Below are 61,508 nucleotides of genomic sequence, written 5' to 3'. Positions count from 1 at the left end.
TCTATACATTACGTCATCATTTGATCTCATTACCATAGCGGTATGATTTTGAGTTTCATGTTGTCAAATGGTCAGGTAAATTCGAAATGTTGTCCTTGAGTTTTCATTCAGTAAGATAATCTAGTAAGGTCAAGTTTTAAAAAAGACTGCGTGGAAGTAAGCGGCGTAAGCCACGTATCACAATTCGAATTACAAGAGCCTTCACTTTGATGTAGTATTACTCATATATTATATATATATATATATATATATATATATATATATATAAGAAACTATACCTGAAATTGGTAGAGTTACGTAATATCATTTTACGAATCAATGTCAGTGGATAGGAGAATAGAAATCTAGATACTAGATACAACTCATAATTTTAGATATGCAAATCACTTTTTAAAGATTACTTTGATATCATCAGAGTTATAAGGGAGTATAATTTTACTTAAAAGAAGGTCTTTCTAATATAATATAGTGTATTAAGAGAAGAAATAACAAAATAAGAAAGCACTCAATAAACAGGGCTTCCCAGAATTCAAAATACTTGATTTGCGATATGTCTATGAATTGGGAGAGAGATGTGTGACGTCACGGATACCAACCAATCAGAGTTGCCAGTTTGGCCTTTTTTCCGGCCAAAAAAAAAATCAAATTTGACCTTTTTGTATTTAAATAGGTTGGCCTTTAGTAATATGAAAAAAGCCGAGCCTTAAATACTATATTTTTTACCTTTTCTATTAATGGGTTGGCCTTTTAAAGCCTCTGTTGATTAGAAATTGACATTTTCTCATTTAGAAAACCTGGCAACCCTGCAACCAATCAGCGTCCCACGAAATCTCATGACGCAACACCACAACAAATGGCACGGGTGTTGGCATCTCTGTCCTCTGTGCCTAGCTATAAATATGTATTTTCGACCGAAAACCTTCGAAAATTACAGAGTGAAGAGATGAACAAAGTGGCATTACTGCTAGTGTTTCTCTGTGGTGTAGTTTTTGCCGTCTTAGTGTCAGTTTTACGCAATTCATGGACATCTGGAAAGAGCTCTACTGGAAGCTTAGGGGCTATTCCAGCAGGAGCAGATCTGGATTTGATGGATGATGGATACGTTGCCATGGCCATGTTAGGGGCCCACGATGATCACGCTGTTACTAAGAAACAAACAACCGAATTAGAAGATCGACGTAAGTACCATCTGTATCGTTTGGTAATCGAGTATTATTCTATCCTGGACCATATATTGTCCTGGACTAGCCTAGGGGTATTATTGTACTGTATTACAGGGTTATGTAACCTATGAAAAAAAATCGGAGCCTTTGTACAGTGACGGCCAGATCCCGTAGAAAACGGGAATATTCTGAACTGTGGCCGTCGTTCTAAAAACGATTTTGGCGGGAGAAGCTAACTTAAAAAACCCATCTATGCTAAAAGCCGTATCCTTACCCAGGGGGGCTGCGCCCCCCCGGACCCCCCCCCTTACACAACATATTTAAGATCCGTAGACCATTTCCAAACGTTTTTATTCTATACAAGATAACAGTCAGAGCGATAATAAGCAAATTAGGACGCTTGGCCGTAGCGCTACAAACTACCCAAAAAATTACTTATTTCTTTAGAAAAAGATCTGTTCTCTTCGGAAATGACACTCGTTCCTTTCAAAAATGAATAGTTTCAGAAATCTATATATCTATATCTTTATCCACCGATAATGGGGGACCCCCAGTGGGAACTCGGTGTTTTGGGTGAGGAAAAGATACCAGGTTGGTATGTAAGGGTAAAACAAGCCTTTTCTTCTCTATACATTACCTTCTTGGATGTACCTGTTTGGCTACTTGAAGTTAGTCGAACTGGTTGTTCTGTTTGATTGTGGTTGAAATGAAGGTCAAATACAGTTAAATCACATTATATACTACAGGAAAACATATATTTTCTGTTCGAAATGATACCCTGTAATACAGTAAAACTTTACCGGACTGTGTTTAGCAAATTTGTACGTTCTCCAAAGTACTGTGTAACTAAGCTGAGCATAAACTAAACTAGACTCTTAGTTTGCTTTCTTTGACTTAGCTTTTCATTGCCTCTCCAATTCCATGCCCAGACTATATGGCCAGAATCTCATGCATTCATAATAGCTAATTATAGTCTTAGTATTTGGGAAATAATAGGGGCAATTGCATAGTTTTGTTCAAGGCTGAATTCATGACATTAAGATATAATTCATCTTTGTAATAGTGGGAGCCTTTGTATGATAATGGACAGGATCTTCCCCCTGCATAGAACACGGTTTTATTATCGTTCCGGGCAGCCTAGAACACCACCTAACCTAATTTGCAAGCTGTGGCTTTACCTAATTTGGCTAATGGGGGCTAACGCCCCACTGCGACCCCCCTTAAACTGTCGCACTCTTAGCAAAAGAGTTGAAAATAAGGGAGTTATGGGGCATGGCCATCATTATACATACACCTCCAATAATGTGGTTCAAATGATTCTGACCATGATTTTATTGAAAATTAGTTTCTTCTAAAAAACAGAACACTACAAAGAATAACAAGAATAGGGGAAATATTGAAATACTATGTAGCAGGTTTTGGGGGGGTTTTGAAGAAACCATAGAAAAAATGAAATAAGGGATACAGCCAAGAACATCTCAAAAATAAGGCCAATTCAGTTGGTGTGTGACGTCAGCAGGTGTGCATCAGATTAAGCTCTCAGGCTATTGGAGCATCTTCGCCATTCACACCCTCGCTCTGTGGCACATAGGAACATATTGTACCTACACTTTCTTTCTGTCTTTCAGTTTTCAACTAATAACCCTCATGGAAAAAGTCAAGAGAGCTTACACATCAAAAGGGCTCCAGAGGGAGATCAGCTTTCTAAGTAAAATTAGAGTGACAAAAAGGAAAAAAAGATATTGATAAATAAAAGGCGTTGGAATAAACCTTTTCCGTGGTAGTAATTCGAAACTATTACTAAAAAAAATAACACATAACATCACAGTTATCATGCTACAATTTTTTCCAGTGTATCCTCCTCTTGAAGTTAATATTTAAAAATCATTATTTTTAATACGAAATTGTTCTTCTGCCACATTGCTGTTTGGGGTTATCTTCTCTTTCTGAAACAGCTACAGTTCACTCACTCTGGTTTAGATTAGGCATAGTAAATAACCAGAATCTTACTAAAATGATTTTGTTATAAAAAATAACAAAAATATAAATATTTCTAACATTTTTAAATGAACTAACATATTGTTTTTTACACGTTTACCCTCAAATACCTGAGCTTACTGTGTATTTTCTTTACCTGAAGCATTTGTTAGTGTTTGTTTGTAATTATTAAGACTCAATATTTTCAATTTTCTCTTTTTCAATATTTAACTTAGCTGGTGATTATAATAGCTGCAACTCTGTTGCTCGACAGAAAACTCTACGGAAAAATTCGCCAGCGATCGCTACACAGGTAGGGGGTGTACTCAACAGCGCCATCTGTCGTTCAGATACCCAGTACTCATTGTAAACAAAGAACTCAATTTTCTCTCTGTCGGGCTACCGGCGAGACCTACTAATTCGCTGTTGCTAACTGGATTTGTTTTCACAACTATTTGGTGAAGTACACTATTCTAGTTTTGAGCTTTCGCTATGCAGGTGTTTTATCTTCATCTTAAAACTTGAACTCGTTTTGGATAGATTTAATTATGGTGACAAAGAGAGTATGGACTTTCTTTCACTTTTAAATGGCCGACCCTTCCCTTAGACGAAAGTGTGTTTAGGCTTTTAGTAATTATCTTATCACGTTATAGATTTTCCTCTATATATTTTATATCTCTCCGCCTTTATTAGGCCTCTTCGATTAACTTTCCATTTTTTATAAACAAATAAAAATAAATTTTAATGCTTTGTTTATATAGACCTTTCCTGAGAGTAGGCGGTCCTAACTTGGAAACCGAAGTTAATCAACGTTGAGCACTTTATATCGTCTTTAGCTTTTAAAGAGCTAAGGATTTAAAACTTTTTAAATGTAATATTTTATGAAAGAATTTCTTTGATAGTCTTTGTACTGTTTTCAAAGATGAACTAACGTTTAGTTTTTTATGCTACGCAGTTGTTGACGTTCAGGACGTTCAACATGCGCTCTATCGTTACGATAGAGAGAGAGTGTATCACGGTTTCACTTTGCAGTAAGAGTAAATCGATTCTGACGTTTTGTTCATTCTTTCTTAGCTTAAATGTTTTAAATTCTAATTTAAAGGAACTTTTTATTTGAAAAACCTTTCAGTTTTTTCCTTTAGTCAAATAACATGTTTTTTTTTGACGATATATAATTGGGCTCTTCTCTTAGGTGCGAAATCAAGAGAGAAAGAGAGAGAGAGATAGAGACGGAGGGAGAGAGAGGAGAGAAAACGTTCCGTTCAAGCGGGTAACGTTGTTCTCGTGTTACTCACGTCCCTAGTCGCTGTACGGGGAGGAAGGATAAAACCTTTTTAGGTTTTTATTCTCGTCCCCAGGCTATGTGCGGTGAGAGATTGAAAACGTAGTTATTTGAACTAGTGTTTAGTCTCTTTCCCAGCCACTGATTTTTCTTTTTATCTTAAAATATGTTTTCTGTTTTTTGCTGGTATTATGAGCTTGCATTATACGACTAATTTCGCAATTACTACCTTTTAATGAAGGGTAGAATTGCGTGTTTCAGGTAGGAATAAGTGCAAAACAGAAAATCGAAGTGATAAAGTGATATGCGCAAAGTGTTACAGTGTTGCGTCCGAGGCGCAAAGTGTTACAGTGTTGCGTCCGAGGGTTCGTCTGTTCGTGCCTGTCGTTCACCTAGTCCGGGACCTCTTACAAGCTCCCAAGCCCAGGGGAGAAGTAATGTCAAACGACTTATGGGTTCGAGAGGCCTTGACCAACAAACAGACGTTTTCCCTCTATGGTATCGGGTGTATCTTACCAAGATCTCCCCTACCATAAGACGAGAGAGACGTTGTTTCTCCTCGCCATCCGTAGGCTTTTCGCATAAGAAACCTGTCACAAGGTTTCGAAGCCCTTAAGCGAAAGTCAGTCCTTTCAGGACAGGTCCAGCGTCCTGGTTACAGCCATTAGGACAGCTCTGACCCTATGCAGTCATCGGATAACTGCTCGCCGCCTAACAAAAGCGTAACACAGACTCCGAGAGTCTTTTTTTGTAGGCAAAGGGTTGCGGTCACAGACGTTACCCTCGTCTATTACCACAACCATTTCCGTTGATCCTTAAGGGGTTGTATGGCAAAACATGCAGTATATGCTTGCCTCCCTTATGGAAGACTATTCTGCCGATTAGTCCGTTGAGTCTAGCCGTTTATCTCATCGATATCCTGGCTTTCAGCCAACCTAACGTTCCTTTGTGCTTACTGTTGACGTTGGCGTAGCTTAGTCACGTCAGTCAGGTTGTTTAGAACCACACTCGATGCGGTCTCGTGTGGTTTTTCAGCCGCATTTGGACGTTAGGCCACTGGCTGATGCTCCTGTTGACGTTCAAGACATTCACTAACAATCGGAGTTGACTTGTTTTGACGCAGTGCGTCAACCTCCGCATTCAAGAGTTGTTTTGACTGCTCAGTCTAGGCAGTCAAAGCAGTCTCGAGTGGACGCTGTGCGTCCTCACGCACCTGTTGTGGTTGACAGTTCAGTTGTTGACAGTTCACAGACTGTCAAGCAGTTACATGACGTTGCCTTCTGGTCCGCTGCTAATGCACCAGTGAGAGACTCAGCTTTTATCGGACAAGGTTCCTGTAGATGAGGAAGTTGCTGTTTTCCCTCCTACTGATATTCCCTTGAGGACTCTGTCAGATGGAGAGGAGCCTAAAGCTGCTTAGCCTCCTATGGACTTTAATTAAATCATGATGATTTTTTTTAAGGATCTTCGTCCGGATCTTTTTGTAACTGCTGCTCCTCGTTCGCCTGAACGTCAGAGCTTACACTAGGCCTAGCTACTTCGAAGCCGTTGTTTTTAAGCTAGTGCTCTCTCGCTCTCCTAGAGAGCGTTACGTTGGCTAGGCGACTGGTTTTTCACCAGGAGGAGTTTGGGGGATACAGCCTTTGCTTTCCCTTCTTTTAAACTGGTTTATAGAGCGAGAGTCTGATATGACACGAGAGAAGTTCTCGGCTTGGGAGTTCATGCCTCTGCCCAGATAGACTTCTCAATTCTGGTAGACTCGCCCTGGCGCCTAGCCAGGAGACGCTCCAAGTTGTTTACAGGTCAACTTCACAGCTGTGGTCGAGCCTTTGAAGTTTTGCTGTACTATTATGTCACGCATAACAAGGCTTTCAGGGATGGTAAACGGTTCCGCCTCAGTCGCTAACCCCGTCTGTGGCCACACCTGCTCCCGTAGACCCTAAATGGGCTTTGCTGCAATACATGCAGTCCAAGCTTGCGTCCTTGATAGAGGACTTAAATGCGGAGAAGAACCTTCTGGCCAACAACCTACCAACCGGTCGGTTGTGCGCCCTGTTGACGTTGCGGTAACCTACTCGCGTCTGCCAGTTGAGGTGGTTCCTCCACCGATGCGACCCAGTGTGGGTTGCCAGCCGCACGTTGACGTTAAGCGATGCTCGGAGGTGGTTGTTGACGTTCAGGACGTTCAACAACCAGCAGAGGTGACTTGTTTTGACGCAGTGCGTCAACCTCAGCAACCCGGTAGGGTGTTGACTGCACAACCCAGACGGTCTAGACAGTCTCGGGTTGACGCTGTGCTTCCTCGCGCACCCATGGTTGTTGACAGTTCACAGACTGTGCAGCAGTTCCATGATATTGCGTCCGGCTCCGTCACGCATCCACCAGTGCGACCGGATTCAGCGAGCCAGACGTTGCCCACTCCGTTGCTGTTTCCTCATCAGTTTCGGATGAGGAACCCTCTGATGAGGACGTTGCTGAACAACAAGACGATCAGCCCCCAGCCCTGCTATCCATCCAGAAGATGCTGAAGAAGGAACGCTGCTCAGTCAGGCTGTGGATGAGTCTGGTAGGGACGCTGTCATCCGTGGATCAATTTGTGTCACTAGGAAGACTACACCTCCGTCCTCTTCAATACCATCTAGCTTTTCACTGGAAAAAGGACAAGACGCTAGAAGCGGTCTCGATCCCGGTTTCCGAAAAGATAAAGTCTTGTCTGACTTGGTGAAAGGACAATATCAACCTAAGAGAGGGTCTTCCCCTGGCTGTTCAGACTCCCAACCACGTTCTCTTCTCGGACGCATCGGACGTAGGCTGGGGTGCGACATTAGACGGTCGGGAATGCTCGGGAATATGGAACTCGAGTCAAAGGACAATGCATTTCAACTGCAAGGAGCTACTGGCAGTACGTCTGACCTGGAAAAGCTTCAGGTCTCTCCTTCAAGGCAAAGTGGTGGAGGTGAACTCGGACAACACCACGGCTTTGGCGTACATCTCCAAGCAAGGAGAGACCTACTCTCTGACGTTGTACGAGATCGCAAGGGACCTCCTCACCTGGTCAAAAGGTCTAGACATATCACTAGTAACGAGGTTCATCCAAGGCAACTTGAATGTCATGGCAGATTGTCTCAGTCGGAAGGGACAAATAATTCCAACAGAATGGACCCTCCACAAGGATGTATGCAAGAGACTTTGGGCCACCTGGGGCCAGCCAACCATAGATCTCTTTGCAACCTCGATGACCAAGAGGCTCCCAATATTTTGCTCACCAATCCCGGACCCAGCAGCAGTTCATATAGATGCCTTTCTCCTAGATTGGTCACATCTAGATCTATATGCATTCCCTCCGTTCAAGATTGTCAACAAGGTACTGCAGAAGTTCGCCTCTCACGAAGGGACAAGGTTGACGCTAGTTGCTCCCCTCTGGCCCGCGAGAGAATGGTTCACCGAGGTACTTCGATGGCTAGTAGACGTTCCCAGAACACTTCCCCTAAGGGTGGACCTTCTACGTCAGCCACACGTAAAGAAGGTACACCAAGGCCTCCACGCTCTTCGTCTGACTGCCTTCAGACTATCGAAAGACTCTCGAGAGCTAGAGGCTTTTCGAAGGAGGCAGCCAGAGCGATTGCTAGAGCATGTAGAACATCCACCCTTAGAGTCTACCAATCGAAGTGGGAAATCTTCCGAAACTGGTGCAAGTCAGTATCCGTATCCTCGACCAGTACCTCTGTAACTCAAATAGCTGACTTCCTCTTATATCTGAGGAAAGAACGATCTCTTTCAGCTCCCACTATCAAGGGTTACAGAAGCATGTTGGCATCAGTCTTCCGTCACAGAGGCTTAGATCTTTCCAACAATAAAGATCTACAGGACCTCCTTAAGTCTTTTGAGACCACGAAGGAGCGTCGTTTGGTTACACCTGGTTGGAATTTAGACGTGGTACTAAGATTCCTTATGTCAGACAGGTTCGAGCCGCTACAATCAGCCTCCCTGAAAGATCTCACCTTAAAGACTCTTTTCCTGGTATGCTTAGCCAGAGCTAAAAGAGTCAGTGAGATTCATGCCTTCAGCAAGAACATCGGATTCTCATCTGAAACGGCTACATGTTCTCTACAACTTGGTTTTCTAGCCAAAAACGAGCTGCCTTCTTGACCTTGGCCAAAATCGTTCGATATTCCAAGCTTATCGTATGGTTGGAAATGAACTAGAAAGAGTCTTATGCCCTGTAAGAGCTCTTAAGTTCTATTTAAAATGAACTAAACCTTTACGAGGCCCGTCTGAAGCTTTATGGTGTTCAGTTAAGAAACCATCTTTGCCTATGTCAAAGAATGCTTTATCCTATTTTATCAGACTGTTAATACGAGAAGCCCATTCCCATCTGAATGAGGAAGACCAAGCTTTGCTGAAGGTAAGGATACACGAAGTTAGAGCTGTCGCAACTTCCGTGGCCTTTAAACAAAATAGATCTCTGCGAAGTATAATCGACGCAACCTATTGGAAAAGCAAGTCAGTGTTCGCGTCTTTTTATCTTAAGGATGTCCAGTTTCTTTACGAGAACTGCTACACTCTGGGACCATTCGTAGCAGCGAGTGCAGTAGTGGGTGAGGGCTCAACCACTACAATTCCCTAATTCCATAACCTTTTTAATCTTTCTCTTGAAATGTTTTTATTGTTGTTTTTGGGTTGTCCGGAAGGCTAAGAAGCCTTTCGCATCCTAGTTGATTTGGCGGGTGGTCAAAGTCATTTCTTGAGAAGCGCCTAGATTAGAGGTTTTGATGAGGTCCTGTTGTATGGGTTGCAACCCTTGATACTTCAGCTCCTAGGGGTCGCTCAGCATCCTAAGAGGATCGCGAGGCTCCGTAAGGAAGACGTACTTAAAAAGGCAGAGTAATTGTTCAAGTCGACTTCCTTACCAGGTACCTAGTTATTTTGTTTAGTTATTTTGATAACTTCTAAAATGAAATAAAAATTCTTAGCTCATATGATGTAAACATATTTTGCTGGTCTCTACCCACCCCCCTGGGTGTGAATCAGCTATTATAATCACCGGCTAAGTTAAATATTGAAAAATGTTATTTTGGTAATAAAATAAATTTTTTAATATACTTACCCGGTGATTATAAATTAAAGGACCCTCCCTTCCTCCCCAATAGAGACACAGTGGACCGAGGAGAAAATTGAGTTCTTTGTTTACAATGAGTACTGGGTATCTGAACGACAGATGGCGCTGTTGAGTACACCCCCTACCTGTGTAGCGATCGCTGGCGAATTTTTCCGTAGAGTTTTCTGTCGAGCAACAGAGTTGCAGCTATTATAATCATCGGGTAAGTATATTCAAAAATTTATTTTATTATCAAAATAACATTTTTCCCTTTGCTTATAAATTTACCCTACTATTCTTGTTAGAAACATATTAGGCTATCGTGATGGTGTTCAGCCACATAGCTTTTCCTTCATCATTATTTAGAAATAAAAGCACTCGCTTTCAGTCCATGGTTCATTTTGATAGTTCCCTTTGCAGTTCAGTACACAGCACATGAAAGTCATAATTGCTCAGTTCCATGCAAGTATTTTGTGTCCAAAATCAATAAAAACTTTCCGTAACAACAACAGAAAACCGGAAATAAATAAATTGCAACCCCTTCCCTCAAAGTATATAGTAGCACTGGACAACTTCTACGTGTGTCACTTCAGACCTCTCTCTCACCTCCTCGCTGACCTGGCCTTTATTTTGAGAGGGTCTTGATGCTGCTCAACCCATCTTACTCACTGATGGGCTGGTGTCTTTGCTCGCATTGTGAACCCCTCCAACCACTTGTTCCCCAACCTGACTATGAGACCACATTATTCATTACAAAACAAGTAAAATAAAAGGATGCAACCTAACCTAACATAAGATGCTGGTTCATCCTGAATGACTCACTGGAATGGCATCACCCCATTGTGGAATCTGGCTTACAACATTATACCGCTTCGAAAACCCTCAATAACGATATAGTATATGATTAGCTTAGATATATAACCTTTACCTTATAAAAAGTTGCAGGAATTTATTTATATCCTTGTTATTTTTCTGTTCAGACATTTTGCATTAGGAAGCGCTGAATATTCATAGACGTTTCATGTTAAATGTACTGAGGTGTGAAAGGTCGACAGATCATGTAACAAAACAAAAAAATTACTTGTAGCTGGTTGCCACAAAAAAATAGTAATCCATTGGTTTGAATAATTAAATTTGCCATAGAATTTACTGATACAATAAGAGTCAATATAGGAGACATCAAACATCCAAAGTTAACAAGCCGTTAATGTTAACTTAAACTGGTTTTCTGGAAATAAAACTTACATCAAAGATCTTATTTGATGAAAAAATGTACAACAAAAGAATAAAGACAAATATATCAGGCCCTTGATACAATACCCAGAAAGCATCTCTAAAAAGAATAATCGGATCAGGATCCCTATTGGGAGACACTTCAGATGTTATTGAGAGCATAGAAAAAAGCCCAGTGACTGGTTATGCAGTAGATCACCAAATATTTCAGTAATCTTCAACTTTAACTAGAAAGGTCCAGTACACCTGTATACATATTTCAGTATATATATTTTTAGCTTCAAGGGAGGTTCTGAGCATTGAATCCATCCCACATAAGTGATCACCCTGATTAATGTAAGTGGGTATAGTATATGTTAAAACAACTTTGCTATTTTAGATTGGAATTATTTCTTTGATTACAATCGAAGAATTTTTTTCAGCCCTTCCTGATTGTAACACGTATAAAGTTATGTAGACAAGACCATTTCTGTAAATAATTATACAAAGTGAGCCAGATCCCCGCTCAGGAAAGTAGAAGTGGGATTTTTTTTTCTTTTTTTTTCCTCTGAGACTTCTCTAGAAAATAACACAGATTAGGCAAATGTAAAGTAGAGGGTCTATATGTTTATAAAATTGATTTAAACTGAGGAAGGATGCTTATTAAAGAAAGCCCCTGTCATTTTAGCTGCCATTTATGTTATTGAATCCTCAAAAATGAGGAAACAAAGTATTTTTTATCACTCAATTGCTGGTTAGAGTTTAATTTTCAGAAAATATGACAACTAACTTTCTATTTCTATTTTCAGATGTAGAAATAGAAGCATTGAATACTCTTCAAGCTGCAAAAGAACTTGTTCACTCAGGAAAAAGTGTACGTGCTGGAAGATTACTGGAACATGCTTTGTCTATAGCTCCTAGACATCCAGACATCCTTGTGTATTATGGAGAGTATTTAGAGCAACACCGAAATAATGTTGTTGAAGCGGACAAAATGTATTTGCGCGCTTTAGCTATATCTCCTGCCAACTCCAGGGCACTAAGGTAACAACTATTGTCTAATGCCTTTAGCATCACATAGTTAGAAATTTATATTCAGTAATGATTTTTCTTTAGGTTATTTTACAATTTATGGAAGCTTCATGAGTGTATGTAGGAAAATCTGTTGAATTTATAGCTGTTCTTTCAATCTACAAAACTTATTTCACTTGTGGTGTATAGTATTTTACATCCCCAAGCAGTGCTACGCTCAATAAGTGTCTCTTCTAAATAGCCCTTATTGTGTACTGTCCATTTACCTACAATGTTATAGAAGTCTTTACCTCTAGGGCCTTCGTTATGAAAGCATATACAGTATGGTTGTAGAAGATAATAATAATAATGATGATACTACTGGCTTCTTTTTAAGCTAGTACATACACTGGCAGAGGCACTAAGACCTTCTTCATCCCTATGATTAGCTGTTAAGTGGTAGTTGTAGTCACCTTCCTTGCTTCCAGTTTGCTTTTGGGGGACTTATTCCCACCAATGAACGAGTTTCTTTATTCTAAAGGATGAAAGCTTTGTATACTGCACACTACTTTGAGGAGCAAAAGACGGAAGGTTTGTTTACAGTACAGTACTGATAGGAACATATTACAAATTTGTTCTGTAACTGAATACAAACCACGTTATTTACATGGGATAATTATTTCGGCGCAGCCGATGACGAGCCATAAAGTTTTAACGAGGGTTTCCTACCCCACCGCTAGTTAGCAGGGGGGGAGGGGTAGCTTGCTACCCTTCCACCCTCACACACACCAGTAATTCGTCCACTTTACTTTTGGCTCGGAGAGACGACAGACCTGTCAGCGCTCTCCTCTCTTTTGACTGCCATAATTTTTGTTTGCTTTTTCTTTCAGTGTTTGTGTGTGAAGTTGGCCTCTATTATCATCATGCGCACTTGCCCTGGTCTTCCCGGCCGCCCTTGTGGGACCTTTATGTCGGCCGTGGAGACAGATCTGCACTCCTTATGCCCTCAGTGTAGGGACCAACGGTGTGATAGTGCTAATTTGTGTATTGAGTGTAGGGAGTGGTCTACCTCCCAGTGGGAGAGGTTTGCCCGGCGACGTAAGAAGGCGGCTAAAAGGGATCGTTCTCCTTCCGAGGTTTCTCGGGAGAGAGAAAATCCTAGGTCTTCTTCTTCCGCCGCCCATTCCTCCTCCGAAGCTCCCGCTCGGGCGGCCTCTTCCGAGAGGCCGGCGAGCGATAGCGTAGACCGTAATGTTGATGTTGTTGACCGATCCCGTGGTAAGGGAGAGGCCCCTGCCTACCATAGCGAGGCGGCTGCCCCTCCCCCCTCGGAGGAGGTATTTATGTCTAACAAGGATCTTTTTCAGCTTCGGGCTTCCTTGGGGCTACAGGGTTCGCCCTCCAAGGAAGCCCTGTTTGACATGGTCAAACGGGGTGCGGTCGCCGAACAATCGTCAACTACAGCGGAGATAGATCCTCTGTCTGTAGTTGATGTACTGTAGTTTTTTCGGAAACATCCCATGGATCTGTCCAAACACCTGTTCCTGTGGCTGAGGTAGCTGAAGGCTCTGTCTCTCCCTCCGAACACACTTCGAGGGAGGAGCTGAGTCCTTCGGTCTCTCCTTCCACTGAGATTCCCTCTCGGGGGAGTTCTCTGGTAGAGACGCCTCTTCGGAGGCCCCATGATGGTCAGCTTGCTGATCCAACGGCCCCCGTGGGCGTATAAGGCGGAAGGCTCGCCCTCCCCTTCGCCATAGAGGCCTTCCTTCTCCCTTTAAAGGAGTTAAGAGGCGCCTCTTCGGCTTGTCGTCCCCACAATCCTGTGCGGAGGAGACGACTCGCCGTTCTCCTATCCTTCCAGCTACCACCCTAGACCTCTCTGGGGATCGTTCGTGATCCCCTTTGGAGGATGGTTGTCCTTCGGGACAAGGGTCTCCTCAACCATCTACATCGAAGACTGCTGATGCATTGACGCGCCCCCTGAGTCTGCCACTGCGCAGTCTCCAGGCCCTTCGGGGTCTCAGGGACTTGAGCGCAAAACTGCGCCTCTCGTCTCTAAGCGTAAGGCTCTGCCTGCGCCCGTTGCTGTTGTTCTTGATGTTGCTGATAAAGCGCTTCGGCGCTCACCGCTAGGTGTTCGCGCCTCTGATCCTGTTACGCCCCAGGGTTCCCCTGCGCGCCCACGCCCATCGACAGCTGATCCTGATGCAGCGCGCAAGCGCTCAAAGGCGCCCACGCGTCCACCTTTACCAGCCCTGCCACGCCCCCCAGTTCCTGTTACATCACGTGTGGTCCCAAAGGTTCCTGAGTCGGCACACAGGTGCCCACAGGTTCCTGCGGACTCGTCGCGCCCTATGGGGGAAAAGCGCGGCGCGCGTTCACCCCCAGTTCCTGTTCCAACGCGCGCGGTCCAACAGGTTCCTGAGTTGGCGCACAGGCGCCCACAGGTTCCTGCGGACTCGTCGTGCCCTATGGGGGGAAAGCGCGACGCGCGTTGGCCCCCGGTTCCTGTCACTTCACGCACTGTCCAAAAGGTTCCAGAGTCGGCCCACAGGTTCCTGCAGACTCGTCGCGTCATATGGGGGAAAAGCGCAGCGCGTTCACCCCCAGTTCCTGTTCCAACGCGCGCGGTCCAACAGGTTCCAGAGTTGGCGCACAGGCGCCCACAGGTTCCTGCGGACTCGTCGCGCCCTACGGGGAAAAAGCGCAACGCACGTTCACGCGCGATTCCATCCTCAGCGCTCACGCGCCTTGGAATTATCGCGCTCACCCAAAGAGGTTCGCGATGCGCGTTCACGCGTAGTTCCTGTTCCAGCTCCCTGCGCGTTCTCCAACGCGATCGCGTGTTGCGCCGACTCAGCACGTTGCTCCAGAGATGGCTAAGTCAGCGCACAGGCGCTCACAGCCCCCTTTGGAACCGCACGAGTCTGCCGACACTATCGCGCGCGACGCTCATCTGTCGCGCCCAGTTCCAGCTACGCGCCCTGTGCCTGTGTTCAAGGCAACTGTGGGCGTTCCAGAACTCCATCATGCAGTTCGCAACACGCAACCTCCAAAACAGCCTGTTCCGGATACACGCTATGCGCGCCGACAATCGCCAGCGCGGTTAGCGACCTCGCAGCAAATAGGACGGTCCCTCCCGACCGTCGCCCACAGGTCTCTCGGGACCCTGCTACAGTATTATCGCCTTCGCGGCGAGTTCTCCCAGACGCACGCACAGGCACTCAAAAGCCCTCTAGGGACAGTACAGCTTTACCCTGGTCTCAGGGGATGAGGAGTGCCAGAGAGAAGATCGAGGGACAACTCGCGGAGCTTGCCTCCTGCAGCAGGTCGAGTGCCGGGAATAAGCTCCTCCCTCCTCCTCGAGTCCATCAGAGGAGGTATTTTGAGATCCTTGAGGAGTCTTCTCTGAGTCTTCCCCTACACCACTCTGTGGAAGCTCTCACAGGGGGAGTCTCTCTTGAGAGACTCTCCAACCGGCACGTGTTCTTCTCTCCAACCGGCACGTGTTCTTCTCGGCCACTGAGATCCAGAGTCAGGAGAAGGTCATTAAGTGCGCCATGCAGGCCGCTTCATGGCTAAACATCTGGCTGGGGTCTCTGGGCATTCTGGTGCAATCCGAGGAACTCTCCAAGGAAAGCACCAGGAAAGCGCTGGAGACCTTCCTCCTCTCGGGCCCTCGGACCATCGAGTTCCTGTCCCACCAGGTCGCGAGCTTGTGGGCCAACACGATCCTTAAGCGTCGGGACGCGGTGGCTGAGAGGTTTCACCAGAAGGTCCCCAGCGCCAAGACTAGTAGGCTCAGACACTCTTCTGTCCTCAGCAAGAGTCTGTTCGAGCCTAAGGACGTGGAGCTCACTGCCGAGAGGTGGAGGAAGTCTGACATCAAGGCCCTACAAGCCTCCGGCAGTACAGCAGCCCCGCCCTGCCAGGGACATGAAGAAGACAACTGTAACAGCAAAGCCCAAGGTGTCTAAGCCCTTTCCTGCCAAGGGCAGAAGGGGCAAGAACCCTAGAGGTACCGGCCGAGGCCGCAAGCGCTAGGGGTGGCAATCCCCCTGCATGTCCACCAGTGGGGGGATGCCTTCAAAGTTGCGCAGTAAGGTGGCAGCAACTCGGGGCGGATACCTGGACGATCTCTGTGATTTCTCAAGGGTATCGCGTCCCGTTCACGGCATCTCTACCTCCCCTGACAGTGGATCCAGTGTCGCTGAGCTCTCTTGCCATGGGGTCGGCAAGAGGTCAGGCCCTTCGGGCCGAAGTCCAGACCATGTTGGAGAAGAATGCGCTCCAGGAGGTCGTGGTTGGGTTCCCAGGCTTCTACAGTCGACTCTTTCTTGTGAAAAAGGTGTCTGGAGGCTGGAGACCAGTCATCGATCTCTTGACCCTGAACGGGTTTGTCAAACAGACTCCGTTCAGCATGGAGACAACCGGACACGGTCAGGCTTGCAGTGAGACCGCGAGATTTCATGTGCACACTGGATCTGAAGGACGCGTACTTCCAGATCCCGATCCACCCGTCTTCAAGGAAGTACCTAAGATTTTGCCTTGATCACAAGATCTACCAGTTTAAGGTGTTGTGCTTCGATCTCTCCACAGCACCTCAGGTGTTCACCAGAGTCTTCACCATCATCTCTTAGTGGGCACACAGGACCGGCATCCGTCTCATTCGTTACCTGGACGACTGGCTGGTCCTGGCAGACTCGGAGGTATCCCTTCTCTGCCACCGAGACGAGCTCCTCGAGGTTTGCCGGGATCTGGGGATCGTGGTAAACCTCGAAAAGTCTTCTCTGCAGCCCTCTCAGAGACTGGTTTATCTAGGCATGATCATAGACACCAATCTCCACAAAGCCTTCCCATCAGACGAAAGGATAGCAAGGCTGAGGAAGGTCGCGAGACCTTTTCTCACTCGAGAAGAACTCCCAGCCCAATTGTGGCTTTGTCTCCTCGGCCACCTCTCCTCTCTAACCCTTCTTGTCCCCAGCAGTCGCCTCAGGATGAGATCCCTTCAGTGGCGACTGAAGTCCCGGTGGAGTCGAAGACTCGACTCCCCGGACATCTTGATCCCTATGGATCTGCGGAACGGTCGGACCTGGAGTGGTCTTTGGATCCTCAGATAGCCAACAAACTCCTGGCTTTGTGGGGTTTCCCGACTGTGGACCTGTTCGCTACGGCGTTGAACACCAAGCTTCCGCTGTACTGCTCCCCAGTCCCGGACCCCAAGGCTCTCTGGCAGGATGCCTTCCAACAACAGTGGGACAACGTCGACGTGTACGCCTTTCCCCCATTCTGTCTGATGTGGAGGGTCCTCAACAAGACCAGAACATCGGTCAATCTCTCAATGACCTTGATAGCTCCGCTATGGCATCACACAGAGTGGTTTCCGGACCTTCTGCAGCTCCTCACGGAGATCCCGAGGGAACTCCCTCCACGTCACAAGCAACTCAAATAACCACACTCCAACATCTTTCACAAAGCCGTAGTTTCGCTTCGACTTCACGTCTGGAGACTATCCAGCATCTCCTCAAAGAGAGAGGATTTTTGCAACAACTTGCGGAAAGGATGTCTGGCCACCTGCGCAGGTCATCCGCAGGAGTCTACCAGGCGAAGTGGCGAGTTTTCTGTGGTTGGTGCCGTGGAAGGGGTATCTCTCCCCTCGATGCCACTTTACCAGCAATAGCGGAGTTCCTTGTGTATCTGCGGGAAGAAATGCGCCTTTCAGTCTCGACAGTGAAAGGCTATCACTCAGCCTTAAGTCTTGCCTTCAGGCTCAAAGGAATGGACATTTCCTCCTCGCTGGAACTGTCCCTGCTCATACGGAGTTATGAACTTACCTGCCCTCAGTCGGAAGTGAGGCCTCCCTATGAACCATTACGCCAGGCTTCAGATCGCCACCTTACCTGGAAGATGGTGTTCCTGCTAGCATTGGCCTTGGCCAAGCGGGTTAGCGAACTACATGGTCCCTCCTACGACGTCGGCCATTCAAGGGGATGGGGGGAGGTAACGTTCAGCTTCGTCCCTGAGTTTGTTGCCAAGACTCAGAACCCGGGAGTGCAGGACCCTAGGTTCGACTCTTTCCAGGTCTCGAGTCTTCGTTCTGTAACAGATGACCCAGACCATCTCCTACTGTGCCCAGTTAGGAGTCTGAGGTTGTATATGAAGAGAACAGCTGCAGTCCGGCCCCAGGTGCGAGCCTTGTTTGTTAGCACCTGGCCAACGAAGAAGAGGGTCACCAAAAACACCATCTCGGCCTGGATCCGCAAGGTAATTCACCTGGCCTTGAGTTCTGACCCTCCCCCGTCACGGCGCCCTAGGGCGCATGATGTCGGGCATGGCTGCGTCCCTGGCCTTCAAGAAGAACTTTTCTGTGACGCAGGTCCTGCAAGCTGGGGTCTGGAAGCGTCAGACTACCTTCACGGCTCACTACCTGCAAGACCTGACACACAGGAGGCTCGATACGTTTTCTATCGGCCCTGTGGTGGCTGTACAACAGCTGATCTAACCTCAGGCTCTTAATTGGACAAGTAGCAGAAGGTTCAGGGCATTGTTACCCAGTTTTAGTCTGTGTGAATGAAAAGATCTGTCTGGCCCTTTTCTTTTCTTCATCCTCTCCTCCCTTGGAGAAAAACAGCATCCTGGGTCCTTTGCACAGCTGACCTCGAACCTCTGCAGGTAAGCCATGCTTCCTTGTGTTACTAGTATTAATTTGTAATACTGTTATGTCCACATACCCTGACGAGGTGGTATTGGGTAGTCCTAGCCTAGATTTCCTTATTAAGGACTCCAGGTCAACTTCCTAGGGCGTGTCACTGCTCACCTTCACACACAACTTACGTAGGCCGCAGCAGTCCTTGACTGCCTGCGAGGTGCAGGGACCCCGATCCTGGAGTTGCTTCATGAACTCGGGTTCGGGGGCCCCGGGCAAGCCAAAGCGAGTATGGCAAGGGACTTACCTCCCTTTCTAAGGGTTGAGTCATCCCATGTAAATAGCGTGGTTTGTATTCAGTTACGGAACAAATGACAAATTCGTAGATAATTTGTATTTTTCCTAACGATACAAACCTAGCTATTTACAGTTATGTGCCCGCCAGCCTTGTCCCCCAAGATAAGTCTTACCTCTAAGTAAAGTGGACGAATTACCGGTGTGTGTGAGGGTGGAGGGGTAGCGAGCTCCCCCCCCCCCCTCCCCCCGCTAACTAGCGGTGGGGTAGGAAATCCTCGTTAAAACTTTATGGCTCATCATCGGCTGCGCCGAAGTAATTACCCCATGTAAATAGCTAGGTGTGTATCGTTAGGAAAAATACAAATTATATACGAATTTGTCATTTTAAAAGTAATTACTCCTTTCTATTTCAGCTGAAGACATATCCCTATATTAGAAGACTTAGGTTTGTATACCTAGGGAAAATATGAATTACTTTAATTTTATTTTTTTAGCAATCCAGTACTGCATGAGTACAGTCGAATAAGAGGTTTTTAATTAGGAAAATGTAAAAGAAATATATAATTTTTCTGCAAATTTCATTGCTTTTATTGGCCAAGTCCAAATTGGAGTTATACTGTAATTATGTTATAAAGTCATGCCTTATGTTAAGCCAATAAAATGTTCCAAGACTCATAACTAATTATAAAAATTTACATAACATGAATTACCCCGCTTGAAAACCACTTATAGACACTTAGTGCAACCTTGGTTTGCCACTAAAGCAAAAAACCAAATGATTAATTAAGCTTCTAACATTTTTCAAATAGTTTTATATTTTATTGGCAAAATATGAAAATATTAGCATTTGTTTCAACTATCATTTATTAATGAAAAGTAACCTATAATTGAAAAACAATTTACATTAGGTATGACTTACTGGTATATACAAAATAAATGACTTTTACACAAGGGATCTTTCATGAATAGTTTGAATTATTTTTTTTCCTCATTATTTAGGATAGCATGTAGTAGAGAATCTCTTGATCCTTACTAGCATTTACAAGAGTGGCTGAGTATATAATGTTCCATGGGATAATTGAGGCTACTGTACAAGTACATGCACCATTTCAGAATTTCCTTTTCTCTTATACCCAATAGGAATCGCAGACGTACTCGACCACTTGTCGAGGAAATGGATACCATTCTCCTGTCGCGTATTGACGGCAAAAGGGACGACCTTCAGAAAATACCAAACTCGTCTTCGTCCCTTCGTCGTATTAAGAAGGAGGCATATTACCAATATATATACCATACTGCTGGTATCGAGGGAAATACAATGACGCTATCACAAACTCGAATGATTCTAGAAACACGTCTTAGTGTTGGAGGTAACCTACAGAGTATATTATTTTTTGTCTTTCATATTGTTTTTCTACCAGTTATATTACTCTATTGAAATGCCATTCATTTGGTAATTTTTTCTGTGTATTGTTATGAAAATTCTTGTGCTGTTACAGCCTCGAAAACTTGTGTTGTTACAGCCTGCACTGAGTGTGAATTCTAAATTGTTTTGTAAAGGTGTTGTGTTGTATCTTCAAATGGTAAATGTATTGCTTGTATGAAGTAACTGTGTGTATTTTGTTTAAAAAGGTAGTTTTGCTGTGTATGATAAGTTATTAATTGGCTGCTTTGCTTATTGATGCTCTTGGAATTCTAGCATTGTAGTTTTTTAATTGAAGCTGCAGCGTACCTCATTATAATAATAGTACAGTTATCATTTCTTTTATTTGTTGTTTGCAAGGGTTTTATTGTATTTGATTACAAGTGTACCAGGTATATAATACCTAAATTGATATTTATCAAGTTGTTTTGCAGCAATTGCAGATTAACTATTTTTGTAGAAATCAGTAGTTGTCAGAGGAAAGAGGAACCCTTCTATCGGGGATTTATCAGTTCAAAGTTGATATGATTTTTTTATCATAAATGTTAGTAAGTCCCCTTTTGTTTTTATGTCAGTTAACATATGGGTTGCACAGCTCTGTTTTGTAATGACACTAAAAGATTTTATCTCTTTACTTAAGCAAGGTTCATGGCTAAGTGGGTATGAATGGTCGGTCCTGTCAGTCAGTTGTAATTATATTAGCTAGTGCTATAATAGAGGCATACCTCAAGTTGAGTAATTTAGTATGAGAAATTATGGGAAAAATAAATGCAAATTTCTGTTTACTTAATTTAGATTAATGGAAATATATAATTTTAAGAGAAAGGCAGTAAAGAAAGTAGGACTATCAAACAATTTATGTTAGTTACTGTATCGGGTATAGAGGTTTTTCGAAGGTGTAATTTGTGTTGTCGTGTTTTGTCGCTGGTATTAGAACCAATAGTGACTTCACATGAGGTATGGCTATTACTACTAGGTGATGGCATTAAAGGTCTTTATAATGAAAAGGTTTCTATGTGGAATGATCTTCCTAATCAGATAGATGAATTGGTGGAACTTAAACTTGCAGCAAATGATTTTATCTTTAAAGTTTATGTATGAAAGGTCTGTTTTAGTGAAGTTATTGTTCCTAAAATATTTTTTTTAATAATTCCTTACTTCTCTTGCAGTTTATTTCCTTGTCCCCTTTCATCACTAGGCTATTTTTCCCTGTTGGAGCCCTTTGGCTTATAGCATCCTGGTTTTCTAACTAGGGTTGTAGCTTAGCTAATAATAATAATAATGTCCTGATTTTAGATTTTGGTTTTATATTGCTAAATGTTTTCCAGGCAAGAGCGTGATGGAGCACAACGAGATTTTAGGTCTAGACATGGCTCTCAAATATATCAATACTACCTTGGTGCATAGGATAGGCCGTATATCTTTACATGACATCTTGGAGATTCATCGTAGAGTACTTGGTCATGTTGATCCCTTGGAAGCGGGTCATCTACGCACCACACAGGTGAAGACATTTTTTCAGTGTGTTAATATTATAAGATTACTTTGTTTCTATGCTACATTCAAACTGTTGCCCATTGATTAAGGGAGAATACCTGAGCACAAGCTGGAATCGGTCATTAAACTTGGATAACAAGCGGTTATCCAACTGGTGAAGGCGTAGGGCGAGGAGCCCCCCCACCCCCATTCCAGTCGAAGAGCCCTCACTTTTACTTTGGCTGCTGTTGTGTATGAATGTATAGTCAGCTCCTGTCAAACTTATTAATTTTATTTAGTTTTTCAGGAAGTGAATAGTGGTTGTTAATTGTGGAATGGACACAAAAAGCTTGTTGCCAGGGAAGGGGTGGAATTGGCTGCTGGTTAGTCTAACTGTCTGTAGATATACACTCCCTCTATGGTGTGGGGTATGATTATTTGCAGGCATCCTCGTATGCTGACTGTAGGTTGTGGCCTCCAGTGCAGTGACGGGCTTTTGCCCTGAGGGCAGGAAATGAGTGGAGCATTTGTGGGAATTGTACCGAGTAATGCCCAAGAAAACTCTGGCAGGGTCTTTCATTGCTTTTGTTCTCCTCGGGGTATATGTCTGCTGCTATCACCCCTGTGCATATACCCTTGCATTGATCCCAGAGAAGTACTCTTTAGGGGTCCCTAGTATTCAAATCTATGTTACCGAGTTTTATTATATTTAAAATTATTATTATTATTATTATTCTTATTATTATTAATATTATTATTTTTATTATTATTATTATTGTTAAATTTTAAATATTTAACTTAGCCGGTGAATATATAATAGCTGCAACTCTGTTGCTCGACAGACACATACATAAAAAAAAACTCGCGAGCGATCGCTATACAAGTTGCGGGTGTGCCCACCAGCGCCAACTGTCGGCCAGATACCACTCTCGGATGTAAACAAAACCTTCAATTTCTTCTCTGTCGACGTGTCGACAAGACGTACTTTTACTCGCTGTTGAACCTGGAGTTTTTCCCATCATATTTGGTGAAGTACTTTAATTTGGTTTGAGCTTTCGCAGTACAGGTGTTTTTCTTCAAATAAATCCTTGAACTCGTTTTTGGATAGATTTAATTTTTGATGACAAAGAGAGTATGGACTTTCTTTGACTTTTAAATGGCCGACCCTTCCCTTAGACGGAAGTGTGTTTAGGCTTTTAGCAATTATCTTATCACGTTATAAATTAATTATAGATTTTCCTCTATATATTTTATATCTCACCGCCTTTATTAGGCCTCTTCGATTAACTTTCCATTTATAATAAACATAAAAATAAATTTTAATGATTTGTTTATATGCGACCTTTCCTGAGAGTAGGCGGTCCTAACTTGGAAACCGAAGTTAAACAACGTTGAGCCCTTTCAATCGTAAATAGCTTTTAAAGAGCTAATGATTTAAAACTTTTTAAATGAATATTTTTTAATAGATATTTTATGAAAGATTTTCTTTGAATAGTCTTCGTACTGTTTCAAAGATGAACTAACGTTTAGTTTATTTATGCTACGCAGTTTGCGCTCTATCGTTACGATAGAGAGAGAGAGTATCACGGTTTCACTTTGCAGAAAGAGTAAATCGATTCTGACGTTTTGTTCATTCTTCTTTCAAAGCTTAAATGTTTTAAATTCTTTTTTAAAAGAACTTTTTAATTGAAAAACCTTTCAGTTTTTTCCTTTGGTCAATTAACATGTTTTTTTGACGAAACGTAAGTGGGCTCTTCTCTTAGGTGCAAAATCAAGAGAGAGAGAGAGAGAGAAAGACAGAGACAGAGGGAGAGAGAGGAGAGAAAACGTTCCGTTCAAGCGGGTAACGTTCTCGAGTTACTCTCGTCCCTAGTCTCTGTACGGGGAGAAAGGATAAAAAGTTTTTAGTTTTTTATTCTCGTCCCCAGGCAATGTACGGTGAGAGATTGAAAACGTAGTTTTGAATGAACTAGTGTTTAGTCTCTTCCCCAGCCACTGAATTTTTTATCTTAAAATATGTTTACTGTTTTTTGCTGGTATTAATGTGCTTGCATTATACGACTGATTTCGCAATTACTACCTTTTGATGAGGGTAGAATTGCGTGCTTCAGGTAGAAATCAGTACAGTAAAAGTTTCGATTTCAGTGAAATAAGTGCAAAACAGAAAATCGTAGTGATAAAGTGATATTGCGCAAAGTGTTTTCAGTGTTGCGACCGAGGGTTCGTCTGTTCGTGCCTGTCGTTCGCCTAGTCCAAGACCTCTTGCAAGCTCCCAAGCCCAGGGGAGAAGTAATGTCGTACGACTTATGGGTTCGAGAGGCCTTGATCAGCGAACAGACGTTCCCTCTATGGTATCGGGTGTATCTTACCAAGATCACCCCTACCATAAGGCGAGAGAGACGTTTTTCTCCTCGTCATCCGAAGGCTTTTCGCATAAGAAACCTGAAACAAGGTTTCGAGGCCCTTAAGCGAAAGTCAGTCCTTTCAGGACAGGTCCAGCGTCCTGGTTGTAGCCATTAGTACAGCTCTGATCCTATGCAGTCATCGGAAGACTGCTCGCCGCCTAACAAAAGCGTAACACAGACTCCGAGAGTCTTTTTGTTGGCAAGGTTTTGCGGTCACAGACGTTACCCTCGTCTCTTACCGCAACCATTTCCGTTGAATAAGCTTGCCTCCCTTATGGAAGACTATTCTGCCGATAAGTCCGTTGAGCCTAGCCGTTTATCTCATCGAGATTCTGGCTTTCAGCCACCCTAACGTTCCTTTGTGCGTCCTGTTGACGTTGGCGTAGCTAAGTCACGTCAGTCAGGTTGTTTAGAACCACACTCGATGCGGTCTCGTGTGGATTTTCAGCCACATTTGGACGTTAGGCCACTTGCTGATGCTCCTGTTGATGTTCAGGACGTTCGCTAACAATCGGAGTTGACTTGTTTTGACGCTGAGCGTCAACCTCCGCATTCTAGAGTTGTTTTGACTGCTCAGTCTAGGCGGTCAAAGCAGTCTCGAGTGGACGCTGTGCGTCCTCACGCACCTGTTGTTGTTGACAGTTCACAGACTGTCAAGCAGTTACATGACGTTGCGTCCTGGTCTCTCGCACCTGTTGTTGTTGACAGTTCACAGACTGTCAAGCAGTTACATGACGTTGCGTCCTGGTCCGCTACTAATGCACCAGTGCGTGTGGACTCTGCTTGTAAAGCATTGCCACCACGGTAGGTCTCTCCCTTGCTTGAGACTCAGCTATTATCGGACAAGGTTCCTTCAGATGAGGAAGTTGCTGTTCCCCCTCCTACTGATATTCCCTTGAGGACTCTGTCATACGGAGAGGAGCCTAAAGCTGCTTAGCCCTCTATGGACTTTAAATAAATCATGCTGATTTTTAAGGATCTTTGTCCGGATCTTTTTGTAACTGCTGCTCCTCGTTCGCCTAAACGTCAGAGCTTACACTAGGCCTAGCTACTTTGAAGCCGTTGTTTTATAAGCTAGTGCTCTCTCGCTCTCCTAGAGAGCTTTACGTTGCTAGGCGACTGGTTTATCACCAGGAGGAGTTTGGGGGATACAGCCTTTTATTTCCCTTCTTTTAAACTGGCTTATAGAGCGAGAGTCTGATATGACACGAGAGAAGTGCTCGGCTTGGGAGTTCCTGCCTCTGCCCAGATAGACTTCTCAAACCTCATAGACTCTCCCTGGCGCCTGGCCATTAGACGCTCCAAGATTTTACAGGTCAACTTCACAGCTGTTTTCGAGCCTTTGAAGTTTTGCTGTACAATTATGTCATGCATAAACAAGGCTTTCAGGGATGGCTCCAATGATCTGACAGCCACGTTCTCTGCAGGAACAAGTCCCTCAGGGATGGCTCCATGATTTGGCAGCCATGTTCACTGCAGGAGTACGTAAGAGGCAAGTGCGCTCAATGTGTTCATTGTCAAGACAACTTCACGATGAAGTCTTCCAGGCTGTCTTGACAGCATTTATGCAAGGCGACTGGATGGTCTCTCTCGACCTTCAGGAGGCATACTTCCACATTCCTATACACCCGGATTCCCAACCGTTTCTGAGGTTTGTTTACAGGAATGTGGGGTACCAGTTTCGAGCTATCGGGGATCCGAGCCTCCCTGTACTTGGACGACTGGCTTCTCAGAGCATTGTCCAGCCTTCACTGTCTGGAGGATCTACATTGGACGTTGAGTTTGGCCAGGGAGTTGGGACTTGTGGTCAACCTAAAAGTCCCAACTGATCCCATCCCAGATTATTCTATTTTTGGGGATGGAGATTCGCAGTCAAGCCCTGCTCGAAGTCCAACTAATGCTGAAAAGAAAACGTTTATTCAGTCAGGAGTTGGAACAGTCTCGTAGGGACTCTCTCATCCCTGGAGCAGTTTGTCTCACTAGGGAGACTACCCCTTCTGCCTCTCCGGTTCCATCTAGCCTCTCACTGGAACTAGGACAAGACATTAGAGACGGTATCATTCCCAGTCTCCGAACCAATAAAGGCATGCCTGAAATGGTGGGACAGCAATATCAGTCTGAGAGAGGGACTATCCCTAGCAGTCAAGAACCCAAACCACGTGTTGTCCTCAGACGCGTCGGGTTTGGGTTGGGTGCGACCCTGGACGGTCGGGAATGCGCTGGTCTGTGGACCTCAAGTCAGAAGAGCATGCACATCAACGGCAAGGAGCTATTAGCAGTCCACTTGGCCTTGATGATATTAGGAAGCTTCTTCGAAACTAAGTGGTAGAGGTCAACTTAGACAACACCATAACTTTGGCGTACATCTCCAAGCAAGGAGGCACACACTCCTTCACGCTGCTCGAGATCGCAAGGGACCTTCTCTTATGGTCTAGAATTCGAGGCATCTCCCTGTTGACGAGATTCATCCAGGGGGACTTGAACGTCTTGGCAGACTGTCTCAGTTGGAGGGGTCAGGTGATACCCACGGAATGGACCCTCCACAAGGACGTGGGCAAGAGTCTTTGGGCTTCTTGGGGTCAACCAACCATAGACCTCTTTGCCTCCTCGTTGACCAAAAGGTTACCAATCTTTTGCTCTCCAGTCCTAGATACAGAAGCAATCTACATAGACGCGTTTCTACTGGATTGGTCTTTTATGGACTTATATGCATTCCCACCATTCAAGATAGTCAACAAGGTACTGCAGAAGTTCGCCTCTCACGGAGGGACAAGGTTGACGTTGGTTGCTACCCTCTGGCCCGCGAGAGAGTGGTTCACCGAGGTACTTCAATGGCTGGTAGACTTTCCAAGAAGTCTTCCTCTAAGGGTAGATCTGTTACGTCAGCCCCACGTAAAGAATGTCCATCAAAGCCTCCCCGCTCTTCGTCTGACTTCCTTCACACTATCAAAAGACTCTCAAGAGCTAGAGGATTTTCGAAGGAGGCAGTCAGTGCGATTGCAAGAGCTAGGAGAGCTTCTACCATTAGAGTATACCAGTCGAAGTGGGAAGTCTTTCGAGACTGGTGCAAGTCAGCATCTGTGTCCTCGTCCAGTACCTCTGTAGCCCAAATCGCAGATTTTCTTTTACATCTCAGAAAGGTTCGCTCCCTTTCAGCTCCCACGATTAAGGGCTACAGGAGCATGTTGGCTTCGGTCTTTCGACATAGAGGCTTAGATCTTTCCAACAATAAAGATCTCCAAGATCTCCTTAAGTCTTTCGAGACCTCTAAGGAACGTCGTTTGGCAACTCCTGGATGGAACTTAGACGTGGTCCTAAGGTTCCTCATGTCAGACAGGTTTGAGCCATTACATTCAGCCTCCCTGAAGGATCTCACCCTCAAGACACTTTTCCTAGTGTGCTTGGCTTCGGCTAAAAGGGTCAGTGAACTTCATGCCTTCAGTAAGAACATCGGCTTTTCTACAGAAAAAAGCCACTTGTTCACTTCAACTTGGTTTCCTGGCCAAAAAGGAACTGCCTTCTCGTCCTTGGCCTAAATCTTTTGATATTCCTTGCTTATCAGAGATCGTAGGCAACGAACTGGAAAGAGTATTATGTCCTGTTAGAGCTCTTAAGTTTGATTTAGCTCGTACTAAGTCATTACGAGGGAAATCTGAGGCATTATGGTGCTCAGTTAAGAAACCTTCATTGCCTATGTCAAAGAATTCTTTGTCATATTTTATCAGATTTTTTTAATACGAGAAGCTCATTCTCACTTGAATGAGAAAGACCGATGTTTGCTTAAGGTTAAGACGCACGAAGTTAGAGATATAGCAACCTCCGTGGCCTTCAAGCAAAATAAATCTCTGCAAAGTATTATGGACGGGACTTTTTGGAGAAACAAGTCAGTGTTCGCGTCATTTTACTTAAAAGATGTCCAGACTCTTTACGAGGACTGCTACACACTGGGTCCATTCGTTGCAGCGAGTGCAGTAGTGGGTGAGGGTTCTACCACTACACTTCCCTAATTCCAATATCCTTTTAATCTGTCTCTTGAAATGTTTTTAATATTGTTTTATGGGTTGTTTGGAAGGCTAAGAAGCCTTTCGCATCCTGATTGATTTGGCGGGTGGTCAAAGTCATTTCTTGAGAGCGCCCAGATTAGGGGTTTGATGAGGTCCTGTTGTATGGGTTGCAGCCCTTGATACTTCAGCTCCTGGGAGTCTGTCAGCATCCTAAGAGGATCGCTGGGCTCCGTGAGGAAGACAGACTTACAAGGCAGAGTAATCGTCTAAGTCAACTTCCTCACCAGGTACCTATTTATTTTGGTTTTGTTATATTGATAACTGCCAAAATGAAAAAACTCTTAGCTTATACGCTGTAAACATAATTAACTCTGGTCTCTACCCACCTCCTTGGGTTTGAATCAGCTATTATATATTCACCGGCTAAGTTAAATATTTAAAAATGATATTTTAATTATAAAATAAATTTTTGAATATACTTACCCGGTGAATATATAAATTAAATGACCCTCCCTTCCTCCCCAATAGAGACGCAGTGGGATGAGAAGAAATTGAAGGTTTTGTTTACATCCGAGAGTGGTATCTGGCCGACAGTTGGTGCTGGTGGGCACACCCGCAACTTGTATAGCGATCGCTCGCGAGTTTTTTTTTATGTATGTGTCTGTCGAGCAACAGAGTTGCAGCTATTATATATTCACCGGGTAAGTATATTCAAAAATTTATTTTATAATTAAAATATCATTTTAAATTTAAATTTGTTCGCAATTTAGTTACTTTATCCGTAACCTTGGAGATCAAATACCCCAGAAATTGAACAATTCAGTGATCGAACAAAATTTTAAAGAAATTTTTGGCCTGGAGATTGAACAAGAATTCGGAAGTCGAACAACCTGAAAGAATTTGTATATGTCAAGATGCTTGGACAAGACAAAAGACTTGTCCAAGACAAGGCAAATGACCCAGTCTACTTGTACCCCTCAGCCAATCAAGACCCTGAAAATATGGTAACTTTTGACATTGATGTAATTCACTAGTTTTTTTTAGTGTTTGTCTATACACAAGGGCTCCTATGACTACTGTAAACATTGGTAGTAGAAGTGATAAGCTTAAAAAGAAGGAACTAAGAGATGAAATAATGAAAAAGACAGACAAAGGTGTCCACACGACCAACATTTCTAGAGTTTAGTACAGTATACTAAAATAAAAATATCTGCATGAAGTTGAGAAATTGTTTCGAATTTGGATTAATGAAAAAAAGTTGGCTGTTGATATAGTGTTTCAGTGACAATCATATTTGAAAAGGTGACACATACGCTCTCTCTCTCTCTCTCTCTCTCTCTCTCTCTCTCTCTCTCTCTCTCTCTCTCTCTCTCTCTCTCTCTCTCTCTCTCTCTCTCTCTCTCTCTCTCTCTCACTATAGTGTTAATAGTACACCTGAAGAGAATAATCATTCAAAAGCAGAAGCTTTGCCCCTATTGTAGAAAAACCCAAATCTAGTATAAAAATTCACATTAATGCCATGATAGGGATAACAGGCAAGAAATGTGTGTGGTTATAGTGCAACTCCTTACTGTGCTCATTATCTTGCTATAGTAACTCATTAATTCTTGATTTCAAGTAGTAGAAATATTATTATTTAAGGTAATATAGTGCTGTAAATGTAGGTCATGTGCTAACCTACTGCAAAATTCTTATGTAAAAATATGGATGGAGTGCGATCGCTACTGTCATTTCCTTGTGTTAAGTTGTAATGAAAAATTTACGTTATAAAACATTGATTTTGTGATTTATTGTGTAAACTTTTTCTTGTTGCTTCAATTTAAAATAATTAGATGATATCCTCTTGATTCATATACTGTATGGAAAAAGCACAAAGTTAAATGAATTTCTGTTTACAGGTATATGTCAGCAATCATATCCCACCTCCCCCAACGCATTTGGAGCTGCTCTTAGAAGATTTTGTGTCCTGGCTAAACTCAGCCGTAGCCCAGAACATGCACCCAATCAAATATGCTGCATTGGCTCATTATAAATTAGTTTTCATACATCCATTTTCAGATGGAAATGGAAGAACAGCTAGGCTTCTCATGAACTTTTTGTTAATGCAGGTAAGGTTTTTAATTTTTTTTTTTTTTTTGTAGTGTTTAGGATATTACATACATACACTATTCATATTTATAAAAGACCTTTTGAATTCTACAAGTATTTTAACTTGACATGAATGGAGACACCAAGTGCTCAATTATATGGTAAAAGGAGGGAAATAATAGTTAAGATAACAGAAGATATCTGCTTTATTTGGGGGAGCTCCTTCTTGTGCTATCTGCTAAAAGATCTTATTTGGTGATTGTTGTACTGTATTCTTAGCGAACGTACATACAGTACTAAGTTCTCTGTACCATCTTCACTTTATTGTTCCCAAGTTCATCTTTATAACCACCATTAATTTTCTGCATTATTGTTATGTTTTCATCTGATTACCCTTTATTTGTAAATTTGTTTTTTTATGGCTTTGGGCATGGATGTTAATATAACCAGTATTTTATGTAGTGGATCATTTCTTTCAATCCACTCAATTAATTAAATTGACCTTCGCTACATATCTGTTATGCATTCTTTTCTTAATTTACACAAGTGACTTTATTTTGTATTGTTATTGTTACAAATCTACACAAGTGACAGTAATTTGTGTCATTACTACTACAGTTTGTTTTAATTTCTATTTAGTTTAGACTACTGTATAGGGAATTTTTATCAAGAGTTACCTGGTATTACAAATAGTAGGGATATAGTGGAAAGAGTCGGTGTCAGGAAGGGTTTCAGGTACGATAGAATCAGTCATCTCAGATGGCATAAGCCTAGGGCCACCCCTCTTGCCCGGTGATGACACCATGCAATACAAAACAAAAGAGATCCCATGATGTTTAAGGCACTACCTTAAAGACATAAGCTTCCAATACAGACATGGGGGACAATCACAAAATAAAGTTGAAATCAGACACCACTTCAATGGAAACCAGCAAGGTTAGCAAATCTATTGTCCTCTATTCAACCCTTGGGAAATGACATGGTCAATCAACATACACCATTCAAGTCCACTCACATTTTGTATCCCTATTTTAAGTTGTGGTCATTAGTAGTGCTGTCCTCCAAACAATTTTGCTTCTCCCCATCTCATCACCACAAAATCCCCTCTGGAAAAGTGGCTGTGAGGGATTTGTAAGGTTTGGGGGTGGTACACTTCATGCAACAACAGAAGATTTTAAGGATGTAGTGCAGGTAAACAGAAACCTTTAAAGAAGAGATTTATATACATTTTCTAATGGAAATACTTTTGATATTTCTTTAAAAGGAAGATAACTCTTGGCATTTCTCAATTTACAGAATAGTGCTTAGGAACTATTGTTTATGATTGCATCACAATTTGATCAGAGTAGGGGGCTCCTGTAAAGAATATTATGTGATATTCAGTTGGAAGACATTTTTTATCAGATTTCACTTAATTTAAAAGAAAAAGAGGCACCACTTTTTGTTACACTGTAAGGCATGATCAACAAATTGGGACATAGTCTCTTTCACAAAGACATATTGTTTTGGGATTTTTGTCAGATTTTGAAGCTATTACAGAGGCATTTTGTAATTTTTTCAAAGAGAATGATGAAGATACATTTTTTTTTTAATTTCTTGATGGTTTACTCTGAAGTTAGTACAGTATTACATGTATATTTTGAAAATTTTAATGTGACGTCTGAATTATTAGTTTTGGTAGTATGGTGAGCGCTACCTAAATTCATTATTTTTCTGTTTAATGGAAGTCATCAGTCCCAATCTTTTTAACTTGTTTTATATTTCTTTTTTTTTTTAACAATATTTTTCAATTTATATTAATAGAATTTTGTTTTGATTGCTACCCAGCTATGGTGTTTGAAAGCTTTTCTGTACTTTTAACATTAGAGTTTTATTTAAGTTATGGAAATTATTTTGCATAATTTCCATTTCTTTAATTGAAAATTAGTCTCAATTATATAGTATACCGATATTTTTTGATTTGGAAGAACAAATTTCTTATCAAATGAAAGTAAAATGTGAAATCTACTGCGCTACATAATGGTCTTTTACCTGATTTTCAGGCTGGGTATCCTCCAGTTATTATAAGAAAACAAGACCGAATGATGTACTATGACTGCTTGCAATTAGCAAATCAAGGGGACACAAGGCCTTTTGTTCGATTTATCGCTCACTGTGCTGAAAAGACGCTGGATGTGTACCTGTGGGCCACAAAGGAAATGTTACCCAAAATTGGACAAAACTTTGATTCGCATTCAAAGAAGAACAATTGGGATTCCACACCTAAACACGAAGACAAGCTTGAGGAGCCTGCAGACGAAATTTTGTATGATAATGTTATAGAAGAGGATGTGGAGTTTGATAACACAGCACCTAATTGGGGACTAGAGGACCATTTTATTGATGAATCTTCTCGACAGAGAAGCAAAAAGAACTATAACGAAGATGATTTATTAAAGGATGATATGAATAACAATGATTATAGTTATAAAGACCAAATGTGGTTTGGAGAGGAGGAAGATAAAGGTACAGTGCATAGAACAGACCGATATAGCAAACTTTTGGACGAGGAAGATTTGTTTGAAAGAGAAATATTGAACAGTCAAGATAATGAACAAAGGTAATAAAGTTGAAAAGTATCTTTTGTGTAATCTGTGATAGTACAATGTACAGGTTGATATTATTTGCAAAGATAATATGCGTATACTGTATTTTACAGTGATTTCTGACGAGCCTAATTTATGTGAATATTTATTTATGATTATTTTATGGTATATTTTTTATCTTAAGTCATCTCATGCCAATTTTATGCATAAAATGGCCAGTAATTTTACTCTGTATTTTTACAATATTCAACGAATTTTTATTTTTTAAATCTTATATTTTCTCACATATTAATTGATTAGTTTCAGTTATCAACCAGACCCAGTTGTAAAATAGTGTTAATGGAAAAGAAAAAAAATACAGGTCAGGTATTTTATCTTTACTTCTGAAGTGTATTTCTAGAGAACATTCTATTACACGTAGTATACCAGGATACACAATAAACCAGAGTACAGTTTCAAAATTTGAGTTAAACTTCTTTTATAACTTTAAATCTTGAGGTAAATCCAGAGAAAAACCAGCGAAATTCACACACAACACAAAATATGGTTAACAAACTGCGTGCTATTTAAGGAGTGATGTCACTGGCGTGGGTTGTCTAGTAGTAGTACGAGGTCGAATGGCACCTCGCTGTTCGGGGATTTTGACAGGAGAAATCTAAATGGTGGGAGGCCTCTGGTTGTGATTTATCGCGCCCCAGTATTATACCGACACCTTATACAGTTGAGCGAGCTGGGTTCGACCTGGCATTCCCATGCAATTTTTTCTCTGGTAATATATAGCAGTTATATACCTTAGAAATGGTGCTTTAGGAGCATTTCACTGGCCGACACGTGTCTCTCACCTAGAAATAGATTTTTCCTTCGTCAAAGTCCCTTTTATAACTTTAAATTCTGTGATGCGCAGTGTGAAGACGGCAAATACGATAAATTTTCATAATCTGGTGATGCTTTGCATCTTTCTCAATGCTTTGGTTATATGATGCATTATATTTCTTAATGTCTACATATCATAAATTGTTAGTGTTATAGTTGATTGAAGATTTAGTAGTACATTTTATATACATTTCTGTAAACACAAATTGTTTGGCATTTTAGCTTGTGGAATGATCATAACCTAAACCAGAAGTAATTTTAAGAAAATATTGAATCCAATTGATTGGTTATGAATGCATTGTGCCATTTGTTCCTACACATATACAAACCTTTGTGCTTTTATTAGGAGTATGATTTTAGCAAATCTATAAACTTGGCTGTTAGTATTATAACAATGATAGTTACTGGTGAGTAGCTGGGGAAGGACGTTCCCCCATGCCATCTCACTGAGAAGCCACTTTGACTTCAGCCAAAGTAGTACGCATATAGGTGTACTCTCGATAAAAACAATATGTATATTAATTCCTATTAACCCGTTTACCCCCAAAGGACGTACTGGTACGTTTCACAAAACACATCCCTTTACCCCCATGGACGTACCGGTACGTCCTTGCAAAAAAATGCTATAAAAAATTCTTTTTTCATATTTTTAATAATTTTTTGAGAAAATTCAGGCATTTTCTAAGAGAATGAGACCAACCTGACCTCTCTATGACAAAAATTAAGGCTGTTAGAGCAATTTAAAAAATATATACTGCAAAAGGTGCTGGGGAAAAAATAACCCCGTGGGGGTTAAGGGTTGGAAATTTCCAAAGAGCCTGGAGGTAAAAGGGTTAAGATATATTTTCCTTTGTGACCACCCGTCTTCGTCAGTAACCTAGCTCTATCTCCTCAGACTCAGGTGATAGGAAGAGATTGGTGTTGACACTCTTACTACTCATAAGGACCGAACGTTTAGGCATTCTTGGATTTTAAACCAGCCAGTTTAGTTATAGGAACTTCCTCCTTTCCAAGGATAGATCTTCTATTAAAGGACAAATCCTTCAAGTTATATTTCCAACCTCATACACCTCGTAAGTTCTAGGTGAAGGTCAAAGTGGATTCTCAGCGACCTAATTGGGGGCGGGACATTCCCCGGTACCTGTCAGTAACCATCAACACCTTGTTTTAGATGTTGGCAGCTAAGTTTCCAGCTTTGTTGAAATCGTTTACTCCTATCAAAGAACTCGGGGGTTTGCATGGTAAGGAAAAGAAAAATAAATTGCTTTGAAAAGTTTGTGATTTTGTTTCTTACGAAAATGCCATTTTGTTTTTATAAGATATCTTTTTCTTTAGTTGGACCAAGAGTTTATACTGTAATGCAATGATTTTACCAAGATGTTTCTTTCTTGCACAAAAAACCTTCGGTGTACCTGAATACATAGCATTTAATTATTTTATCTTTAATCTGGTTTTATATTATTCAGCTTTAATAATTTATGCAGTTTTAAGGCATTTAATTTGTAGCTCAGATCATTAAGTTATATTTACTAATAGTAACAATTCATTAACTAAGCAGATATTTGACATCTATATTGAAATATAAATTATGTGATACCCATGTAGAATAGTAAGTACTTTTCTCAACTATGTAGTTATTCCTTCAATTTGTGGGATGTAGTAGTTTTTAAATCTTCTTTGGAAAACTTACGATTGCCATACAGACTAGATACCTATTATTTTACCTTATGCAAGTGCATATGTTTAAAGGTGTACCGCCAACCAAAATTTTATCACTATTCATGGTGAACTTTGTGATGACTGGGGAGCGATCCCCAATATGGGATAAGATATTGTTAATTTTTTTTTTAAGAACAAACTTTATATTAGAGTAAATCGAATTAAACATTTTAACTCTTCTGATTCAATTACACATTAATAATAGCTATGAGGTCTCTGTTTTACCTGTGTAAACATTACAATGTAGTCGGGTTTAAACTACACGCATAATTGATATCATCATAAACATTTATAGGTGCTAAGTAACCAAAATAGGTTTCAGTACCTGTCTTTATGTTGTAGACATACATACATACATATACCAAGGCACTTCCCCCAATTTTGGGGGGTAGCCGACATCAACAAATGAAACAAAACAAAAAGGGGAGCTCTACTCTCTACGTTCCTCCCAGCCTGACAAGGGACTCAATCGAGTTCAGCTGGTACTGCTAGGGTGCCACAGCCCACCCTCCCCCATTATCCACCATAGATGAAGCTTCATAATGCTGAATCCCCTACTGATGCTACCTCCGCGGTCATCTAAGGCACCGGAGGAAGCAGCAGGTTCTACCGGAACTGCGTCACAATCACTCACCATTCATTCCTATTTCTAGCACGCTCTCTTGCCTCTCTCACATCTATCCTCCTATCACCCAGAGCTTTCTTCACTCCATCCATCCACCCAAACCTTGGCCTTCCTCTTGTACTTCTCCCATCAACTCTTGCATTCATCACCTTTAGCAGACAGCCATTTTCCATTCTCTCAACATGGCCAAACCACCTCAACACATTCATATCCACTCTAGCTGCTAACTCATTTCTTACACCCGTTCTCACCCTCACCACTTCGTTCCTAACCCTATCTACTCGAGATACACCAGCCATACTCCTTAGACACTTCATCTCAAACACATTCAATTTCTCTCTCTCCATCACTTTCTTTCCCCACAACTCCGATCCATACATCACAGTTGGTACAATCTCTTTCTCATATAGAACTCTCTTTACTTTCATGCCCAACCCTCTATTTTTTACTACTCCCTTAACTGCCCCCAACACTTTGCAACCTTCATTCACTCTGTGACGTACATCTGCTTCCACTCCACCATTTGCTGCAACAACAGACCCCAAGTACTGAAACTGATCCACCTCCTCAAGTAACTCTCCATTCAACATGACATTCAACCTTGCACCACCTTCCCTTCTCGTACATCTCATAACCTTACTCTTACCCACATTAACTCTCAACTTCCTTCTCTCACACACCCTTCCAAATTCTGTCACTTGTCGGTCAAGCTTCTCTTCTGTGTCTGCAACCATTACAGTATCATCCGCAAACAACAACTGATTTACCTCCCGTTCATGGTCATTCTCGTCTACCAGTTTTAATCCTCGTCCAAGCACTTGAGCATTCACCTCTCTCACCACTCCATCAACATACAAGTTAAACAACCAAGGCGACATCACACATCCCTGTCTCAGCCCCACTCTCACCGGAAACCAATCACTCACTTCATTTCCTATTCTAACACATGCTGTACTACCTTTGTAGAAACTTTTCACTGCTTGCAACAACCTTCCACCAACTCCATATAACCTCATCACATTCCACATTGCTTCCCTATCAACTCGATCACATGCTTTGTAGACGTAATCTAATTTAATAAACTGAGGTTTTTCTTTTTAAAGGGTTAGATCTATGAATTAACTCTACTCCCTTCAATCCTGTTCTCTACCTCTCTGAACTCATTTGAGTGCTTTATTGCCTCCTTTATCACTCTTATCCATGGAATCCTAAAGGTTTATCCTTTCTGATTGACCGTTTCTCATCTCTTCGCCTTTCTTGTCTAAACTATTTTACTTTTTTTTTAGATCACAGTCTTTCTTCAGCTACCAGACACCACATCTTTCCACTAATTCAATTATTTGCTATTCAATCTTTCCACCGATTCTAATTGTGAATCTCTGTGTCCTAGAGTAATTTCTTTTTTTACCTCTACCCAATTTTCTTTGTCAGCATCTATGTTTCTTCAACATAAGAGTAATACAAGATTCATGTACTTCTTTGTAAGTCTTGTTTCTCTGTTAATGGGACATTGTTTTTGACTAGTAGTCTAGCTAACTTTCAATTTCATCCATGAATGCATAAAGTAGTGTACTAAACAGTACTGTACTGTACTGAAGTTATTACCTTTTTCCTTCCACTTTAATATTACAGTGTTATCATTTTTTGACTTTTTCTTATGGAATTGTTATTGATGGAACGTCAGTTATCAGTCTTCATCCTTCTTAAGCTCTCAGAATTTGCAGAAACTTAATTGTTAGATACCTTAGGGAATACAATAGTATTTTTCTTCAAATAGTTTTGTCCTTTTTAAGTCTTTCTGAATTTTCCATCTATATGTCAGAAACTATTTAAACGGTCTTTAAGCTTAAGAATTGGATGCTATTTTCAAGGTTCTGTTGTTTAGGTAATTTTGACCTTGCTTTATTTCTCAAGGTCACAGGTCAACAAAAATGATAAGGAATTTTACTAATTGTATGTGACCTTGATATACATACTGCATCAATGAAAACTCAAAACCTTTAGTCTTTGAAAAAGATAAAAGCTGCTACTTCAACATAATTATATTTGTAAAGGTTTAAGGTTTAAAAGCTGCTCATGAATGGCAGAGGCAAGGGACAGTGACATTGTCCTAGCAAGCAGGACAATGCCCTAAAAGACTGACCATATATTATATGATCAGCGCCCAAGCCCCCTCTCCAGCCAAGTTAGCACCAGGGAGGGCCAGGCAATGGCTGTTGATGACTTGGCTAATAGACCTATAGGCTCCCCCAAATCCCCTATCCTCAGCTAGCAAGGATGGCAAGGTTGCAGACACTAAAGGAACTATTGAGTCTACGCGGGACTCGAACCCCTGTCTGGTGATCACCAGGCAGAGATGATACCAATCAGGCCACAACAACACCTAAAGGTTTTACAGTATTAAGAAAAAAATAAGAGAGACACTTTTTTATTAGAAAATTAGCAGAATATAGTACTGAAAGACACACAGTCCCATGAAAATAAAATGTTATCATCAATCATTTGATTGTTTACACAATAGGGAAAACATTACCAGCATAATGATAGTGAAGAAATTTAGCTCAGGATTATTTATGATGTCATAAGAAAAGGATAATTTCATCATTTTTTTCTGCTATTCTTATATTTAGATCGTAATCCGTACCTCAGCCTCAGAACTTCTTCGTTTCCCTTGTTCAATTATTTGTTATTTAATCCTCTTAATACACTAAAGCCATGTTCTAAGCATTTGAAATCACTTGTTCAAGATCTATATGCTATTTTTTTTTAATAAGATATTTTCTTGTGCCAGTAGTTTAACAATGTCTTTACACTTCATTTGTGCTAGTGCCATTTTATTTTCTATTCTATTTTAATACTCTGTAAAGGCTATGCCTCACCCCAGAACCTGAACCTGAATACTTCAAGTTCCAATATGTTACCAGGAACATTTTCTGTACCTTATCTCTTTTTGACAAATTTAGGGGAAGAGGTATTATTGACCACCTCATGTCCTTTATAAAAGAATCTGCTTTTAACAAAATTCAAGTGATTAATTTTTGTATATTTCTTTATAATCCCAGAAGACTGTAAATAATTATATTTTTTATGAACTACTTATGTATCTACCAGCTGAACTCGGTTGAGTCCCTTGTCAGGCTGGGAGGAACGTAGAGAGGAGACGTCCCCTTTTTTCTTTCATTTGTTTGATGTCGGCTACCCCCCAAAATTGGGGGAAGTGCCTTGGTATATGTATGTATGTATGTGCTCTCATATTTTAAGTTTTGCTACAGTACTTGTCATTCATAATATAGATTCATCTGTATTTTCTATAATATTGAGTGGCCTCACCAGCCCAGTACTGGACTACCTTTTCTGTCAGTATTGTGTCTTTTATATCCATTCTTGTCACCAAAATCATTGTTTTGCAGAAATTGGTATTTACTATTAGATATTCCATTCATCCATCTTTAACTATTTACCAACCTCTTCCTCAATCCACTGTTTAGCAGTTTCCTCAATATCTATGATAAACAAAACACCTGGTGCTGATCTTTGATTTATACCAAAACTGATCTAAATTAGACAATATGGTTACCTGTCTTCAGTCTACATGTATTCGTGGGTAATATCATTAGCTTAATAAATACAGTGTTATCTTCTTACTTATCAAAATCCCCTCCCAATGTCCATAAATAAATTAAATAATTTACTTTTTTCCAGTCTTATTCATTATCAGGATACCTTATATTATGGCCTGCTACTTCTTGTACTTTTTATCTTCCGAATTGCTCTTTTAACTTGTTTAGTTGTCTCAGTCTATTAGTGCCCCAACATGCAATCATAAAGTTGCCCATATTAATTCTCATTCTGTTGGTTCTAAAGGGTTATGGGATCTTTGTTGTATTCCTTCCTTTCAAAATTTAATTTCATCATTTCATCTCCTATGTTTTGCCCTTTCACATCATCTCTTTTCCTCCATTTGCCTATCCTGAACTTTGTTTATTTTCCTCTGCAATGTTGCTTCAGATTTCGTGCCTCCAAATCATCCTCTTAGCCTGTCTGTCTGTACAGATTGCCTTACCTTGTGTAAGACACAGGCTCTTGCCGTTGGACAGCCCGTAAATATTCCTCTTACCTTTTAGGACCCTTCTTTTCCTCAAACTCTTCCTTGGTTGTCATGTGCTATATTTGAGAGGGTCTCTATTGTTCTTCTAACTGCTCTATGTACATTTTGCATTCACCACCATACTTCTGATTCTTCCCCTGTCACAAAACAACTATAGTCTATTTCCTTTAGCGAGTCATATTTGCACCGACTCGCAGCGGTGCCCTTTTAGCTCGGAAAAGTTTCCTGATCGCTGATTGGTTAGAATTATCTCGTCCAACCAATCAGCGATCAGGAAACTTTTCCGAGCTAAAAGGGCACCGCTGCGAGTCGGTGCAAATCTGCATCGCTAAAAGAAATGGACTATAGTATTGCCTTTTTATGTTTCTTCCCACCTTGCTCACCTTCTAGTTAGTGGTGTTGTGTTTACCAGCCAAACTCGGCTGAATCCCTCGTCAGGCTGGGAGGATTAGAGAGAGAAAAGGTCCCCTTTTGTTCCCTTGTTTGATGTCTACCACCACCCAAAATTTGGGAAATGCCTTGGTAAATAGAATAGACCATTATTTAATTTCTTCATATGGATTTTACTTTTGCAATTGCATACCCTTTTATTTTATAGCTTTTGGGTACCTCTGGACTCTAGCCCACAAGTACACATCCTTTGTTCAGTTACTGTGTTACAAGTCTATACCGTCTCCTTGATTTTCCTACTGTCCCTCATAGTCGACTCATTTGGCATGTTATAGCACTAAATTTTTTTTTTTCATCTTATTAATGCTTCTCTTTTAATAACAGATCGGCATTTCATTTTATTTACTCTGTTGCCACTGACTGACATTATTGAAGTGTGCTTTAGAAATTCAGACTAAAAATCTTAAAAAAAAAAAAATAATCATGGAATAATGAATTAACATGAGAATATAACAAAAGCTCATCTCCAATTATGATATATAATAAGCTTTTAAAAATTAATATAGATGTCATCAAAATATGATGAACCTTGCTTGATACTTCCGATGGTTATATGGTTAGTTCAGTGAAAAGTCATTGGGCTACAGATATGTCAGTAGCCCTGAGAAATTGAACTTGTTGAAAATAAAATCTTGTAGGAATATGTTTTAATTAGAATAGAGTTCCTTCAATTTATAAATATTTACTGAGATACTCATCAGATTACCAAGCTGATAACTTAAGAACTGAGATATGTTAAAACCTAGGTGTTAATACATTAATAACTCTCCATAGTCTTTTAATATAAAAAATAAATATTTAACTACGGAAAGATACAAAAATAAAGGAAAGGAAATTCTCATGTTAGGTTAAATAAAAAGAAATTAATGGAAAATATATGATTACAGATCGAGAAGTATGACCACCTTGGATGAGCATTTTCCTGAGAAAATAAACATTTGATTCCTTAAAATCTTGAAACCTATTGAAAGGTTCGATGGACATTTTCATATTAAATTCTAATCACATTTAATACATTTGAATATTTAGTTCTATAAGAGATATTCTAATGTTGATTGTAACAGGTATTAGAAACAAGCAGAATATGCATTTTCAGAGTGAATATTTAATAACTACTCATGATAACGATGCTAATTTTTGAAAGGCATTAACTTGTGCCAAAAAATAACTACGTAAGGGGGTCGACAAAGGTGGTGGAAAATCAATGAAAGTGCATGAAGGGAGGCTGAGATGGTATGGACACCTGATGAGGAGAGATGAGGACCACGTTGGGAGACATACTATGGAGATGGAGGTTCAGGGAAGAAGAGGGAGACCAAGAAAGAGATGGAGGGACTGTGTGAGAGGAGACTTAAATTGTATACAGAACACGCTTTGGAGCCTAAATTGGTAAGTACATTCAAATTGCCTGTCCTGCATAGGGTTTTCCAGCCAAATATAACCTCAGATATTTTTTACTTACAAAAGTGTATGTCACTGTATTTCAGAAATAACTAAAATCAGCACACACTATGGTTGCCTAAAAATTGGTTTATGATACTATTTTAGATTAATCTAAAATTCATGTATTAAAAGATAAGGTTCAAAGTATACCAACTGATGTTAAAGATACTCTAACCAGAGAAGTATCATTTTACTGCACCAATTTGCATTAGATTACTCACTTTCCCTGATTAACTGCTGCAGAGAACATTCATAGATATTCAGCCATCACTCGTGCAGTTCCTTTCGAAAAGCCTTAAGCTTGGAGAAGATGCTGGATAGTCAGCTTATAGGTGTACTACACAAATTGTTGGTCCTGTGAAAGTCCGGCTGACAAAGAATGTTGGTCTATATGAGTAGTTCTCTCCGGACTTGGGCTAAATCCTAATCAATTGTGATACCACTTGGCATGAGGTCATTTGGGAGTAACCCAGGTCATCCTTCAGCATGGTGTAATAAGCACTCTGTTGACCAGCTTGTGAATCAGGCTAAACGATTGGAAAGCGGTTGCGTCCAGGTGATCCCATGGGTGTTGGAAGCCATCCCTAAACAGCTCATGAGTATAGAGCAAAGGAACAAAACCCCTGGAGTTTAATGTTTAGCCGTCTAGTGTACAGGAGAATTCCCATTGGTCCTCAATGGAAGAAGTTTCTCCGCAATGCAAGCATGTAGACCAACCCGATCTTACAACCTGCCCATGGCGACAAAGTGTGTCTGCTGGTACTGTGCATTAATCTTGGCCTGAGTACATTTGGCTGACCAATGTACAGCATGGAAAGACTTTGTTATCTTGCAAAGGGGTAGCAAATCTGCCCCTTGTTGACGTATCTTACTACTGTGCATTGCTCATCAACACTTAGTAAGTGCCACCACATATGGATCACCATGCTGAGGCCATTCAGTGACATGGTGCAACATTACCGTTGCTATATGGTGTAAAAGTTAAAAAGAGGTTAGACAACAAGTTGAAAGAAGAAGCAGGAACAGGGGAAGGGGTATACTGCAAAAATCATAAAACCTAGCCTACACTAAACCAATACTGTAGGTACAGCCTACTGTCGAAGCTAACCACCCCCAATGAGGGATTCCCTCTGATTCGTATAGAAGAGATAACATCTTTTAGCTCTCTTTTATGTAATGACAGAAGAAATAATGGAAATTTGCGGGGTTTTTTTTTTAAATAAATTTAGTGTATTCAAATCCCAAAGGTAACCTACATTTCATTGCATACATAACACAAATATTCCTATCTCCCTTGATTCACTCAAGTTTTAAGGTGAGAAGAGATAATTTCCATTACACAGTACACACTGCATCAGAGGGACAAATGGCCAAAATTTGGGAAGGATATCCAATAGCTTACAAGCAATTTCCTTAATTTTCATTTAAAATAAAACGATGTTCACACACACACACACACACACACACACACACACACATATATATATATATATATATATATATATATATATATATATATATATATATATATATATATATATATATACACACACACACACACACATATATATATATATATATATATATATATATATATATATATATATATATATATATATATATATATATATATATATATATATACACACACACACACCCACACACACACACACACACACACATATATATATATATATATATATATATATATATATATATATATATATATATATATATATATATATATATATATATATATATATATATATATACACACACACACACACACACATATATATATATATATATATATATATATATATATATATATATATATATATATATATATATATATATATATATTATTTGAACGGATACGTTCATTGCCACACTGATTCAATTATAGGATATCTATTGATTTAACATTCAATGCCACAATCCAAATCCGGTAAGGCTATTCAAGGTTGAAGAATATATTTTTATTAAGCATTATTATAATGTAAGGAAGTAATTCTACAGGGGCCTATTTTATTTAATGGTCAAAATTCGTTATGGGAATAGTCACCACTCAAAAATGAAAAAAAAATTATAGTGTAGTTTTTTTTTTTTTTGTCTTTTGATTACTCTTGAAAGTCGGGAATTTTAGGGGAAAAGAAATTTGCCTTTCACAATGTTCTAACAATGAAGTGTTTATCCGACTTTACCGTGATTAATTATGCACACTACGAGCAGAATATTGTTCTAATTAGGCCTACAGTCACATGCACTACAAATCGGGCAGGAAATTTGTTATATTCTGCAAGTTGACTTTCTTTGGTGGTGAACTGGTATCAAGCTGGTAATGTAATACAGTGTTGCCAGCTATGGAAGTTTATCCCTAAATTTGGGGATTTTGGGTCTGATTGGGATATTCTGTACAATTCCTATGAAGAAGAAATAAAGATGAGTAAACCTTTATATTGTTGCAATTAGTTTACTTGCCATTAGTTTACTTACATTTACATGAATTATATTAATGTAATACAGTGTTGCCAGCTATGGGACTTTATCCCTAAATTTGGGGATTTTGGGTCTGATTTGGGATATTCTGTACAATTTCTATGAAGAAATAAGATGAGTAAACCTTTATATTGTTGCAATTAGTTTACTTGCATTTACATGAATAATAGGGAGTAATCTCTATATCAGTAAAGCCTACATGATCAGAAGAAAATATATTTGGGGAAATGGAGATTTTTTGGGTTGTTTTAGGGATTTTTTATCATAAATTTGGAGGATTTTTAGACTAAGTCATCTGGTAACACTGATGTAGTAGATCACCTTTACTTTTGTGCTTGTAAACTTATTTATGTTTGATTGTGATTTTCTACTTTTTAGAAGTTTTTAGGACACCGTGGCTCCTAATGAACTTGTTAAAGATATTGGTTTAATAATGTCTATTCTATCGAAAAGTTAAGAGTTGTGATGGATGACAACTGTCAACAAGAAAACATTTTTCACCCATTTTTCGGTTTTATTATCTACGCTTTAATTGATAGGCCAGAATTAGAAAAAGCAAAAAAGTGCAGTTAAGTGGTGTCCGTTTAAAGGTACGTGGTTAAGAATTTTTTTTTTTTCATTTTAGGTATAAAGACAAATTTATAATTTGGTATTGTGGTTGCAAGGCTGGACTGACCACAAGCTGTTGCAATCAGGTTGGAATTGCAACAATCTATAATCATTGATTGTTGAGAGACTAATGATTGTGCCATAGGAGTCTGGCCATTAATATGAGGTTGGAGTTAAACAAGTGGTTAACAAAAGAAATTTTAATAACATTGGTGTGATAGAAAGTATTTGTCATATATTTTTCTCCTGTTTCCAGCAATCTAAAAATATATATCCAGGCCGTTGTTTCCAGAAGCGGAGTGTTAGGCCTACAAGTAAGACAATATGGTAATTTTTTATTGTATTACAGGGTGAGATTTCGAACAGAAAATATATGCTTTCCTATAGTAAATAACGTGATTTTACCGAATTTGATGTTCATTTCAATCGGAAACAAACAGATCAACCAATTCGGCTAACTTTAAGTTGCACAGTGTCGCTTCTCTTACGAATGTACTGCGAACGATAACATTAGCAAAGTTACCAATAATACACAGTGTTACCAACGTTGACGTATGGTACGCTGACATTACTAACGATAGCAATGATAGATATTTCCATACGTATTTTAAATAATTTCTCCATATAAGTTTTACTCGATATACAAAAAGTACAAAAAGGGCACAGAACCTAAGAAACCCACCTAACCTAGTCTAATAGTATGACAGGTCACAAAATAACATTTGATCTACATCGGACGTTGGCAGCACTGGTTACTGTATTTATTTATGACACAATCTTTGCAATGGCGCCTCCAAAGTTTATTCAGATATAATGTTTTGTATTTTCCTCCGGTTATTATAATTTCAAGAAGGTAATGAATAGAGAAGAAAAGGCTTGTTTTACGTTTATATATCGATTCCCCAGTATGTTTTCCCCACCCAAAACCCCGAGTTCCCACTGGGGATCCCCCCTTATCGGAGTATATAGATGTATATATATTTCTGAAACTATTCATTTGCGACGGGAACGAGTGTCATTTTCGAAGAGAGTGTAATTTTTTCTATAAGAAAAAGTAGTTGTTTTCCTAGGTTACATCGCCCTGTAATACACTACAATGAAACCGACAGTTTGGTATCTCTGATTGTATATTATTTTTTAAAGATACAAACAGCTATGTGATGTGTATCACAGCTTAAACCCATTCCTAAGTATCTTAAGTGATAGTGATAGGGTAAAACGGGTTTTAAGGTAAGCTACCTGTGGAGAAATGCCCATTTGGTAAATATGTACTTTTTTCTAGCCATATATATATATATATATATATATATATATATATATATATATATATATATATATATATATATATATATATATGTATACTGTATATATATATCTATGCACCCTATATTTTTCCTTCTTGCTCCCTTCTGTGTTTTATACAGATCGGATCATGATCATTTGGGAAATCACCAATTTATGAGATTTTGAACCCCCTTATGTATAAAAAATGGGTATTATTATAGTAAATCACGGGAAAAGTTTAACTAACAATGGATTGTGGTTTTATGTATAGAAACTCCCGTTTTCTTCAAAAATTACCTTTGTTTCTGTCTCGAATAGATAGGTAATAAGATATACCCTAATATATCTTATGGTAATGGTAGCCACCCAGTGGGGACCATGGGTTTTAGGTGAAGAATATTTACTGGCGAATCAATGAATAATGATGTAACTTAACTTTTTCTTCTCCATACATTATTCTCTGGGATGCATAATAAATCCGCAAAAAATACACAAAATATGGGGATCCTCTTACCCTGAAATATATATTTCACTTTTGTTCACATTTTACAAACAAGACATATCTGTTCCTGTCTATGTGTTTTTGCATAGCTTGTTGTGCAATAATGACTCGATACTTCCTGCCCACTGGCTTTCCATCCACTTTCTCTCTACCAATGGAATAAGTCCTATTTGTTGATTTGTAAGTACCTCCTCCTCCTTCCTTTCCCTACCATAGGACGAAATTTACCATATTTGAGCCTGTTTGTATCCTTGAGTGTGACGTAGGCAGTTCTGCAACACACGCCCTCTCCTCTTTGGAAATCTCCCCAGTTCCTTTGTAGTTGCCTTACGTTGTGGTTTTGTGTTATGTGGCTATTTGGATGCTATAGCCAAGTTTCCCGGTGAATGTTACGGTACTCCTAGTGTAGTGAATAATCTTTTAAAAGCTTATTCTGTTATCTCTCAAAGTTTAGAGTGTTCCAAGTGCAATTCTGAGTTAGCTTTTAAGGAAGACCAGCGCATTTTGTACGTAACTCAACTGTAAAGATTCTTAAGACAAGAAAAAGACACTTAGATGTCAATCATTAGATAAGGAATTATTTTTATGATTTACTTTTAGAATTTGTGACCTGGATAGGGGGTTTTTGCCCTCCTACCTCCGGGTAGGTTTATGACCTGGGAAGGGACGGTATGGCTGGCTTGCCCCCTGCAATATCTGTGACCTAGGAAGGTTTGGGGCCTGGGAAGTGGGGTCCAGGTCTGGGACTAGGGAAGGTTTGAGACATGGGAAGCAAGGTCTATGCCTTTGACCTGGGAACTACTAGGTTAGGTTAGGTGGTTTGTTAGGTTCTGTGACTTTTTACAAATCTTGAAAGTGTTAAGTAATGACTTTTTTTTCCTGTTTTTGCCCACCCAAAGTCCTAGGTTCCCACCTGTGTCCATTGGGACGGGGTTTATAATGGGAGAACGGTTTATTTGCTGTGGAAATAAAGGTCAAATTCGTTGAAAGCGCATTATTTACTGTATGGTAAGGGTTTTTTTCTCATGGAAAAATAATAATGGTCAGATATGCATAATGAACGCAAGATAACCAGTTTAAAAAGATATAGTTTGTGTAAGTGATATCAAAATGTTATAATTTTGAAAGCTATGACTGAAAAAAACATTTTATAATGGCAACAAACACTAGAACACCACCTAACCGATAGTTCTCCACCTAACCTAACCTAGGAATAGTATCCGTACCGACTACCCCTCCTCCCCGCGACACCCTCTTACAATGCCGTAGCCTTACCAACCCCCTCCCCCCCTCCAGTATGTTTCCCAAGTAGCTTTACACCTGGTGAGGTAACACTAAATCATTAAATTTTCATAAATCATAAAACTAGCTTCGTATCATATTTCATACCAAGATAAATACTATTATTAAACAATTTCCCTGATCTGTTTTGGCAAGCAGCGCATCCTTGTGGGTTACTTTTAATGTATCATAAAAAAACATTTGTTCCGTAACTGGAATACAAACCAAGCTATTTATTAGGGGTTATACTTTCGGCAGAGCAAATGACGAGCCATTAAAATTTAGCGAGGGTTATCTACCCACGCAGCTAGTTAGCGGGTGGTAGGGGGTGGGGGTTAGCTTGCTACCACTCCCGCTCACACATCTGTGATTTAGCTCACTTTACTTTTGGCTCGGATGGAGAGCGGGTGTTTCCCCTCTTCCTCCTCGCCTATTTTGGACTGCCATCAATTTTTACATTTTAACTTACTTTATATATATATATATATATATATATATATATATATATATATATATATATATATATATATATATATATATATATATATATATATATATACTTGTATCTATGTATACAGTATATGTATATGTACAGTATATGCATATACATATACATATACACATTACATATACATATACATATACATATACATATATATATATATATATATATATATATATATATATATATATATATATATATATATATATATATATATATATACGTATGTATGAAAACATTCTTAATGTTTATGTATATATGTGTATAGAAATGTGGTAAGTTTCTTTTTCAGTGCTTCTGCTGTGCGTGTAATATATATTTGACACGACATCTTGCGCTAGCACCAACAGTCTTCTGCGTGCTCGCGCCAACGGTCTTCCGCGCGCGTGTGCCAATGGTCTTCCGCCCCCATGCGCCAATGGTCTTCCTCGTGCGCACCAATAGTCTTCCCTGCGTGCGCCAACAGTCTTCCGCGCACACCGGCAGTCTTCCGTGCATGCGCCGGCAGTCTTCCGTGCACGCGCCGGCAGTTTTCCGAGCGGGGACCAGCAGTATTCCATGTGCTCGCGCCACACAATTGCGTGCCCATGCACCCACCCAGCAGTCGCCTGCCCATGTACCCGCCCTTGCGCAACCAGTCACGCACTTCGGTGCATTCTAACGAGACTGCACAAAACTATTCAGTGACTTACTGCGCACACCTGCACTCTCATATCCAATGCGCCAACTCTTCACAAAGACCCAGCGCTCTTCCGCACTTTCCTGCGCCCTCCTACGCATTTGCGGTCTCAGATCCAATGCGTCAGCTCTTTCCAAGAGCCAGTGCTCGCAGATCCAATGCGCCAGCTCTTGCCATAGAGCCAGCTCTCAACTGCGCACCATCACTTGCCTGCTCTCCTTGCCTGCTCTCCAGCGCTCTTCTGCGCATTCACCGGAAACTGCGCTTCAGCAGAAACTGAGCTCCAGCCTCATCCTGTGTGCCATCGCTCCAGTACTCTCCTGCACACTCGCGCAATAGGCAGTAAAAAGGAATAAAACTTTTTGCACAGGTCACCATTGCCCCATTCCTCTCCCCGCAAACGCATAACATGGCTGCCGGGAAAAGAGGAAAGAGGCTTCACAGAAGGGTTCAAGATCCCAAAGATTCCATCTTCCAAGGGGAATCAAAACAAGGAATCCTTGGTCCCTGTGTCTTCTGAAGTTTCTTTTTCCTTGACAGACCACCGTCAGCAAACAAGAAAGCATCAACAGACTGATCTCTAGATCACTGTTTGCTGATGGCTAGTTCATGGTTTGCTGATCGCTAGCTCGCCGGTCACCAGATCGCCAATTGCTAGCTCAACTCTGATCATTGACCTCTAGTTCCTCCAATGACTAACGGTCTCCGATTGCTAGCGTTCCAATCACCGATTGCTAGTCAATAACCAGTCATCAGCTTGCTGATCACTAGATCACCGATGGGCAGCTCATCTTTCTTCGATCATTGAACTTAACTCGCTGATCTCTGACCAGCCCATCGTCAGCTTGCTGATCATTGACCATCCAGGAGGGACCATAGTCAGCTTGCTGATCTCTAGCTCACTGATCACCAATCTGCGATCGATCGCTGATCATCAATGGTTTACCATCACCAACTGACTATCATTAAACCATTCTGCTGTCTCTCAGGGCTCTCAAAGCAGATTACCAACTCATTTATTGCCAATCTACCCTAGCTGACTGACCAGACAACCTTCATCTGCCTGTCAGTTACCATCCTCGGCTCACAGACTGCCGATTCACCGATCATCGGCAATTCGCCAGCCGTTCGTGACTCGGACTTACTAGTCAACCTCTGCCCGTAGTTCCCTAGAACAGAAGGTATACAACATACTTCTCTCTACTGGCCGTTCACCATCACACTAAAGTGATCGGCAACCGATCATCAACCCTCGTCAGCGGCTTGTTGACAGGGGACTACTTGCGAGCACTCTCCAACTACACAGTAACCACGATACCCAACCGTTAGCCATTGATTAACATCCTCCAGATTGATTCTATTCTAAGGAATAGCATCAATCCCATCAGGGCGTATGGTAGGGTTAAGCGTTGCCTTCCTTCTGTTAGTTAAAGGAATTCTCTCAGGGAAGAATCCTTACACAGGGTATCGCGTTTGATCCTTTACACCACGAGTCAAGACTCTAGTGTCAACAATCTCCCATGCAAAAGGATCTGCAAGAAGCTGTCCCTTTGGGTCGATGTCCACACCATGTTGAAGTTCTAACAAGGGCTAAGACCTCAGGTCTTCATTTGCACACTGGACCTAAAGGACACATACTTCCAGGCCCACACCATCCATCTAGGGAGGTTGGAAGATTCAGTCTAGACAAACAAGAAACACCAGTTCAGGGCAGTGTGCTTTGGTCTTTCCACTACACCCATCCTGGTCTCACAGGATTGGCTTCTGTCTCCTCCGTTTTAGGATGACTGACTGACCTTAGCAGACTCAGTGGCAACCTTGCATTAGCACCAGAACCTCTGAAGTCTGTTTACTAAGATCTAGTGATCAAGGTAAACCTGTGGAAGTCTTCCCTACTTCCCTCCCAGAAGACTGGTGTATCTTGGGATGATTCTAGACACCAATTTCCACACAAATTTCTCAAAACGAGAAGAACTCCCATCCTAGCATGACTTGAGTCTGATAGGAATCAGGCCCTCGATCGCCCAGACATTCTGACCCCCATGAGACCAGAAGTTTGGACAAACCTCAAGGGATGGGTGTCAGTTGAGAATCTACAGAGTGGTATAACCTTCTCATCCTTCCCCACCCCTCAAACTTGATGCTGTGCTTAGGACACATCAAAAGAAGAGAGGAGGGACCATAGTGCTGCACCACATGATCTCAGCCCTCCAGACAGAGTCTGAAAGTACCTTCACTTAAATCTCATAAGAGATGAAGGCCAACTTTCTAGTCCTTCAGCAGCCTCACCGGTTCCTAACAGACCACTCAGTGATGTGATGGGCGACAATACCTCACACCACATAGAGGCTCACATCGGCAAGCAAGAAGGAACTTGCTCGTACCCTCTTCCCATCTAACAGTTTAAACACTAACATGGGCCAAAGTCCATTCGGTGCCACTATCAGCCCGCTTCATTCCAGGCTAGAGGAATGTGCTCGCCGACAATCTGTGCACAGCTTCTCAGATCAGGTATACCGAATGGTCTTTAGATCACCTTGTAGCTGACAAAGTCCTGACTTTATGGGGTCCTCCAACTAGGGATCTGTTCGCAACGCTCCTGAACCTCAGTCTGCCGTTGCTCCCCAGCCATAGACCCCAAGACTCTCTGGCCAAAAACAGGCCTACAATGGTGGGTACAACAATGACGTTTATGTCTCGTCCCTGTTTTGTCTAGAGAAGGGCACTCAAGAAGGCTAGAACATCGGTCAGCCTCTTAAGGACTCTCATAGCTCTGCTATGGCATTACGCAGAACGGTTTCCAAACCTTTTGCAGCTCCTGATAGTCTCCAAGAGAACCCTCTCCACATCACAGACATCCCACTTTGACACATACCACAAGCTATAGCTTTGCTATGATTGTACGCCTGGAGACTACCCATTACCTCTTTTGCGAAAAGGTTGTCTAGATATCTGAGGAATTCCTCAGCATCAGTCTACCAGGCAGTAGGTGTCATGTGAAAGTGTCTCTCTCCACTCGATACCTCTATTCCAGCAATAGCGGAATCCTTGAGTATATGAAAGAGGAAATGACCCCCTATTCAGTCTCAACAGGTAAAGATGATCACTCAACCTTGATCCTTTACCTTCAAACTGAAAGGAAGGGACATCCTCTCATCACTAGACCTTTCCTAACTCATGCGGACTTACAACTTGCCTTTCTCCAGTCGGAATTGAGACCTTCCTCTCGGAACATGATTTAAATTCTCCGGTCTCTAAAGAGACCTCCTTATGTTCTACTTCACCAGGCAACAAATTTTCACCTGGTTTAAGAAAACAATGTTCCTACACACACTGACAGCAGCCATACGAGTCAAGGAACTTCATGGTCTCTCTTTCGACACTTCCCATTAATGAGAAGGGCAAACGGCAATGTTCATTTTCATCCCTGAGTATGTCCCCAGACAGTCTTCAGAGGTGACGGATCCTACACAAGTCTCCACTCGGTAACGGACAATCCAGATCATCCGTTACTGTACTCAGGGTAAGGTATGAGACTCTACCTTAAGAGAACGGCAACAACCCACCCAGGTCCCTTCTCTTGTCATCAGCACTGGGAGAGAGTAAAGGAGGATCACCAAAACATCATCTCAACATGACGACTCATGATGTCAGGGGCATAGCTATTCCCCTGGTCATTCTAAGACTGCAGGTTTAACAAGAAAGGATGTGAATGCTCCAGGTGACTTTCACAACCTTTCTCCTGCAAGACGTGACCCACAGGAACTTGATATGATCTCTATCGGTCCGGTTTTGGCTGCACAACAGCTGGTTGTATATATACCTCAAGCTCCATATTGGACAAGTAGCAGAAGGTTGAGGGCACTGTTACCTGGTTTTAGTCTGCGTGAATGAAAAGATTTGACTGGCTCTTATTCTTTTCTTCATCCTACCCTCTCGTGGGGAAAGCAGCATCCTGGGTTCTCTTCATAAGCTGACCTCAAACCACTGCGGGTAAACCATGCTCCCTTGTGTACCTAGTAGTAAGTTAATACTGTCGTGTCCCCATACCCTGGCGAGGTGGTATTGGGAAAGTCTTGGTTACATCAGTTTTTTCCTACAATAGACTCGGAATAACTTTACCTAGACAGTCACACTTCTGCATGTCTCAACACACAGCTTGCGTAGGCCATGGACCTTGCGTAGAAAGGTTTTAGCGAGGGCAGGGACTCCTTATTTTTGAGTACTAATATACTCGGATAAGGAGCCCCCGGGTAAAGCCAAAAGCTAGATTGGCAGGGACGTCCACTCTTCCTAATGGGTGAGTCACCCCTAATAAATAGCGAGGTTTGTATTCCAGTTACGGAACAAATACCAAATTCGTAGATAAGTTGTATTTTTCCTAACTACATAAACCTTAGCTATTTATACAAACTTGCTCGACTGCCCTATCCCCCTTGGAGTCCTACCTCAAGCAAAGTGAGCTAAATCACAGGTGTGTGAGCGGGAGTGGTAGCAAGCTGCTCCCCCCCCCCTGCTAACTAGCGGTGTGGGTATTTAACCCTCGCTGAATTTTAATGGCTCGTCATTTCAGCTCCGCCGAAAGTATAACGCCTAATAAATAGCTAAGGTTTGTATACTGTAGTTAGGAAAAAATACAAATTATCTACGAATTTGTCATACTTACAGACTCCATACGTTGAAGATCCTCTGTAAATGGTAGGAGCACTGGGACTGCCCCTTTCACATATGAGTGATGGTCTAATTTTCAAGAAATTTAGATACCTCTCATTTTTCCTAATACCATTCGAAATCACCTACTGTCTTAAGGGACACACATACCGCACAGCGGTCATGATGAAACGTAAGAGTAAATGTGGGGGTTATGGGAGTTGTAAAAGTACATCCAGGAACTTGTACATAATTACAGTACTTGTAGGTGTGAAGCCTCCTATAATTAACTTCTGTTTAATAGTGGGGCTTCTTAAATTAATTATTTCATCAAAGTTATTAAATTGAAATTATTTAATCATAAATCCAAGTCATAATCTTATTATTCAGGCTAACTCATTCAGAAAATGTGGCTTATGGATAGTACCATTTAGTTTTTAAATTTACTAGAGGAAAACTATACATAAAAATTTGACAAATAACTTTACTGGGCCCGTAGGCAAGGGAATACACCAAAATTGTAGGTTCTGGATTGCGGGAGTGAAAATTCCGTAGAATTTCTTCCTCTCTAGGTCTGCATGGCTTCTTTCTATCTTCGTCATCTGTGACGAGCCTCTGATGTCTGCCCTCTCCTCTATTCAGGTTTTGGAGTTTATAATTGAATGACAGAACACAAACAATCTCTTGCCTTCCTTGAAGATTTCTTCTGTTCCATGGCTGGATGGCTTCGGGTGACTCTGTTGCTGGGTGGGTATTTGTCGAGATCTAAAGACAGAATGTAGCAGGCGAACACTGTACCCTGGGAGGGTATCCAATAAGGTCAAGCAGGCCTCTCTGATAGGGATGCTGGCTGGATAGGACTGACTCGTGGAAACTTTCCTACTTTTATATGGTAGGTTTCAAGGTGTGTCTAAGATGGCATCTTGAACTTCCGGCTGGCACTGTTCATGTGCTTGGACTTCTGGCGACACTTTTATTCGAAAGGAATTTTTATGCTTATCGGGCCTTTGCCAGTGTCACCGTTTATGGCTTGTTTAGTCTTGCCAAAACTGCTTCATGTATAAAACATGCGATAGCAACTTCCTGGCACTCGATTTGACTATCTCTATTACATATGTTTCTCTTTTATTGTACTTGTTCATGAAATCTATGTAATTCACTTATGTCTTTCTCTTAGTTAATGAAATAAACCTATTTCTGACATAGGCTATGAATTGATTAAAATAATCAACTGAGGAATATGTCATTCAAAAACACAGAGCACTCCCAAAGCAAATGAAAGTTTCTCATTTGCATTAACACACTCTCAGCCTCCAAAATGTAAACACTGGACTTTGACTCTGAAACAGTCTTCGCATTTTAATCGAGGGATAATATACGAAAGTTATTAATCATACAGAGAAAAATGCCAAACTAGCCAGCACGTAGTGTATTCGGGTAAATACATTCTAAGCAAGGGGAATGGGCTAGCAGACACAATCAGTCGCTAGGGAAGGATTGTAAGGCCAGAGTGGTCCCTACATCCCTGCATAACAGAAAGACTTCTTGTATGTGGGGTTCTCTTGGGAAAGTACTAGGTCGGCAGGTAATTCTGACAGTTATGCCTTTTCCTTCATAAATTTCAGTACTACACAGTATTCTAGAAGTTTTATTCCAGCTGTGACCAAATTGTGGAGTAATGTACCTAATCAGACCGTTGAATCACTGGAACGTCAGAATATCATACTTTATGTAAATGCTTTACTGTTGAACAGGTTGAAATAATTATCGTTTTATAGTTTATATATGCCAGATCTATTTCGATATGGTTACTGATTTTGGAATATTGTATATTTTTCGTGCATTACTTATATATAGTTCATTTGCTATTCTCTTATTTCCTTTTCTCACCGAGTTACTTTCCCAGTTGGAGTCCTTGGGCTTATAACATTCTGCTTTTTCATGTAGGGTTGTAGCTTGGCTATATATATATATATATATATATATATATATATATATATATATATATATATATATATATATATATATACACTGTATATATTATTGATATCTCTCTTCATAGCATGGTTGGTTAGAGTCTCTGCAGGCATGGTTTTAGCTAAGAGGCATGGGTTCGAATTTATGCCCAGCTTAGAAGCTGTTTTCATAAATGAATTTCCAGGAGATATACACTCCCAAAGGCAGAATATCAATTAAATGCCATTTTGGTTGGTGTACACACACACACACACACACACACACGAAGAACTGGTCCCAAAGCACAAATCCCAGCAGATTACAAGTCTCAATCTTGAGCCCTAGGTCGTCATTATTTTGCCATACCTGCATCTACGCAAGTTCATTCAACGTTTTTGGAGAGTATCAAGTGAACAAGTTGGCAAGTACTGGTAGTTTTTATATGAAAATAAGTATATTACTTCACTTTACTTCAAGGGCTCTTTTTCTGGTCTTAAACAGCAGGGGAATCCTATTCCCTACAGGACCTTCACAGTCATTTTGTCATGTTCATTCCAAGGCATTCAGCATTTTACACCGCATATTGCTCATTTATTGTCACATCCACACCATCAAAGCACCTAGAGAACAAGAAAGTCTTCAGTTTGCTCTTGAAAGCCTTAATATCTTCAGACTTTTGGATGTCTAGTGGGAGCTTATTGTGTTGTCTCGGGGGTGCATATTTAAAGGCTCTAGAGCTTACAGTCGACGTATCTTTAGGTTCCAGTAATTTGAAATCATCTGTAACTATTCTCGTGTCAACACGATTTGTTGGCTGCATAATATGTGGTAATTCTCTTAGTTATTTTGGACATCCGGTTTTTATAACTTGATGGGTTATTGTACATATTTGAAACTCAATTCTTGCTTTAATAGGCAACCAGTGTAAATCAATTAGTGTAGGAGGGATATTTTCTTGGGGCGGGACACCTTTCGACACCTTTCACCAGTCTTGCTCTTGTTTATAAGGTTTTGTAATTCCTTAAGTTGTACTTTTGATAAATTGAAGTAGATGGCGTTACAGTAGCCAATCCTGGAAAAAAAAACAGTTTAACACAAGTTTCCTTACAGAATATTCATCCAGGTACTTCTTTATTAAAGCAATGTCTCTAAGATGATAGCCAGCATTATTTATTTTGGCATTTAATGACAAGTTACAGTCAAGAGCTATGCCTAGATCCATAAATTCAGTTTGTTTTCATTCAATTTTAGTTGTTTGTCACCCATTTCCTAACACTGGTAAGAATTTGGTTTAGAGCTTCAGTAGTGTCGTCTATATCATTTATGGAAAAGTAAAATGTGTATCATCTGTGAATAGTTTGAACTTCACTCCATGCCATTGTAGTATTTCGACAGACCAGTAGTATAGATACAGAATAAGATTGGGCTCAGTACACTCCCCTGAGGTACCACCCCGTTTAATGGTTCATATGATTAATAGTTTCCAATTTGCTCACAGTAGTCTCTGTCAACCAAGTAGTCTTTTAGGTATTCAAAAACTTGATCGTCAATACCGATGGACTGTAGATCATTTTAGTAGCAGTTCATGCACAAGTGTATCCAAAGCAGAACTAAGATCGAGCAATATTAAAATACCTCATTTGTTTTCATCTATCATTTCCAGCATATTATTTACAACAAAACAGAGCCGTCTCTGTAGATAATGATTTTCTCTAAGCAGACTGGTTGTCTGGCAAAGCTTCTATTTCTTCTAAGTGACTTATTAGTTGTTCAAGAATTAGATATTCTAGTACTTTTGAAACAAAAGATAGATTTTAAAAAGGTTCTGATAATCTAGAACACTTTTCAGAACCAGTGTGACCATAGCTATTGAAGAAAATTAAACCACTTAAACATTTTCAGCTCTGACAACCAAATAAAATGTATACAGTACTATTATGGTTAAAGTGTTACCCGTAGTCTACATATATTTGTGTTCGTAACTTTGTATAGTAAATTAACCCAAGGCTATGGGGTGGGGGGAGGGGGGTTGTAAATAGTCTGCTGGTAATCCAGTGGTAGGTCAGGCACTCATTTCGTTAGTACGATACTATACTTCACTGTATCAATGGCAAGGAACAAAATATGGTTGAATTGTGTTTTACACACACATACAGTATTCCAGTATAGCTTTAGAAACGTCAAAGTTTATACCATGAGTATGCGTTACGTAAATGTCAAAGTTTGTACCTGAAATATGTGTTGCATTATATATACTTGAAAATCTACATGAGATGTATTAAGGCATCAGTATTAATCGCATCAAAATCATTAACTTCCCGTAGGAAAAGAATATTACAAGAGATTTGGGAATTGATTCGTAGGATGGTCGTGAAACAAGGCATCACTATAAAACAATGTAATCAAAGGGAAACTTCATACATTTCAATCATATAGAACTTCATACAATTGATGATTCTATATAATTATACACATAAGCAATTACACAAGGTAATGTGCACTAGAAGATGAATATCCCCACATTTTATTTTCCAAAATCCTCTTGTAATTCTACATACTGGCTCAATAGATTTTGTTTATTTCAAACAATGGCCACTTCACTTATAACTCTGTATTTATTTTGATGTTCAATTATATTTTCCAACATTCCAGTCAGTTTGAAATATTATGTACATGAAATATCTGTTATAAAGTAAAAGTGAAATTATGTGTATGTTGTTATGTAAGAATTTTGCATTTATTATGTGTATTCTCATTATTCTTATGGACTAGCCCTCACAAAAATTAATTGCCATGGAGTATTATGCCAGATTTTAACACCTGCACCATTTCTTTAGCAATATTCTTACATTATGCCTTGGCATCTACAACTGTGAAAACATTTCAGTTGATAGAAAATACACCCAGGCTCCTGATCTCGACATTAAAGTGCATGAACATCTAATGAAAAGTCTGGCACTCTCGAATCCAAGCAAAAGAACTTGGCGCCAATGACCTTTGATGTCAGTAGGCGAGAAAACTAAAAAATCAATCACTCAATTTCAAGCACAATGATCGTTAATCTTCTCAAACTCTATCAATTATCCCCAGAGCCAATAATTCGTTGTGACAAAAGCATCGTAATTTTCAAGTTTATTTTCTTTTACTGAAGAGGCTGTGCTTCAGCTTGGTCAACTGGAACGGATGGCGGCTGATGCCTTGTTGGCTGACCGGAGAAATTCCAGGACTGGACTGTTCCAGAGCAGAAGATCAAGTAGAAGATCTCTGTGAGGACGTATATAGGGACGCACATCCAGAAGACTCTTTGCCAAGCTGCCATCGTTTGCTGGAATCAGTTGAAAAGTAAATTAAGAGATGGAATAGAAACTGAAAATGGATGCAGTAAATTAATAAAATAGGGAGTTGGGTCAAGAAGAAAATTTAATTAAAAATAAAAGCATGAGATGAAAAAAGTAGTTATTGGATGTAAAAAAAAATGTAAAATAGATATTAGTCATGAAATGAAAATGAAAAATTCTCCTAACACAAATCTACAAATTCTGATTATTTGCTGTTAATTTCTACTTAGGTTGTAAGACCAATACATTCAATATTCAATTATGATAACAACGTTCTTATTCCAGGGAAACTGTTATCAGTTAACGTTTACATTACTAGCTATGTGTGGATACCGATACGAAAATTGAGTCTTGACTGTCCCAGTGCTGCCTAAACAAAATTAAAGAAATTCTGTGTTTTCTGTAATTGGGTGAAAGATCAATAGTAAGGGTACATGTTTCAATTAACGTTACAGAAAATTTTGTATAGTTACAAAAATGAACAAACTTCTAAATTTTTAAGGGGCCTTTAATATGAAGACAAAGTATTATTTGTAGAACAAATTCAATTGAATTTTTTCTATAAATAAAGACTTTTGGAATGGCTTAGGTATTATTAGGCTCCGTTCAAGGGTGGTATTCTTAGTAATGCCAAAGTAAATTTAAGATGGACTCCAAGGCTCGCTTCACATGAGCGGATTGATGCTGTTTCAGAAATCAAGGAAGACCAATGAAGGCCTTCACATGCTGGCCGCTCGGAAAAATATCCAAGTGGTAGTGATTTATTATCCGTGTGTACTACTAATCCACGTGGTTTATATGGTCGAATGGTTCATCTAACCTGGTTGTCGAACCCGGTTGTCAAACGGTTCAGAGTTGCAGTCAGCCATAAATGCTTAAGGTTTGTGGACAATGAAGCCCCTCCCACAAAAGTCAGGTGAGAACAGACTTTCATCGAACCATTTGACAACCGTGTACAACCAAATACCCTGTTCGCACGTTCAAACATCACTTTAAACACTTTTCTGTCGAACCATGTTCGACCGTGTAAACCTGCCTTAACGGCTTATAGAAACCGTGTTTCCTCAGGAAAATTCCTCTTGTGCGAAGACATGCCTCCTAATGAGCAGAAATACTTTCATGCAGAAAACATTGGCTCGTGTGGAGCAACCCTTTAACAGAAGATGTATTAAATTGAGACTGTGAGATAAGACAAAAAAGGATCAGAGATTTATCAAATGAAATACATTTAATGGCTCTTGACTTACCTGACCTTCAGTGAGGGCACCGACTGCTACAGGTGCAATAAATGATGCAATGGAGGCAAATGTATTACTGATTCCAAACAGGGTTCCTGAAATTCAATTATAATTACAAGCATATGACCTCACCAGTACATTACATCAAACACAACTATCAGTTATTTGAGGTCACTTTTTATTTGCCTTGTGACCCCATGAATCAGTCTAAACAGCGAAATACCACTAAAAAACTTATCATTTGATATATATATATATATATATATATATATATATATATATATATATATATATATATATATATACACATACATACAAACAAATGCAGCTATTTCTAGTTCATTGCAAGACGAAGGCCTGAGACATGTCCTTAATCATGTCTGGGGTATGGTGATCTTTATCACCACGCTGGCCACAGCAGATTGGTAATGGTGGGAGACTTTAGTGTTATTGCTCACAGCAAACCAACTTAGAATGGGTGGCCCTGGCTAGTACAGCTATGCTGATCATGGTGATACACAAACCTTTTCACCATGTTGCAAAAGATGATGGGAGATTTGAATAGAAAGCTGAGATATAGGACTGAAAATGAATATGAGTAAAACTTAAGATAATTTTAGAGTGAAAATGCAGAGACCAAATAAGAGTTATGGACAAACCTCTAGAGATTGTTGTTGAATATATGCACTTAGGACCTCAGGACACAAGAGCAAAATTAAAAGGATAAGCATTGGATGGAGATCTTTTGGTAAAAGGAGCCTTAGAGCATAAGCTAGTTACAACTCAGAGCTACGGAATGAATAATGATGGGACTAAAACTTAGAGACAGAAAAAGAGCAACATAGATCTGCAAGCAAACTAAAGTAGAGGGTATTCTAACAACATGTAAGAAAAATAAATGGGTGGGGCATATGAGAAGGACTTATAATAGATGGACATTAAGAATAACAGAATGGGACCCTATAGATTGCAAAAGAAGCTGGGGAAGGAAGAGAAGACAATGGATTGACAAACTAAAAAAGTTTGTGGATGTGGACTGGCATAAAAAGACCATAAACAGACACGAGTGGAAGGACTTGTCTGAT

At 40.5% G+C, this 61,508-nt stretch overlaps 2 protein-coding genes across 2 annotated transcripts in view; one reads left to right on the top strand and one right to left on the bottom strand.

The window, feature by feature from the left end:
* Positions 1–828: 828 nt before the first annotated feature.
* Fic (FIC domain protein adenylyltransferase) lies at positions 829–36,617 on the top strand. The gene is made up of 6 exons (XM_068376550.1): positions 829–1,178; positions 11,542–11,776; positions 19,827–20,056; positions 21,438–21,613; positions 29,893–30,102; positions 32,125–36,617. Exons 1-6 carry the CDS (start codon positions 854–856, stop codon positions 32,683–32,685), a joined length of 1,737 nt encoding a protein of 578 aa, XP_068232651.1. The 5' UTR covers positions 829–853; the 3' UTR covers positions 32,686–36,617.
* Positions 36,618–58,009: 21,392 nt separating this feature from the next.
* LOC137643468 (sialin-like) overlaps positions 58,010–61,508 on the bottom strand; it is a 46,614-nt gene continuing 43,115 nt past the window's right edge. The window contains exons 12-13 of the mRNA XM_068376243.1: positions 60,433–60,518; positions 58,010–59,172 (exon numbers count right to left, since the gene is read on the bottom strand). Of these exons, the coding sequence (XP_068232344.1) occupies positions 58,990–59,172; positions 60,433–60,518 (269 nt within the window). The 3' untranslated portion in view covers positions 58,010–58,989. The remainder of the gene's footprint in view (positions 59,173–60,432; positions 60,519–61,508) is intronic.

Source organism: Palaemon carinicauda, chromosome 7 (genome assembly GCF_036898095.1).
Source record: "Palaemon carinicauda isolate YSFRI2023 chromosome 7, ASM3689809v2, whole genome shotgun sequence".
Lineage (NCBI taxonomy): Eukaryota > Metazoa > Arthropoda > Malacostraca > Decapoda > Palaemonidae > Palaemon > Palaemon carinicauda.
The sequence above is the reverse complement of the archived record's forward strand: the minus strand, read 5'-3'. Positions and strand labels throughout refer to the sequence as shown.

Excerpts from the sequence above, each read along its gene's own strand:
- Fic (XM_068376550.1), top strand. The coding sequence starts at position 854 with ATGGCACGGGTGTTGGCATCTCTGTCCTCTGTGCCTAGCTATAAATAT. Across the intron at positions 11,777-19,826 it reads GCCAACTCCAGGGCACTAAG|GAATCGCAGACGTACTCGAC; the intron begins GTAACAACTATT and ends TATACCCAATAG. Across the intron at positions 30,103-32,124 it reads TGAACTTTTTGTTAATGCAG|GCTGGGTATCCTCCAGTTAT; the intron begins GTAAGGTTTTTA and ends CCTGATTTTCAG.